This window comes from Thalia democratica, chromosome 2, assembly GCF_965202585.1.
Source record: "Thalia democratica chromosome 2, ktThaDemo2.hap1.1, whole genome shotgun sequence".
Lineage (NCBI taxonomy): Eukaryota > Metazoa > Chordata > Thaliacea > Salpida > Salpidae > Thalia > Thalia democratica.
In genome coordinates this window covers 71974350-72046438 of record NC_139166.1, presented here as the reverse complement: position 1 = coordinate 72046438, position 72089 = coordinate 71974350, and the positions used below count along the sequence as shown (strand labels likewise).

The window sequence follows — 72089 nt, the reverse complement described above, 5'->3', positions numbered from 1 at the left end:
ATACTTTTCATAATTAGTATTATAAATTTGTATAATTTTTCTCTTTCATATATAAGTTTATATAATTTTTTTTAAATTTAGGCAACTTATATTCAGCGGACCAGATACGGCAGAGTTTTGTACATAACAGACCGGAGTTATTCGAAATAGATTTTTACAGTACCTTAACTTTTGTAAAAGTAATAACTTCATATGTAAGCTATGTCAAAAATAGTTGAACTTTAGCTAATTTTACTATAATTAATCTGCATATTATATATGTGTGTTTATAGTTATTATTGTTTTTTATTGGTAATAAAGTATCTTAATTGTTTGTTTTTTCATAAATGAGTTTTTTTTTCATAAAGAATTTTTCAAACTTACAATGGCAATACTTACAAACTAACAATTAATAAAATGCACAACTGAAGGGTGTAACTACAAAATGCCAGATCAACCATGTGATGTAGTTTTCTGACATCTTGGTCTGCAAAAAAAAGGAACGTGAAAAGACTTACGGGTCATCAAATGCTGTTATAATGCCGAATGCAATTGGTTCGGCCAAGAGTTGACCGGGGTATCAGCCAAGGAAGATGGCTTGCCTTTATTCGCAGGTGGGAGGCATTAAAAACTGTGTCAAACATAAGCAGCAGAAATGCAAGCATACAACTTTTTCAATACGCGCATGACAAACTTGGCGATTTTATGTTAGCAAATGATCCTAGGCTAACTCGAAAGTCAGAAGAGTATGTGGGTAAACTGATGGAGTCCTTAATTATTTAGAGAGGAGAGACTGGTCAAGCGTGAAGGCTCTCGGTTTAAAAGTGTTAGTCGCATCAATTTGTACGTTGTTCTTGTTTTACGAACATCCGTGCACATTTTAGAAGTTTGTTGCAGTGTTAGTCGGTTTTTTAGAACGATGTTATAAGTATTATTTTAAGCTTTTGAGCCGTGATGTATAGATTTGTTGTTTTTACAAGGGTTTCATTTTAGCACTAAGTGTCACTTTTAAAATAGCCGTCACTTTTGCAGAGATGACAAATTAGCAGAATTTAAACTAGTAGACTAAATAAAACTATGTAATGACTAGTACATTAGAGAGATAGAGCTCGTATGAAAAAATGGAGTACCATAATTACTCATTTAACTTTGCATTTCTATTCATGTCATATTTTTTATGTTAAGTTTTTTCTTAGAACTAAGCACTGATTCGAAAATTAGTTTTTAAGAAGAATTTGTAAAGCAACATTTACTTGCATGATTCATTATTTTAAACTTCAAATATTCAGAGCCAGACAACAAAGACCATATACGGAAGTAAACTTTTTAATCACTAAATCATAACTTAATGAGCCAATCAGACCGAGGTGTGAAAATACTGATAAGGTTCCATAGAAACATAATAAAAATATAGACTTATGTTATCAGTTGTGTATTGTGTAGCTAAGAGAAAGATTTACTTAAATAGTTATTCTAAAACTTCATTAGATTGTATGTTATGAAATTTAAATATAAAGTCAATGTTTAAATTGTATGGTTAATTGATTTTAATATTTGAGTTGAAATTAAATGTTTAACAGTTTATTAGGTCTTTCATAGTTTGGTGCTCACTATAGTTTTTTATTAAAGCTATATTTAGTTATTATAAAGTTTTTAAAGTATATTTAAATATTTAACAGTTCTTTGACTTTATATAGTTTACTACACTAAAACTATATACAGTCAAAGGTTTTTTTTTATTAATTTAGATCATTTTCCAAGTGGTTTATAAAAATTCTAAAAGTAACTTATACTTTTTAAATAAAGATTTTGTAATAGTGTTTTGTGAAACTTTTTTTGTAATAGTTACATTGTTCAAACTGTCTTGTCTGATTTATATAAAGTAGTTTCAAATGCAATATAGTATTTACAAGACAGTAATTACATAAGGTAGAAATTAATCATGTTGAGTAGTACCAATAAATTAAGTGTACCAACATCCATATCTTATTAGCATCCTTTAATATTTCGAACAACTAATCCTTCAACAAACAGTTAAGTAGTAAAGATAGAGATAAATTTTGCTACTTACCCTTGGTAATGCTATTAGGCTATACACCATTCATGAAGATACTTAACTACAGAACATTTCTAACGACAATACAAATCACACAAGCAATAACAATACCCCATATGAAACTCAAAGCAATTATAGTCAATAGAAAAAAAATATTAAAAATTTTGGTTTAAAGCTTTAAATTAATATAAGAATTTAAGGGTAAATTTTAGTCAAATTAACATAGGGATACAATAATTAAGATACAATAGGGGCTAGTACAATTAACATACTTTTAAAAGTCACCTCATAAATAAAAATACCACACCCATAAAAGATTCAGAGCACAAAACTGAAAAAGAGCTACACAACTTGTTGTAAATAATGGAAATGCTGACAACAATAAAAAAAAAGTTCAGCATTTTGAGTTGGATATGATAAAGCAAGCCATAAAGTTACTATGCAGCAGAATTCTACAAAACATGTTAAAAAAACATATTATAATGATATAGAGTAGATTAAAATAAAAAACCCAGGTATGCATCAGGTATTTTAAACAATGTTAATTTCCATATACCCAGAGACTTTACAGAGGGTTTATGGTCAATAATAGAATTCTAGAAATTAAACCACCATAAAAATAGATGTAGATGATAACCCAAGAGACGAGAAAAGTTATTTTGAGTATATTTGTCGCAGTCTTGAAGTATTTGACAAGTAAGTTAAGTAACAGGTTCGTTTTTCAGTTTGGCCACATAGGGACATAAAAAATTGCTAAACATCAGTTAAGTATGCAAGCAGAGACTACCAAAGTCTAATAGGTTATCTTTCAAACAGAGATGGCCACCAAGGAAGAGTTTTTTGCGTATACCTAAACTCACTGATTTATAGAGCCAAAAGAAAAAAATTATAAAAAAAGAAGCCAAAATGAGAAATGGTGAGACCCTTATTTGCACGTACACCTTGCTCTTGACCATTTAAAGGGGAGAATAAAAGAAATCTTATTTTAGGTTTAAATAATTTTAAACACCGCTTCAGAAATATATGTCATGTATACGATCAGCTCATCAGAAATAAGCATATAAGTTAATATTGAAACTGTACATTTCTTACTTTAAATATTCGAAATAGATTTGAATAAAGGATAGTTTATTAAGACTTTTAGAGTTTATTGCTCACTGAAAGTTTCTATTTGAGTTATAGTTAATAGTTTCAAGTATGTTAAAATAAATTTAAATACTTGTCAGTTCTTTAATTAATTTATAGTTTTTTGCACTGAAACTTGGTTTATTAGTACTTTCGCAATTTTTCCAACAAATTTAAAAAAGTTTTCAAGTATGTTATGTTTTTGAAATAAATATTTTGTTATAGTAGCTTATGAAGACTAGAGCGTAGAAACAGAAGGCTTGTAATGTTGTGCCAAAGTTCTCGACAAATATTGACAATGGTTGACAGAGAAATCTACCCGGCTCACAAATGGGCAATGTACGCCACAAACATCCCCCTGTGAAGCTTGAGGAAAACTTTAACAGTGCCAACGCGAGATTGACAGAGATGATTGACGGTGAAACAAGTGAATTTTACCGAGTTGCGATGGGCGCATTCCTGCTCCTTCAGTCTCCATTAAAAATAAAGTGCTACTTGCCTTGCGTGTCTTAAAATATTTCAATGCGCAAGAGAAGCTTGCGGGTGCTCAAAAGTAGAAGGAAGGGTGCTCCAAATGAGCTGAAGGAATAATTGAACTGTAGCTCATTTTTATGTATATCAATGATTATATTTAAATATGTGTGTTTAGCTTGTTATATGATTTAGTTTAATATATAATAATGTAAGTTATATTACATGTTTAATTTAATGTGCCTTTAAGTTTAATATATCGAATCAAATTTTTCATTGTTAATAAAGCATTGAAACACAAGTAGTCTTCGTTAAAGAGAACGCTCTATCAAGATGAGCCAAAAGATAATTAAGTAAAAATTTAGCTTTATTGCTAATTAAAACACACAAAGTTTTGAGAATTAAACGATAATGAAAATAAACAATTGTACAAAATACAAAAAAAAAAAACTAACAAACTTGTAGTATAATACATTCTAACAAAACTTTCAACAACATTTAAACCTTATAAATGTTATTTTTTAGTTGTAATATAAAAAAGAGATCAAAACACGTTTTTTTTTTTGTTTAACTTTTATCTGAGTTCAATCGGATTTCAATTCTGAAAATTAAAATCGGATCCCAATTAGTAGATTCAGTTGGTATTTTTAAGAAGCTACAGATTTTGTTTTTAAATTAACTTTGATGAAATCGAACACTAACCTATAAGATATTTCACGAGTCCAGCCTTCAGGATAATCAATTCTGTTGAGAAGAGTTGGATTCTTCTTCCGGAGACGGTTCTAAAAGCATTTTAAAATAATAATTTAAAAGAGTGTTTTGTACAAAACTGCAAGTCACCTTAAGTTTGAACTTTATTTATATTGTTAGTCATTTAAGTCTAGTAGAGTATATATCTTCACTTTAAAATAAAAAGCAGTATCTAAAAACAAAATGTTTAAGAATCGTTAGTTTTTTTTATAAGTTAAAAATATAACAAATGTTCTTGTTTTGTAGTAACCCTGTTATCACAAAAAATTTATAAGTAAAATAGTTAGACGAAAATAAATAGTTAAAGTACATGGAAGAAATTTATGAAAATATTTCTAAAAAAATATTTAACAAAAAGTCACAGCAACTCGCGTATTATGTGATCAATTAACAAAAAGAGGAAACTTTTAATTAAAACTATAACATCATTGTATTTTAAGTTTGGGTTCACTGAAATTAAAACTATCAACAAAATCGGCGAAAGTCTGCAGAACAAGTCCGGACTTTCGTTTGCCGTGACACAAGCTCAAATTTAACAAAAGGGTTGATCATGCCAATTCGATCATCAGACCACAAGTTTCGGTAGACTGAGACCGGTTTCGTCCTTATTAGGACTCATCAGTCAGTCACAACCGAAAAACTTGTAGTCGTCAATCTACAAACGGTTTATCATGCTTTCGCATGAAGCAACCATTTGCTGGCAATGATTAGTGACGTCAGCATTGTCTTTGCCGTGCAACGTTTAAAACATTGTCCACTAGGCAAGACATCTGGTACGCTCGTTTGTTGATTGTACTAAAACGAGCGTACCAGATGTCTTGCCTAGTGGACAATGTTTTAAACGTTGCACGGCAAAGACAATGCTGACGTAACTAATCATTGCCAGCAAATGGTTGCTTCATGCGAAAGCATGATAAACCGTTTGTAGATTGACGACTACAAGTTTTTCGGTTGTGACTGACTGATGAGTCCTAATAAGGACGAAACCGGTCTCAGTCTACCGAAACTTGTGGTCTGATGATCGAATTGGCATGATCAACCCTTTTGAAATTAAAACTGAGACCAAACTTAAAAATTTCTCATTAAAAACGTTAATTTTAATTATTTGAACAATTTTTTTTACAGCTAAGGTGTAGGTTGATCAACTTGGTACGTACCGCAAACCGTTGCCCAACCAAACTTATAAATTTCATTAAGATATAATTTAGTTTATTTATTTTTTAGATTATCCACATATAAATAACGTCTAGAATTTAATTAGTTTATAAAATAGCTGTTTTTTTAAAGTAATGTTTGGTTTTACTTGCAGCTAGTCACTAGGAAGAAAGGCTAAGTAGCTTGTGTTATTAAACGCAGAACAGTCTTTTTTTTTAAATAGAAAATGTACAAGTGTTGCAATCTTTTATAACTAGTTCTTCGGCTTTTGCTGTTATATATACAAAAATAAAGAAAATTTATCCTTGATTTAGTAACTTATTTAACTAACAATATTTTGTATACTTTTTTTTTCGGTTTTAGTTGTATAATTAATTAAACAGATATATATTTAGTTATATTTAATTTTTTACCGTGTACTTTTTGCATAAAAATTTGAAAATATAACTGCAGTGCAGAAACTTGTGAAAAACTATTAAACTTGTAAATTATACATGTGAAAAAGGTTTTTTATTGTTTGTAAAGTTGAATTGTTTACCTGCCTGGGCTCCACTGCATTGTTTCGTACAGGCCTCTTTTTTGCACCCTTACGTCCCATACTGCCTCTAACAGTCTTCTTTCTTGTTCTAGCAGCCATGTTGATAACTTGAGATTTTATTACAGTCTACTGTTATTTAGTTAAAAAAATATTTATTCTTTTGAGACATTATTGTTCAAACATAGTTTCGATCTAAGACCTTGTCAGTAACTATATAATAAATATTGTTCAATTAGGATTCGTTGAAAAACTTATAGATTTGTAATAACAGTGTTGAATAGTATAACAGTAACCAGGGTTGCCACTCGGTTTTCCAAAATTTTTTCCAGGTTTTCCAAATTTCCTCCACGATTTTAAAAGTAGACATTTTTCGTCTATTATTAGTTTATAATTAAGTTTAAGGTAAGAAACTGTGTTAAATGGGAACGGGTCTAAATTGCACGATAGGACTAAACTACACGAGAATAAAATTATTTGCACGAAGACAATTTTTCACCAAGGGTCATTTTTGCATGAGAGCAAAAATATACAAAAAAAAAAACAGAAAAAAAAACTCAAAAAAAACTTAATAAATAAAAATAACTGACTGAGGGTAGGTATTAGAGGTAGAAGCGATAATAATAAAAAATAACTTATAAAAACTATTATAAAAAAAAACTACCGACCAAGAGTTAGGGGTATTAGTGAAAATGAAAATTAAGAAATTAAAAAACAAAATTAGACAGAAAAAAAAAATAAAATAAAAAAATAAAAAATACCGACTGATGGTAAAGGTTAGGGAAAATAGTAATAGAGAAAAAACTAAATTAAAAAAAAAATAACGAATACAGAACTAAATTAAAAAAATTAACCTTAGCAAAAATGTCTCCGTGCAAAACTGTCTGCTTGTGCAATAGTGTCTTTCTGCAAAAGTGACCCTTAGTGCAATTTTGTGCCCTCTTGAAAATTATTCTTTGTGCAAAAGTAGCTTTGTGCAATTTTGTGCACTCGTGCATTTTGTCTCCTCGTGCAATTTTATACGCTCGTGCAAACTAAATAGCTAAACGTGTTAAATAGTATAAAATTATTGAAAAGATACTGTTAAGCTACTTTAAATGTGTTTTTTAATAAATAACTTTTTGTGGTGACTGAAAATTTTATCTATATGATATATTTTTTGTGTCAGGACAAAATTTTACTACTTACGTGTTAAAATTGTTACAAGTTCCAGGTTTTTCTAAGTTTTTTTAATGATTTTTAATCAAAATTTTGAGTTTTTTTTTCAGTTTTTTTTTAATTTCTCTAGTTCCAGGTTATTTTTTGCCTAAATTGTCAAATTCCAGGTTTTTCCAGGTTTCCAGGTAAAGTGGCAACCCTGTGTAATGTTTTATACCACAACTAAAAAAGTTTCTATTCTTTTATGAAAACAGCTGGGTTCAAGTTTTGTTATATGATTGAATAAAAGCTAAAAAACCGATTAAGAAAGGTCAAATAAGTTTTACTACTGAAAAATTTTCAATTTTAAGAAAAATTACACTAAAACTAGCATAAGTCTTTAAAAAGAAGTAACATAGCATATATTTTCCTCCAAGCTGTTTAAAAGGTTTAAAAGTTAATCTAATTTCTTTTAAAGCAATTGATAGTTTTCACTCACGATGAAAAAGTTTAAACTTATTTAAATTTACAGGGTTTGTTAACTTATGTTTCAATTCATTTGAGATAAAGATTACTTAAAGACACTTTCAAAAGGATATGTAAAAACCATTTAAACTGTGTATGAGGGAGGGACCTTCTCTAGTCTTTTTAAAAAGGGGTATCAAAGATTATCTTACTATGTTAATAGATTTTTATAAAACATTTTGCAAAATGATCTATGTACAATGTGAAATATATTCCCACAAATAGATTAGTGAATTTTTTTAATTAAAATTATTTTGCAAGAATTAATTAATTTAAGATTGAAACAAAAACAGTTTAAAAGTTTAAAGTTTCACCTTAAATTTTCAAATAAATGTTAAAAAATCAAATGGGCTGATTTAAAGGCAACTTTAAGTTAGCTTAGTTTATAAATTTGTTGAAAAAATATATGAACTTAAAGCTTAAAAATATTTTTTAGCAGTTTTTTTAAAACATATAGTTGTTTAGGTATATGAGTAAATAGATTCTGCTTATGAATAGAATCAAAGGGGATAGCACAGCTTGATTTATTGTTGCCAAAACAAATTGTTAAATGATAGACTGATAAATATTTTTTTTTCCTGTACTTGAAATTACAAATAACTTTTTAATTATAATTATTTTAACTATTTGAATATTTTATTTATTAAGACAAAATATGTGCCCATAGAGTTAAAAATTGATAATATATAGAAATTAAAACTGTATAGTGGATTTACCATTGGAAAAAAAAACTACATGTGTGTATTATTAAATGAAAAACTAACAAACTACCTATCTAATTAACAACTAAAATTTTTTTCACTCTTACTAATGGAATCTAATCTTATAAATGTATAGCTATAATAAATGAAAACATATTTTTATAAAAAAGACAAAATAGTATTTTCAAATAATTTCATAGGATATTTAAATTGAAAACAAGCATCAGGGCCAAATTATAAATAATAATAAAACTCAAAAACATACATTTATATGGTCATTATACTTTTTTTTTATAAATAGTTTGGTTAAAAATAAAAACTACTTTAAATTATTTGATGCTTTAGTATTTATAGTTATTTGCTTTAACTAAAACAACAACTGCTTTAGTATTTAAAAACTTTTTTTATAGTGTAATTAATATCAAGTGAGGATTTTTATTAAAAGATGTATTTACTATTAATTTTTTAAAAGTTACAAACGTTGTACAGACAACTTTAAAACTTAAAAAACTTATCAAACAATGTGCATAATATAACTAATGAAAACACTACATATTTACCACAGTACATACAGTGTTTAGTTTGAATTTACATTAATTTTGCAGCAGAAGTTTTGTTCTGTCCAACTAAAGTGTTCTGAATACTGAGTAATGTTTGTTTAATCTCAAAACTCATCCTCAAGTAATTATTTTCTCATAAAAATACGGCAAATAAGATTTAAAGTATTGTCAGGTTAAAACACCTTGTTGTAACACAACAACTGTTTTTATTAATTTTTTGTTTTTGCGGTAAAACTTTAAGTTTTTGGTTTACTTATTTTCATTATGAAATAAAAACTTAGTTTGATATTTAAAGAATTCAACGATTCAAAGTTTATTTCAAAACCAAAGTTTCGCAGTGGTATTACTACCAGTGCTCTTTAGTCAAAATAGACTTGCAAAATTACTACATGTTTCTTTATATATAAAATTAGAAAATTAATTTGGCGTGTTAATTGTTTTTAAGTAAACTTAATATGTTTGCTTTAGATAATTTGGCATAAGTGAAGGAAGTTGTAGATTACTCTAAACAAAATTTCATGTTAAAAATTTACAAAAGTTACATCATTTTCATTTAAAATTTAATGTAAAAATAAGTATTAATAAAAGTAAGAATATTTTAGTTTCAGGTATTCTGAACATTTTTTTTGTTAAGAAAAATGTTAAAGTAGCTAAAGTTAAGACAATCATTATATACAAAAGTATAAATACATAGTTTATAAATTTGCTCAAAAAAATTAAAGCTCACACATAAAACTAAATGCATAAATTGTTTAAATTATTATTTTTTTTTAACTAGATATGCAAATTATATTTTTTAAGCTAGCTTGTTTTTATCATTAGATATCAAAGTACAAATTAAATGTATTAGTTTTTGCAATTTTTCGCCTGTTAAAGTAAAACATACTAATGTTTTAAACTAAAAATGTTTTTGAAGGAAAATAATTTTTAATGATATAAGTTTTAACAAAATTAAACATCAAAAATTCAAATAATTTTATAAATTTCGTAAAAAAAGACTTGAATTACAAAAATAAAAAAATTTACGAAAATCAATCAACCAAAAAATAATTTATTTGAGTGAGAGGTTTTAGCATAAAAGTTTAATTTTAAGTATACTTGCAGCAATCTAGTATTCGGTTTAATCTGAAATAATCAAGTATTGTCTTTTTTTGATCGATTGTTTTTTTGTAAACAGATAATGTCATCGTTTTAACTGTTTTTTTTGATAAAATTTACAAATTATTTTTAGCTAAAATACACTTACTTTAAGATTTGAATAATTTATTATAGCAAATATGTTCAAGTAACAAATAAAAATTTTTATTAGCAACATGTTTTAAATGTCATTGAAAATGTTTTAAAGTTTAAACGAGTATACAGTTTTAAAAGGTTCCTAAATTTCTAGGTACTATCTATAGCAGTGGTTGTCACAGTGTACACTGGTGCACACTAGTGTACATTAATTTTATATGATTACACAAAATTTTTTAACTAATCAGCTCATTAGACTACTTTTGCATTTTTCTCAAAGCTTTATACAAACATTTTTTTCCGAGTTAAGGAGTGTTATTAAGTTTAAAAGATGCGAAAGCTTTTAGGCATGGTCAATGGACTGATATGAAGACAGATCTGTGTTTTAAGCAACAATTATGAAGTGGAAAAACAAAAACTTAAAGGATATCTAAAATGTTAGTTAATATTCAAAATTGTTATTTTTTGATAGAAATAATAAAAGTTTAATGTTTTTAATTATCGTGTAATTTATGGCGGGAGTGCCCCGGGGTGTCGTGGACACATTAGTGGCCTTGCTTAATCGTGGGAATGTTTTCTATTTGGTAACTTTGGTACACTACGACTAGAAGGGGTTTTTTAGTTTGGGTTCATGTTAGGTAAAAATTAAACTAAAATTATTTTCTTTAATAAATTCAATAAACAAATACAAATCTACTAAGTTGATAAATTAGCCAATTATAAAAAAACAGTTAAATAAGTATCAGTCCTAACAAGATTTTATAAATTAGTAAATAAGTAAAATATAAAGACTTAACAATGTAAAAGTATAAGCCAATAATACATTTGTATAAATAGACAGTTAATAATGTTATTTTTTTGAACTGGTAGCAAACTTTTGAGTTGAATTTTAGCTGTTCAAATTAAAATATAGAATTTGTGTCTAAACAAGTAACAAATGCAAAATCAAATAAGCTGTAAGTGGACTGATACCAACACTCAAATATAAATAAAAGATTCGTGTCCAATATAGTAACATACACAAAATCAAAAAAGCTGTAAGTGAATTGATACCAACACTCAAATTCAAATATAGAATTTGTGTCCAAACAGGTAACAAATCCAAATATAAAACTGTGACCCAACAACACTAAAAGTGGATAGAAGGAAGTAATAAAAAGTGTGTGTTTTTCTTTTCCAATCCAGTTGTTATGAACAATTTTAAGTGACTTACCAATTAGCAATGTGGTGATTATGATTGGCTGCACAGCTTCACCCTGATGTTCATTACCCAACATCAGGTATGAATAATCAATTTATTACAAATGTAGTGTATTTACTAATTGTGAATGCAATTAGTTGAAAATGTATAATTTTAAAAGCTTTTAGTTCCTTGTAACATTTGGTTTGCCACCAACTCAGGATAACTCAGGACAGTTTGAATTTTTTGAAAACCCTAGAATGACTTAGGATAACACAAGCTAGTTTGAAACTAAAAAAATACTAAGATATGACTCATGCCAGCTTTGTTATTTTAGATAGCATTAAGTTTTCTGAATTTCAACCATTTGTAGATATTATCTAGAGTAGATTGTAAAGAGATATCTCACTCACTAATTATTTTTGTATCGTCTGCAAATAAACTTATATCATTTTTAATAACAATGTTTGAACTAATGTCATTAATGTAAATTAAAAAAATAAGAGGGGACCAATTACAGCACCTTGTGGTATTCCACTATATACAGATAAAGGATCTGACAGCATATCGTTAATGACCGCTCTTTGTGATCTCCTAATTAAAAACCTATTGAACCACTTCACTAAGGATTTGTGTAGTCCATACTGACTCAATACTTTTAACAATCGTTTGTGTGATACTGATTCAAAAGCTTTTTGGATACCAATGTAAACTACTTTGATATATTCGTTTTTGAGATAAGGAACTATCCATGAATGTATGCATGTTAATAGTTAGGGAAAAGACTAAAATGTTTATCAGGTAGTAAAATGTAGTTGAAAAGGTGATTTAAAATGTTTTGCAGATATAATATGTTCAAAAATTCGAGAGAACCCGCTTGTTAAAGATATTAGCCTATATTTAAACGCGTTGTGTTTGTTACCTTTCTTATGAACTGGAATGACAAAAGACATTTTCCATTGCTTTGGTACTTCAGCTAATTCTATAGAGAAGTTAAAAATCAATGAGAAGTTTATAAATGGAATTCATACTTAATAAAATAGGGCGGGATGTTTTCTGGGGTTCTAATGATTTTATCTTTTAGATGGTTGATTGAATTTTTAATGTCTTTATAAGTTATAAAATAGGTTTGAATTTATTACAATTTTTTTGAGCTGGTTTAAAACTTTCCTAGTTATTATCTTTTTTAAGTACTTTTCGAAAACCTTTGTTAAAAAGTGAGGCTATCAAAATCTGATTTTATTGTTTTATCTAAATTATTGTCATATAAAAGGGATATTACATTACTTAATTTAAGTTTAGACTTTACGTAACTATAAAACTTTTTTAAATTAGGGTTTTTGCAGAACTTTCCTTCATACTCAAGATTGTATAGTTTTACGGCTAACTGATATTCTTGATTCGGATGCTGTTTTTGTTGATCTTGCGGTGAAGTTCATTGTTTGTTATGGATGGCATAAAACATCTCAACTTTGTTGATGATGGCCGAAATAAACACTGGCTGAAACAAAAAAAAATGCATAATCTTTTTACACTTAGTTGCAAATGGTTATAAATAATTGTATGTAAAATTTGCACTAAACACTATTTTCAAGTTGAATGCAATTAATCAGTTTTATTATAACAAGAATAGCTTATAACTACTTATGATTTTTATGGTTGATAAAGTATACTTAGGTAATAATTTAGTAATAGTATAAACTGTTTTACTATAAAATAAGTATAAATTGTTTTATAAGTAATATTTTTGAATTTATCAAACGAGAGTATTTGTTTTTTCCTATCACAGTTTACTAGGTTGTACTTTAGTTTATATGAGTAATTAAAGACATTGTCATAATTTATAATTATGTTAAATACTAAAATCAATTTACTTTTTCACCAATTTTAGTTGATGACAATTAAAAATACTAAATGGTTGTTTAAAAAAAGGTTAAAAATTAAAGAGAAAAAAAATTTATTTACAGCTAATACAAAAAGATAAAAGTTTTGCTTTGAATAAACACAGAAGTTTTACATTTAACAGAACCACATATTTGTTTTAGATTTAGATTAGTTCTTATAATTCAAATGTTAGTTTTAAGTTTAAGTATAACTAAGTCTTATTTTGTGTTTCAAAGCTTATTAAATTATTTTTGCCTATTTTTGAATAATTCTTTTGTTTTTTATTTGACTTTTATTTGTTTCTGCTTATATTTGTCTTCAGTTTAATCTGATTTTAGCTATTTATTTGAATGATATACTGTATTAATTGGTCAGTCAAAAAAAATCAGTTTATTGACTGTTTTTTAACTATTAAAGCCTTACAGATCACAATAGATTTTTAGCAAACTATATTAAATAGCAACAAAGTAAAGAAATAAAGTTTATAAAGAGAAGTATACAAATTCGTACTTTCAGCTAAACATACAGTAGACATTAAATACAGCTCTTTTACAATTTATTATAATATTATTAAAGAAACAGATATATTATATAAGCTTAGGGTCAATTTTGAATTAATCAATAACGTAAACTTATTAAAATCAATAGTAGTTACGTTTCTTATACTATTGGTTATTGAACGAAAAAAAAACGCTCATAATGTTTTTTTTTTTAGGACCTGTTGCACGAAAAAACTATTAAAAACTTAAATCACACATAAAATTGATTAATCAGTTTTTAATTGGCATTTAAATGTTTCTTATTTGAACCAGACTTGATATTAAACAATTTAATAACCCTGAATTTAAACACCCGTCAGTAGGACTTAAAATTAGTTTAAATAAAAATTAGTAGGACTTAAACTGTAATGCCTGTAATTTTTCAATACTTTTCACGCTGCCTTTTATCTTATTTCTGCTCTGAAACTTTTCAAAAATAATGCAATGAATACAATTACAAAAGTAATTTACAAAAAGTCCAATTCACGTTACAAAACAAGAAAATAGCAACAACTTCACTGATTGATACATCAGCTAGCAATTTATCCTTAAAATCTTTACAACAAACGACAAAACTCAGCAAAACTAATATTTAATTATATTCTTTTAAAATAAACATTATTTTCAGTAAAATTGCTTTTTTTAAGATGAAGTGGTGTTTTACATTAATCACGTGATAATACATTTATGACATTTTTAGCTTGTTAATTTTTTAAAAGTAAGGTTGTCAGAACTTTAGACATAAAGAGCTCTAAATATTGAATAACATTTGTTTAAACTTTTAATTTCATGCTTGAATATATAAGAGGCATATTTCTAACAGAAAATGGGAAAATAAGCTTCAAAGTATTACTGCTTAAAACTCCTAAATCAATAATTTTTTATTCTCTTTTAGTTTGTGTTTGTAGCATTTTATGCCTTATTTTATTGGAAGTGTTGTAAGAGTAAGTATCAGGATATTAAAGAATGCTTTAGTTTTCTGGTTTCCCAGTAAGTAAAGTAGACGAAACTAGCTAGAATTAAAGTAATTATTTGAGTTTTTCTGTAATTTTCTTTTTGAACCCTAAGTTTAAAAAAAGTTTTAGTTGGTTTAACAGTTAGAATAGTATAAATATACAAAGAACAAACAAAGTAGTTTTATTCTACTTTTGGTAGTACTTTAATGATAGCTGTAACAAAGTTTTGAATAAAAAATACTTTAAGTTTATAATGAAATTTGGAACTAATGAGAACCAATTTTATAAAAAATTTTCTACTTATTTGCATATTTAGTTTTAAACAGAAAGTGGTACTATAAGTAAGTAAATGAAGATTATGAGCTATTTTGAACTACAACCACACTTTTACATTAAACAAGTATAATGCTTGTTATTAAAACTAAATTACAGAATAAAAAAAAGTGAAACAAACTTTAAGTTTGTAAATATATAGAAAATAAATTTGTGCTTAATTAAAGCATTTATCTGCATTAAAATGAAATAAATGTTTCAATTGTTTCCAATTATTTTAAAACTACAAATGTTGAAAAATCAGTAAACCAGAAAGCAAGTTGGTCCAAAGTAAGTTTACATTTAGAAGATTTAACTATATTAACTTATGCAGTTGATATGAAACTTAATACCTTTGATTGTTTATTGAACAACAACAAGAAGACGCTCAATATATTTGGTCCTAGGACCTGGTGAACGAAGAATCATGTTGTTATCGAGTCGCGTACCACGGATATCTTTTTACGTCTTATCCAGGACATTCTTCACTTAATAAAACATAAATAATTAAAATTTAAAAAGCAACTTAAGTATAAAAAATTTATTATTAAAAAAAAACATTTCCTATAAGTTAAGTGCATCAAAAACGCAACAAAAAATATTCGCTTTGAAATACCAGGATGCCAATAAAAAATATCTACGTTTAACTTGGGTTTTGCTAAAAACCAAGTTGTTATGACGTCACAGTATGACGCACAATATGACGTGAGAGCTACGTCATCACTGCTGCTTCTTTTCAACGATGACATGTTCCCTCTTTCCGATGCCGCTCTCCTTGATCGTCTCGTTGCAATCTCGTTGCGAAAGCTGCAAAAAATGAAAATAAACATTTTATGAATAAAGTATTGTAAATTAAAAGCGAAGTGTTTGTAGTGAATTGAAGTTTATCGATTCGTTTAAGTCTTGTTGCGAAAGTTAAAACAAAAAAAAATTGAGTATAAAATTTTACACAAAGTAAGGTAGTGTTTTATATATTAAAAGTTCATATTAGATTGAAGTCTGCTGTTTTTATTTTAAAGCTTTCATTTCTAATAGAATAAAATTAATTGAAAGGATTGTCCATTACAAATTTTAGTATTTGTAACTTTGGATTTCGGACTATAAATAAATAGAAGTTTTTTTATAAGTTATTTCGCTAACTTATAAACTTATGAAGAGTTAAAACATCCTAATTTTCAATAATAAAAATTTAGATAGGTGCCCAAAATTAAAACTGTATTCATTACAACTTAAAACTAAACTCACGTTTTCCTTGGGATGAGCTCTGAAAACGTCGTACTCCTGTTGAATGTATCCCTGAGATCCGACAAAATCGTAAACTGACTGCAGCGTGTCGGTTTCATGGAAGAACCTCCTGGTGAAGAAACCTCCCGACCCGGTTGGAAGCTTGAACCTTATCGTGCAAACCTGAAAACATGTTAGATGCTTGTAAAGTAGCTGATACCAACTAGTTGTTAGTTGTTTGAAATAAAAACAAAAATTTTGTAGTATTTTGTGTATTTGAAAAAAAAACAACTTTTTATACTACAAAGTAAAGTATTGGCCCCAAGGTTGAACATTTGTCAAAATATTTATTTTTACAATTCAACCTCAAAGGAGCAGCAATAGTGATGTGAATCTAACAAGAGTAATTGCAATTTAACAGCAATTACAAAATAACTATGCTACTTTATAATTATGTTAAATAAAATCTTACGACGCACGATAGAAGCACGCATTGACATTAATTCATATTCAAAATGAAACCAACGTTTTTGTTTTGAGGAGGTTCATCGGGTAGGGAGAACTTGAGTCTGGAAACTTCAGATTCTCTGAACTCTTCCGCTTCTTTCTCTTGTTGCTCCCTCAATTGTCTCTCCTTCTCCTCGGCTTCTTTTCTCTCTTTCTCCTCCTGCTTTTTCCTGGCCTGTGTTTCAGTAAAAAAGAATATTAAATTCTTCACAAAAAAAATTAGTATTTGAGAGCGTAACACATTTCAATAGTACTCAACTTTGACTAAAGATTACTTTATTCTTATTTGTTTCTTTTACTACAAAGCTAAAAGAAGTTTACAAATACTTCCAAATTATCTGTAGATTGTGTCCTTTTGGTTATTTGTTAATCACATAAGTTTAGTAAACTGTTTAACTTACGAAAAGTTACAGTAGCTGTTACTGCAATAAAGCAAAACATAGCTCTTATTTTTATCTAATCTAGTTAAACTGACCTTCGCTTGATCGATTGCCAGCGACTCGTTGTATTCTTTGTCTTGTTGGCGTCTCACCATTCTCGGCCCCTGCAAAAATTATTGATAGTTTGGTTGTTATATCTTATTAACTTTATTTATGAATTCGTTAAATTATTTTCAAAAGATTTTTAGTTTCAGCTGGTGTATGCTGTTCCTGATGTTTGACATCTCAAGTGTGAGCAGTCAATTTCTGAATGTTAAGTTTGAGAACATTTTGAGTAAAAATCAATTTTTCAGCACTATTGACCTTAAAGACAACAACGCATGGTTTTAAAAAAAATCAAACAGATAACTTTAAAAGTACAAGATTTTTTATTTCATTGGAAATAGCATGACTTAAATTTTTAAACAATCTAAGAGTGATACTATAATTGATAAACACATGTAAACGAAATTCTTTAAACAGTGCTCCACGTATAAGTTATTTATAACTAACCTCAAACTCTTTTTCTTGCTTGAGATCTTCCTCCAGAAACTGTTTTGTCATTGCAACAGTACTTTCAATTTCTTCAGTTTTATTGTCACCTGCACAATAAAATTAAAATGATTCGGACCAGAGTATTTTGTGCCAGATATTTTTGCTATGGTTTTTTAAAGTGGGCGACACCCCACCATTTATGGGCTATTCAGGCTACAGGGTAAGTAAATATTCAACTAGTGATCAAAGGTTTTTTTTTATTTTAGACGAGTTAGCGTTTATGAAAACGAGTTTGGGAAACCCTAGTTTACAATATTGCCTGAACCTTTATTTTAAGTCACATACTATAAATGGTTATTTAAGTTCAAACAAACAAGTTTAAAAAAGTTTTATCAAATTTGAAAATTTTACAGTCCGTTTCAATTATGAGACTTTATACTGAAAAACTAAAAGTCATTTTAAGGTTTCAATGTTGTAACAACCTAAAGATGGCGAAAACACTCTTTAGTCGTTTTAATGTTTAAGAGGTGTTGTTTTTAGTTAGTTATAACATGAATTAAAAACAAGATCTGTAAAATAATTACTTTTAATCTTTCCTATGGGATTCGTTGTTCCTGTTCCCCCGCTCATTAAAAGAAGCACAGGATATTCTTCTTTTTCTATGACTGCCAATACTGCCTTGTGAATTTGGTAATCTTTAGGTTTGCATATGGCCAGAAACCTGTTAATAAAGAAATCGAACTTTGATATTGAGAACTTGAGCGAGTATTCGGAAACTAAAATCTTGTTATTATTGACAAGCGCACGATTTACAACAAAACTGAAATAAAACAAACTGAAGGCCTATCTTAAAATTCATTAAACCGATAAGTAGCAATGATTATAATATAAATTAAAAGCAAACTTGTCTCTGTTGTGTGGGGTGGTCATGTCGAATGCTGTGCACACAAAATTTTCGTTGAGGTGACGGGTTAGGGCGGGGTGGCACAGCTTCTGCTCGCAAAATATATGAGATTCGATGTTGAGATCATCGTGCAGGTAGAGTGCTGTGTTAAAGAATGTAATAAGTAAGATTTATATATATAGTAAGTATTATCAGATTAATATAAGTACCAATGCATTGTAACTATAGGATATTCTGGTTTTTTATGGTATATTTTAGTTAAGATTAACTGAACACTCAAAAACTAAAAATTTATGTAAATTTTAATTAATTTCAACTCAGATTAGTAAATAAAAAATAAACTGAATTAGAATGTTTTTACTGAGATGATTCAAAGTTGAAACAAGAATTGAGTTAATATAGTTGTGATATACATATTGACATTAGTTTACCTAGTCCTTTCCTCCTTCCTGGTTCGAAAGGAGACCCTCCGAAAGCTGCTTCAATGGCGTCTGCGAAAGGTTTTGCGAGAAAGTTAGGACCAGGGTTGGTTTTGCAGTACCTTTCCGCGAACACTGTTGTGAACTGGACTGCAGCCGCACTTTCGTCCTCGACTTGTTCCGGCACTGTAGGATATAATGTTTTAAATATTGTTTCAATAATGTTTTTTTAAAGAATATACAAACAGTTATAAAATATTACCGACTGCATTCGGCACTTTGAAATGTGATTTTGTTTTAAACGCTACTAGCGCAACCAGACACAGAATTTGCGTATATAAGTAAAATACGTGCAGATGTATGGCGTACTTCTCTTAAATTTTTTACCTTCAGTATCTCGTATTTCATTATATTAATTGTCTTTAAAATAGGTTCCTTGTCTAATTCACACTTTTCGCATGCTGATCTGTAGTTGGGCTAGTTCCTTTTTGTAAGTAAGTCACTAATTTTTGCCTTCTATATATTTGTTGAAAGTTCCATAACTGGCGCTTTTTTCAAAAAAAACTACTGATAGCTGTACATCCAAATCATTTTTTCTTAATCTAAACAACTATTTTTCTAAAAGTTTTATTATGTTAAATTATTTTAAATTGCTTACTATAATCACAAGAGGTTTATCAGAAGATAAAGTTGAACTACCTAAGGTTAATTTGTAAGTTGCGGGACAATCTTTGAAACTATGTTTACAATTAATTAAAGCCAAAGAATGGTTTTCTCTAGTATATCTGCTATAGCAAGAGGGTTTGCAAACATTTTTAATTATAGTAAATGCTTTCTTAATATATTCTGTTAAGTTGTTATCAAAAATATTTTAAGAAAAAAAGTTCCAAACATGAAAACTACATTTCAGTTCTTTAGGTATATCTATGTTATGCCCGTTGAAGTTTTTGTGTGTAAACAACATTTTACTCTACTTATAACATTTTAAGTTTACTGAGTTGAACGTTTACCTTTAAATTATAATAATCAAAGGCACAAAATTATAGACACCCACATTTTATTTGTTTATTTATTATAAGGACTTGTTTTTATTTAAGCTAATGAATATGGAGGGGTTAAAAAGCCTGGAGTTAGAGAAAGAAACTTTAAATCTATTTGTTTGTTATCTTTTATAATTGTTATAAAATTTTTGTGATAAAGAAAAACATCGCTTTTTTTTGTGAAATGTATTTACATGCAAAATTATACCTTTACAAAATACATTTGTATCATCATCAAACATTTATACAGAATTATTTATTATTTTATTTCAAAAAATTTATATTGGGCTCACATCTTTGTGGATTGGTCACTGCTGGTACAAGTATTCAAACCCGGAAAACATCTCTAATAATAATTTTGTGAGCTTTTCTGGTCATTAGATTTTTTTATAACAGATATTTTGATTTTCAACTTCAAAACTATTGTTTTTAAACTGCTCATGATTTTGAGAGTCAACAAAAAACATTACAAATTTATTCTATATAAAAACAAAAATTTTCCACATTATAAACCAACATTCGGTATTTTAGATGTTTTTTATTAGATTTGATTATTATTAGTATTTAATAATAATTATTAATATATTTACGTGCAAAATATTATCTTTATGAAATATATTTCCATCATCAACAAACTTTTATTCAGAAATATTTTACTTAAATAAATTCTATTGGGCTGCAGGCCTCACACTGCTAATGCAAATATTCCAACCCGGAAAACAACTGTCAAACGAAAAATAACATTATGAACTTTTTTGGTCATCAGGTTTATTTATAACAGATAGTTTGGTTTTTAAGCTCGAAACTATTATTTTTTAAGTTCTCATGATTTTTAGAGTCAACAAAAAAACATTCAAAATTTATTTATTTAAAACAAAAAAAATTCACATCACAAACCAACACTCGGCATGTTGGATGATTTTTATTCCCTTTGATTATTATTAACAGCATTAATTTAACTTTTATTATCTTTTTATTTCTCTTTAAACTTGTGAGTTGATGGCTTGTACTAATGTTGCACTCTTTCTCAAGTACTACAAAGTGCAATTACAACTTAGTATGTATCTAGGTTACTCAATTTGTTACACGAACTCTTTAAAAACTACACAAAGTTTTGATAAAAACTCACCACCAACAAAGCATGTCTTTTTCAACTTTTCAGGTCGAAGCCTGCGGACTCTTTCATAAGAATTGCAAAATGAATACAATTTTCTTTCAGAGTAAAATAAAATAAGACACCTGCAGAAAATGATCATTGTGTGAACTAATGAATTTTTTATTGTGTTTAAGATCAAACTTTTAATGACTATGCTTTTTTTAGATAGTGAACTACAGTAAGTAAAATACCAACTAAAAATTCTAATGAAATAAATTTATAAAATTAAACTTTAAACATAAATTTTCTTTTGAAGAAATTGGGCATTGAATTTTTTTTACTGAATTCTTTATACTACTTACTGTAAATGAAAGGTTTTGTGAAACTGCTTAGCTGCATACCTTATCAAGAAATAATTTTTTGTTTCAATTTTTCTATGCAAAGAAGAATAAGCTTCTTTGTAGCTTAATGGCGTTGATATAAGTAAATGTTTTTTTTTTGATTACTTGCTTTAGTATATGTAAACAGTCGCTAAGGAATATATTGTAAGTGAAAGTCTAATGTAAGGCCTATCATAATTTTTTTTTTCTTAAAGTACTGTAAAATTTAATTTTGTTTTACGTCATACAAGTAAAAGATTAAAAATTAGCCGTAAGTAGCTTGAAATTTAACATATTAACTGACATATTCTATAGGTAGATTTTTTCTTTTTTTTACAACGTTCTTTTTCCAAGTTTTCAAATAGAAAATTTAGACAATAACATTGTGTTTTTTTATAATAATATATTTGTATTAAAAAAATTTTACTAACAAATGGTAATATAACTTTCTAAGTTTGTTCTCTATTGAAACTATTTAAAACATTTAGAATCTGGAATCGGTCGGATCTTAAATTAGAAAAAAGATCTGGAATTGACCGGATTTTAAGTAAGCAAAAAGATTTGGAACCGGCCAAGTCTTTAATTAGAAAAAGATCCGGAACCGACCGAATCTTAAATAAGAAAAAAGATCCAGAACCGGTAGAATTCTAAATCAGAAAAAAGATCCGGAACTGACTGAATCTTAGATTAGAAAAAAGATCCGGAACCGGCCGGATTTTAAGTTAGTAAAAAGATCCGAATCTTAAATATCAGATCCGATAGATCACTAATTAAAAGGATAACTGATCTTTTTGAGTAAAATCTGCGCTTATATTTAGAGTGCGAACTCATTCAAGCAAATCATGCTTCTAACTTTTAATGGCGTAACATTAAAAGAGCAGCTAGTTTTACAAACCCTCTATGATATATTATAAACCTCTTTTTATAGTTTGTAAATGAATCTTATTTTCATATTCTCCTTTACTTTAAATTTAAAAACTGTTTCTAAACAGTGTATTTTACTTTTGTTTTAATAACAAAACTAACCATATCTATAAAGTTGTAACAATATTTAAATAACTATATTTCAGTTTTGTTCAGAACATTAATATGTCAACATTTTTTACTCAATTGATTTTGTACAAAATTTAAAACAACTGTTTTTTGTATATACAATAAAGAATATATATATACTGTAAAATAAATGATTAAAAATTGATAATTAATAAAGTTTATTTCACGAAATAATTTTAATTTATTGTACTTATTTATTTTACTGTTTTAAAGGTCAACAATATTTCAGTTTTTACATAATAATTTTATTAAAAAATTAATATTGAACAAATATAAAAGAAGTATATTTGAAATATAGTCAGTTGAAAGAAAAGTAGAGTATTTAAGACTTTAATCTTTATTCAGTGTTAGGATAGGTGAAACAATAATAGTTAAAATTACTTCAGTAAAAAATTACTGACTAAAAATATAAAAATGAACTTAATATCTTAAACAGTAATTCTTTTTAAATACTATGATAATTGTTAGAGATTTAATAAAGTATTATATGAAAAGTTTAGTTGGGTGCAACGTTTTTAGGCTTAAACTGAGTTAGATAAAATATGCTTTTTATCGTAAGAAAGAAAAAACAAATAATTTTTTTTAAGACCTTTATATCTTACGAAGTGATGTTGTTAATCATTAAAATAGGTAACCTTGTTTTTTATACAAAAAAAATGTTTTGTTTAGCAACTCTTTTGTACAAAAACTTTATTAGCTTTGAAACCTACTTGTAACTTTTATTTTTAATTACTAGCGATTAGCAGTATTCTTTTAGTTTTTTCTTAGTTCTTTTTATAACTAAATAATTTTCAAATGTATTTTTTTTCTAATAAGTCAAGCTAAAAGTTTTATTTAGTAGCTTTATTTTCAGAATACACTTAATAAAACTAAATACAATAAGTCTAATTGTTAAAATTAAACTTTGTTGATATACAAAATTTTTGTTAGTTTGTTTAAAACGTTTTAAGGATATACATCACTTTTACAAGCTTTTTAGATTTCAAAGTTCGTTTCCATTTAAAGAGGAGTAAATATTATAGCTTTTATATCTTTAAAAAAAGTTAAAAAAAGCTATTCGATGTGTCGGAATTAAATTTTGATAATGTTTAGTATAATCTTTAGCTAAAAATATAGTTATACAAGGTTAGATAATGAGTTTATATTTTTTAAAGTATATATTATTCTTGTAACAGTTTTTTTATACGTAGGAGATATGCTAAATATTGTTATGCAGCTGTTGAACACTGGTAAAAACTTTTCTGAGAAGAAAATAGACATTTTAGTTTCATATTCATTGTTGCTTTATGTTTCAATGTTACTACATTTCAAGCTAGCAATGCAATATTGGAGTACTTCAAACTTCTTATATAATAATTTCACCACAATTTAAAAACTATGCATCATCTCATTGACAATATTAAATTCATGCTTGTTAGTTTTACAGACTGGTGTAATGATACTCTATTTGACATAGAATAAAAAGTGTAAAGGTCAAACTACTTAATCTCACTTAATAGTGACTAGACCTGATTTTTGTTTCTTTGTAGAAAATATCAAAACTCCTCTGCAACGATCATTTATGTGCAAGTTAGTTCTTTTTGATATTTTAAAAAATAATAAAAGAATCTGACCACTCTTTAGTAGTACTTAACTCCAATTTTCAAGCAGCTTAGTGGCATTCATTCTTTATTACTTTAATTGATAAAAGTATCCAAAACAAGTAAGTTTTCAGTACTTTATTGATTACATACTCAGTTTTATTTTCTAAATGTAAAAATAATTCCATGCACCAAACTGATTTGCTAAAAGCTTGTAAACAAAAGCTTGTAAGCTTGTAAACAAAGCCCCAAGAAAACGTTTATTGTTACAAGGGGTGGAGTTTGAGACTGATGTTTTTTTACCATAAAAATAAGTTGATCTTATCTTATAGAGTTTTATCTGAGCTATCAGACATTTTTAACTGCTTGAAAAAATTCAAAGTAATTTTTGAGATATAAGCAATCAAAGTCAGTGACCTCAATAAGTTCCTCATGGAAGGAGCAAATTAAAAACTAAAAAAAGACCATTTCACTAAAAATCTATCTTCTCCTTAATTTTTTAAGCAATCTTCTTCAAATTTTTACTGAAAGTCTATTATTAAACTTTAAAAACATTAAATGCAGGAATTTTTTAATTTTAGAAAATAAAACTTTTATTAAAAAAAAAACACCTATTTTTTTAATCTAAAGCTTTTTTTGAAATCTAACATTCAAGTCTTTTAAACTATAAAAGGAACGTTTCCCAAAAGTTTGAGGTCTCTAGCTCAAAAATGAAGGAGAAGATAGATTTTTAGTGATTTTTTAAATTTCTGAGAAAATTGTCCCCAAACAAATTGTGGTCCATACATTTGTATTGCAAAATTTTTACAAAAATTACAAAATTTCAAAAGTTAATTAAAAATTTTTAATTCTATAAAATCTGGCTTGTAGTTCTTACTTCAAGCTTTCATATAAGATCCCATGTTATTTTTAGTAAAAATTATGTTGAACCTCCCTATACCCTTAAAAAACATTATTTCTGTTTTCCTTTCAAAAAATGATCATGGTTGTAACTCAATTAGGCTTCTTAAGATGGCTAAGGCTAGTTTGATTTTTAATAAACTCAGTGTGAATTAGGTATGTTTGAATTCTTTTACAGGGTTGCCACTCGGTCAGGAAAAGTCAGAAAATCAGGAAAAGTCAGGAAAAATTTTTAAAAATAACAAAAGTCAGGAAAAGTCAGGAAAAAATGGGGCGTTTTGAAAAAAAGTCCAGAAAAGTCAGGAAATTTGATTAAAAAAAAAGTCAGATTTTGTCAGTTTAAATTTACAAAATTCCTTGTTTTGTAAAGCCTTCAAATGGTAAAAATTAAATAAAAGTCCTTTAAAGTCAGAAAAAAATTGCGAAGTTTTCCTAGAAATTTACAAAAATATTTAATTTTATTTCCAATGCCTTCACCTGGTATAAATTAGTAAAACATCCTTTATAAAACTGCAAAAATTTTCTATTAACATATTGAACAAGTACCCTACTTGAATAAGCAGATTTTGTAAGCTTTTTAGTATTGATGATCTGTAGCAAGGACACTTCCATAGTGAAACTGTGATATATACACAAATTTTATCTAGCATAATTTTAGAATCAAAGTGTTTTTGTTTAAATAATTGAATTCTTTATAATTAAGCAGTTAGTTTAGTATTTTATGTAACAAGTTAATGTTTATACTTTACCTCTTTATAACTTTTTCAAAGTTGTTTAAACTTATAAATTAAGTTATAAGAGAGGTATATGCCAAGATTAAGTTTGCTTATTGTTTGTATTTTTTGTAGAGTAACTTAAGTTTTTAAAGTAAATAAGAGTATATTTATTTGATACAAATTTTATACTAAATGATAAGATGAAATATTTTATACAACAGATATATAGTTTACTTTTTTATGTCTTTTTTTACAGTTACTTAAGTATATTCTTTTTTAATTGATTTTTAATTTAAGTATTTTATATTAAATAGTTTGGGTAGTATTTTATTAAACTCAGTGAACAATTTATATAAGTAAAACTGATATAGAAAAGTCAGGAAAATTTTGGTAAAAAGTCAGGAAATTTTTCTCAGCTTGATGAGTGGCAACCATGCTTTTACAAACTCAGTCTGACTCATGATTTTTATTTTCGAAAAACTAGCTAGTTTTGATATATTACTTAAGTTTTTGGCTATTTTTTGACTTAATTTTCCCTTTAAAATTGTGCTTTTATTGAGTATATTTGTTGTTATTTTGGTATTTTTAGGTATTTAAGATGATAAGTATTTATTTCCATTTTTATCTCAAATTATTCAGGGTTACCATATAAGTTATTGACCTGAAATGAAAAAATAAAGCAAAAAAAAACCTGTAATTTTGAATAGTTTTTACATGTTAAATATGAAGTTTTGAATTATATATGAAATAACTATTATAGTTTTCCCACTAAACTTGGAACTCTGGAAAAACCTGGAATATGAGAAATTTTGTAAAATCCTGAAATTGTGAACAAAATCACTAAAAATTCTGGAGTTTTAAGTAATTTTTACATGTTAAGTAGTAAAATTTTGATTTGACATGAAAAATAAATTGTATAGATAAAAGCTATCTGTCATCATCAAAAATTTTCTTTATTAAAGTACACATTAAAGTAGCTTTACAGTATCTTTTTAACATTGTTATACTATTTAACACAGTTTTTGACCTTTAAATTACCTTTAAACTAAAAATATACTCAAAAATGTGTACCATCACAAACCTGTAAATATTAGACCCTTAATTGTTTTTTACTAAAATGGAATTAAGAAAACTTGAAGTTTTAGAAGCTTGAAAGAAAATAATAAAACTGGAAGAAGTTTAAAAAAAAGGCCACCCTCAATGTTTTTTTTATATTCTAATGAACTCAGGATAGTTTGGTGTAACTCAAAGTTCCCATCTGCAGACAATTCTCACTTAATTTTTATTTAGTTTTTACTACCACTGTTACCCCTTACCCTTGGTGGGTAACTGTTCTCAGATTTGATCAAGTGGGAATAGTTTGTAGGTGGGAATTGGGAAGAGTTGGAACTGAGTGGTCCCCTTACTTGGGCTAATTTTTGTTCACTCAGTAATTTCTTGCAAAATGGAATGACTTTTAAACTTTATATTATCAATCAAAATTTTTTTATCAATTAAAAACTAAAGCAAGATAAATACTTTGCACATAAAATACTTAGTAAAATATAATTAATGTCAATGGGATGAATAAACAATATGATTCATTTTAATTTTTTGTATGAGAAAGCACAAGTAGTTTATACTAGTTTGCATTTCAAAGATACAAGTTTTTATTTTTACAATTAAAAGATAATATTGTTTGTGTTTGTAATAAAAATTTCTAACTATTTTTCAAAAAATATATTGTGAAAGTAAAAAAAATCATGAATTTGGTTATTACAAAATAGCAAAAGTTTATACTTTTTAACTTAAGGTTATTTAGAAATTAGTTTTTACAATAAATATTGAATTTTTAGATGGAAGCATCTTTTTGACTGTTGAGTAATATATTTAAACTATGACTATGGTAAAAGTCTATATGTATATATATACTTTTCAACTATATAACATAATAGTTCGAAAATATAATAAAGTCTTATAAACAATTTCCAGTTTAAGCAATTTTTTTATCTTAATTAAAATGGTTAAAGCAGATAAGATCAGGGCTTGCCTTCCCTTCCACCTTAAGGGCATGGTTGTCAAGGGTTTTGGTAGGGGAAGCAAGGATCTAGGAATCCCCACTGCAAACTTCCCCGAATCTGTTGTTGAGTCAATCCCCCAAGACATATCCACCGGGGTGTACTACGGGTGGGCCCAAGTTGACCAGGGACCGGTGCACAAAATGGTCATGTCAATTGGCTGGAACCCGTTCTACAACAACCAGAAGAAGTCGGCCGAGACCCACATATTGCACAAGTTTGACTCAGATTTCTACAACTCCACGCTGAGTGTTATCATTACTGGATACTGGAGGGAGGAAAAGAATTATGACTCGTTGGAGGCGCTGATAGATGACATTAACAATGACATCAAGGTGGCAAAGCAGATGCTGGACACTGAAGCACACTCTGTTTACAAGACTGATTCCTTTTTCACACCACCAAAGCTTTAAGTTTTTTAGAACATTTGATATTTTCTGTTCTTTTTGAGAGTTCTGTTACCACATTAACTTCATAAAAGTTTTTGAAAGTATGCTTAAAACCAAAAAGAACTTTTGTAAAGACTAATATTTTTGTCAAAAGTTTTAACTATCGAAAAATTAGTTAAATTAATTGAGAGTTTTACCATCTCACATTAATCTATTGATTTAAAAACACATGGTCTTAAAATGATTTTTTTAAAGACTTTTTAATCTTAAGTAGTTTTACAGCTTTAATGTTTTTCATTTCCCACATTAGCTTACTGATGATTCTTTATTAATGTCTTAGTGTAATTCTTGTAGTGAAATTGATTATTTATGTCTACCTATCTTAATTTAAATTATTCTTTATAGTATTTATTAATGAAACTATTTTTTGAAATAAATAATTATTTACTAATGATCTGGGGTGTGTGCAATTATAAATTAAAATATTTTCCTTATCAATAATTATCCAGTACAGATTGTTGTAAAATACTAATATATTTATGTGATTCACCTTAGTTCTTGTTTTTCATATGTACATGCAACTTTTGAGTTTAAAGAAAACTGTACAGTTTTGCACAAACACAAAAAATAATCTCCAGCCTATTTTTGTGCTTTCAAAATTAAAATTTTGAAATTACACTTTTTTTTTATGTGTTGATAAATTTAGCCTACGGTAGATTAAAATTTTTTGTACTTTTTCTCCTATAAAGCAAGTATCTTTTTAGCTTTATACATACAAATAAAAATGCAAAGAATTGGAGACATAGCCTCGATGGTGCAGGGGTTTGGAAAAGTGAGCAAGTCCATGGTACAGCTGGTTTGTGAAGATGCAAATTGCTTCCTTAAGTCATCCTCTGTTGCGTCATCAATTGTTAACAAATTTGAAACTGTGAGTTCTTTATATGCTTAGCAGTGAATATATACTTAGTTATGTTTGTCTTAAGGTTGATAATTTAAAAGAAATAGTAGTTTATACTAGTTATATATAGAGATAGTTATGTTATATTATTTTTTTTTGTTTTGAAATTAATGTTCTGTTAGTTCCAAATAAATTTCATATGCTTTTTTTTTTTTTTTTTGTAGAACAGTTTTGAGATAAGTAAACAGTGATAAGAGAAATAATTTATTGCTGTTATGCTTGGTAACTTAAATTCTTCTTAAGTTTTTTTAAATAGTTATGTTTATAATAACTTTATTTTTTTCTATTGAAAATTAAATTTAAATAACTTCAAGTAGAAATAAATTGGTTTTGTAGATCTTTATTTTTTTTTTGGCAGTATAAGAATACCAAAAGTCATTAGGTATCTTTTAATTTCAAGCATGTATGAACGGCTTTATTTTATTTAAAACTTGTTTTATAAAGAGTGTGTAAAAAATAAATTTTAAAATGTTTACACTTTTAATTTAACAAAAACGAAATAAAATAGATGTTATTTAGAACTAGTAAGTTTTAAATAAAGTAAAATTAAATTTTTACAAATTCAAATACAAACAGGCAACAGGACAAAAGTTAACCCCACAACGACCAGAGTTGCCATCAGCACCTGAAGAACTGCAAACTGAGCAAAGTGAGTCACCTAGTGTTGAATCTGCAGTGCCACCAAGCGTTGATTCCTCAGTGCCACCAAATGAACCTTTTGATCAGCCCAAGAGAGAATACTCTACAGTTGCCCACAACAGTTCATTGTTCAGCAGACACAGTTTTAATTACAGCAGGTATTTAAAACATGTTTTAGATTTTCATGTTACAGCAAGTATATAAAGTTTATATTAGTAATAGTATATGGACTGCATAAAATATAATATACTGCAGTGGCGTAGCGTGGTATTTTGTTCAGGGGGTGCGCAAATTCTTTTCTCAAAAAATCCCCTAAATTAGATCTTTTGTAATAAGCAATAAAAAGATCTATTTATAAGTAATATAATTGAAATAAATTCATTAAGTAAAATAAGTTCGAAGTAACTGTTTTAAAAAATACTTACATATAACAAAATTAAACAATTTAAAAAAAGTATAAATTTCATTAGAATTACTTATACTTGCACAAATGTAAACTTACTAAATAAAAATTGTTTTTACTACTTACAGTAAACTTTATATCTTTAAAAATAAATATATTCAATAAAACGAAAGTATCTGTTTTATTTACTAAAATAAATTCAATCTTTTTAATATACTATATAACAGTGATAACAACACCTCATTGCACATAATTTAAATCAAAGTTAGACAGAAGTTAAAATAGACCAACTTTATAACTGTTATTACAATTTATTACAACTTTGTAAAAAAGTTAAAAGTATACTTTTTGAATATAATTTATCTGATTGTATTTGTTTAGAATAAAAATCACAAACAAAGTTTATTTCTCATAGGTCGACACGCTTTTTGTTGTATGCTTACTAAAATAAAGATCAGAAAACTAGCAGTAGTCTTAACATTTATTGTAGCACAAAAAAAAGTTATAAAATTTGTTGAATTTTCCTTTAAGCGTTACGTATTTTTGTAAACTTTTTGTAGAAAATCTGTCATAAGGTTATACTACTGCGGTGCACTAATTAGTTGCGTTCTTTTTGAGTCTAAATTCTTATGAAGTTAATCAAGTTATAACATTTTTCCTTATGGAGTTGTTCATCAACATCGTTGCGCACTTTCGCTTGCGCACAGAATCAGTATATTGGGTAGTTTCCTTAATTTGTCACTAATTGGTATTCAAAATTTCGTTCAATTTTTCGAATACTAGATAAACACAGTTTAAAAAAAGCAAATTAAGCAGAAAAAATAAACAATAAAGGATAAAGATATTACATTCTTTTTTTTTACTTCTTTTCTTTTTTTTTAAGGTGGCACGCATGCGCCAGTGTCTCTCCCCACACTACGCCTCTGCTATACTGTAAATAGTTATAAAGAATAGTTTAAAACCTCGTTTTATCATAGTATTATTATAGCAAGCAAAAATAAAATGCAAGTACATCTTTGATGTGAGTTAAAAAACAAGTTGTTATTATAAATACTCCTAACTTCACCCATCCAAAAAGTATTGTTTAAATAACATAATTGAACTTATGTTACTTAGTATCAAAAAAGTCAAATTTTGAAACAGGAAACTACCACGAAGAAGCATCCACACATCAACTGCCATCCAAGCTCTTAACAATGAGCAACTTGCAAAACTGGCTCAACTGAAGAAAGTTAGAAAAACTAAACAAGCGCAGGTTGAAGAAGATTTGATGAAGAACGTTGATAAGATGCAGGAACAATTGACATCAAACGCGCAAGAAAGAAAAGTTCCATCAACCAGGGTGGAAAGATTGGCTTCTTTTGGAGGTAAGAAAAAATTTTCAGGGCTGCCAAAAAACTTGTAATTTGAGAAATTTTGAAAAAATTGAAGTTTTGACTAAAAATCAATATAAAACTTAGAATAAAAAAAATGTTTACATTTAAGATAATTATATTTTAGATTAGATATAAAAGATCTTTCATATAAGATATTTTTTGTTTAATTTATAATTATGTTTATTATAAAACTCATTTGAAATATCATTACAGTATCTTTTCAATATTTTTAAAGTATATAACACAGTTTTTTGAATTTAATTTTATACTGAAAATTTACAAAAAACCTTTGGCAACCCTGCTTTAGTATTTTCTTTTCGTGTTTTTTTTTTACTTTTCATGTTTCACCTGTTTAAGTGGCTCAGGTTTTGACGCCTGGGTCCGACGTTGCACGATAAACAACAATAGTAGAATAATAAAAAATTATAGTTTTTTTACAAATATGTTTTTTCCCATTAAAACAATTAAAATAATTTCAAACAGGGTTAGCGGCAGGTCTTGCATTTGGAGCTTTATCTGATGTCACAAAATCAACATTGGGACTTAAAGACAATAAAGGTTTTACAATAACTAATATAAAATATCTAGTATGTGTTAAAATTAAACTGACTATAAGTTACAAATCTTCCTTTGTATTAAAAATTATTTATATAAAATATCTAGTATGCGTGAGTTAATGTGTTAGTTGTTTATCTACTTTATAAAAGACATCAAATGTTCTAAGCTACTATTGATAGCATTTGTAAGTAAATTGATGTATTAGTCACTAATCTTTATTTAAATCCAACTCATAGTTTCTCAGGTAAAGTAGATCAATTTCCACTTAACTGTTGATAATAGTGTTCAGAGATTAACTTACAAATAATACAACATAAATTTAAACAAATTATTCAACAGATAAATCATCAATTGACATAAACCCACTGATGAACGAAGCTAACATGAACAGGATAGTCGGCACTCTGTGTAAAGTCAGGGGTGCTGCTCTTAAACTGGGGCAAATGCTCTCCATACAAGGTTTATTTCATCATATTGAATTTGCTTATATTAATAGTCCATGATAAGTATTTTTCTGTATATTTTTATTTAATGTTTCAATAAATTTTTGGAATTTACAGAAAGTTTAAAACAAAAAATAATTTTTCCAAGTTTTTTAGCTAAATTAAGTTTAATGAATATTTTTTCTTAAATGCAAAATTATCACACAATTCTATGTACAAATATTATTGAAAAAAATACTTGTTTGATATGTTAGTATCGGATAACAATGTAACTTGACAAATGCCTTGATAGACCATTTGTTGTAGTGTCTCTTATAAATTTTTGACAAAGTTCAACTTCAATGTACATTTTATATTCTGTACAGTTATTTAACTTATTTTGATCTCTTCAGACGATTCAGTAATTGACCCTCGCCTTTTAGAAATATTCGACAGAGTCCGACAGTCCGCCGATTTCATGCCTTTCTCACAGATTGAGGTAAGATAATAACTTTTAAATTTTTCATTAAAGTAACTGTATGAATAGACTTTACACAATAAATTTATCGCAAGCAAAGTTGTGAAAATTTAATATATAAAATAACCATTAAAAATGAAGTTTTATGAATTATAACTTCATTGTAACGTTTAATACGTTAAAATATTAATTTTGTTTGTTATGTTGTTATTCAAACTAATTTTAACGTTATGCAAGTATCGTTCTGCATATCTGACTTTTCTTTTGGTCACGGGAAAGTAAAAATCAAACAATTAACTTTTATCTCATAATTCAAGTAAACTTTTGCATGAAATAAGCTTAGTAAGAAACCTGTTTGTTTTTTAAAATGATTATTTTCTAGCTATTTGTTTTCTAAATGTGGTAAAAACTCATTTAAATATAATGTTTTTTTTGGACAGCCAAATGTTATTGAGAAGGTTAAATAAGAGTTTAATTTATTGCCATTTATGAAAAAACAATGAATAATACAGACGGTACTTGTTAAAGAATTTGGAGCAGATTGGAGGTCTAAACTAAAAGAATTTGATGAAAAACCATTTGCTGCCGCTTCTATTGGGCAGGTAATTAAATAATAATTTTAAATATAATTGTTTAAGAAGTATTATTTAAATTAAAATAAATTAATGAAAAATTTTTGCTGCCGCTTCTATTGGGCAGGTAATTGAAGTTAAATGTTAATTAAATATGTTCAATAAATATTATTTAAGTAAATAAAAATGATAAAAAATCCTTTGCTCTTGCATCTACTGGACAGGTAGTATCATTGTTTTAAAAGTAGTATTATTTTAAATTATATTTTATATAATTATATGCTGCTGCTTAAATAAGAAAAACAAAATAACATTTTGTACTGGTTTTAAGTATAAGTTGCATAAAAATTGTTTGAAGTGTATTGATAATAAATTTAATAAAATAAAGCTTGTGTGTAGAGTGTAAAATTGTATGAATCTTACGCCTACTGTAAAAGTTTTAAAAAAACACCTACTTTAGTTTGATTATCTGATTGAAAAAAATATTACAAAGTTTGCTCACATTAACAGCTGTAACAACAAGACAAGTGAATACATTTTAAAACTTGCTTATACAAACATTTGATAATTTGTTAAATGTGTATTGCAGTTACAGTTGATGTGTAAAAGTAGTTTAAAGAAATATAATTTATAGTTATATTGTGTTTTTTTTCTAAAGTAGTTTTTATTAAGGTGTGCAAAAATTATTTATAGCAAACGAACTAAGTCTAGTTATTAACTACATAAACAAAGCATTGTAAACTTTTAAATAAAATGTTCAAATAAGCATAAAATAAATAAATACTAGTGTGGACAGGATACTTGTTTTAATAAGTACAGGTATTCGATTTTTTGTAGCCATTTGTGCTTGGTAAAAACATAGTATTATATAATATTTTGATGTAGATATCAAGCTTTGTTATATCATCAGACGTTTTTTAACATTATATAAGCAAACATTTACTTTTGTAGTTTAAACAAAAATGTTGGTATATGATGTGGGTGTTTATTTTACGTGTGTTCTGTGTTAGATTTAAGAACTATACACTAAATTTGATTTATATGAAAAAAAAAATATTATATATTTTAATGTTAAATTTTTTTTTCAAGGTTTTTATTAATATTGCACCATTAATTGTATAAAGAGAAAAGTTTGATTGTGAAAAATTTATTCAATTAGGTGTATTAGGGTGTGTGGCAATATTTGTAAAAATGTTACAATTTGTTCTGAAAGTTATTTTGTTCAATTTAACTGTTGTTGCAAGTAACTGTTGTTTGATAGAAGTTTTTTTAGGTGTTCTAGTTTTTTAAGAAGTAAGTCATAATATTACTATTTCTTACTACAGTAATATTGTTTTTATATCATTGTCACACGAATGTGTTAATATATATATGTTTTATAATTTTAGTATATCAAACAAATATCAAAATGATTTGGTTAGAAACATAAGTTAAACAATATTATTAAAAACAATTAAAGATACGTTTTTAAGCTTAGGTAATTTTTTTTTCATGCAAGTAAGTTAATGTTTTTTTGAAGTTTGTTATACAATTTAAACAGGTTTTAAAGAGTACTAACAAATTTGTATTCTTTCTTAATTTTCTGCTAAGTCATTTCTGTTGTTTTTAACATGCACAACTGGTTAAAATTCAAAATATAACGTGTAGGCATAAGTATACATTTATTTCAAATAGAAGTAAAACTTTTATTGTACAAAAAAATATAATGTACTAATATATTTTTACTACATTTACAAAACAATTACATGCATATCAATATACTTGATATGGTTTTTAGAACCCATGACATTTTTATCTTACTATAATCAATCAAAATGTTAAGCTCTAATATACAACTTTTTAAAACTTATTTTTCACATATATCTGTAAAACACTACGTGAAATAGGATAAAGTTAAAATTTAAAGTCTTAAATTTTTTTTTCTCTTACTTTAAATGAATTATAAAAGTAAATACATAAAATTAGACAATTAGGTTTCAATAAGGTGAATAAAACAATAAAAATAATATGTATGATTTAAACTTGGTATAATTTAAAACCCATGACATTTATATCTCGCTATAATCAATCAAAATGTTAAGCTATTCTGTAAAACCTTTTATAGTTACTTTTTAAAACTATTTTCTTACATATAGTTATAAAGCATTATCTAAATCTAAAACAAAGTAATGTTAAAACTAAAGTCTTTAATTTTTTTTGTCATTCTCTAGATAAGTTATAAAATTAAAGATATAAAATTAGATAATTAGGTTTCGAGAGTTTAAAAAAAAAATATTATTTATAATGTAAAAAATCTAAAGGTAGTTGATAATATTTTTAGAAATATTATTTTTAGTTACACAAATTATTCAATTTAAAAAATTTAGCTTGTGTAAGGAGGGAACAACGTCTTGCCATAAATTATATCTTTAATTTAAATTTAACATATTGATTGAGAATGATTCAGATTCAATGTAACTTATTCACAATGTCATATAAAATAAGTGTTAATTGTGTTTTCAATTAAAATCAGACTAACTCAATTTGCTTTGTTACCAAAAATAATTAAGTTGATATATTTTTAAGTTTAATTTGTTCTGCTTTTTAAGGTTATCTATTGTTGTTAAAATAGTTTCAAATAAAAGTTTATTAAAACTTAAACAAAGTTTTAAAAAGTTGTACACTTGTTTATTGAGTAACTTTAATTTTAAGACTATCAACCAATCTTACAGAAATCAAGTCGTGTATACAAATATAAGTTTTTATAAATTATTATTAGTTATTACTTACAAACATGATTTAATTCAAGTTATTAGCACAAGTGTAACAAGCGCAACCATAAATATGGCAGCTCGAATTAATATTTTACAAGTATGAAGTTCATGTTTTGTATAGGAATACCAACACATTCACAGTTTACAACTATTTTACATGAATAAAAGCTTCAAACACACTATAAGAAATCCTGTTCGCAGTTTAAGTAAAAACAACAATTTCTTTATTGTTTTTGGAAATAAAACAAAACATAAATATATTATTCAAGGTTCATCAAGCAGTCTTGCACGACGGAACCAGAGTAGCCATGAAAATTCAGTACCCGGGTGTAGCCGAGTCCATTGACAGCGATATCGACAATCTGGTCGGAGTTTTGAAGTTCTGGAACTTCTTTCCCGAACGTATGTAACGTCATAATGATTTGTTAACACATATTTTTTTTTAAGTATTTGAATGCAAGATTAAACTGTCACAGCCACAAAACGAGTTTAAAATAGCTAATGTATGTCCTTAAAATTTATGAATTTAGTTTTAATGAAGTATTAGCATTTAGTACTTTGTATATAGTTGTGTAAAGAATGACTTAGTATTTTTGCATGAAACAAACAAAAATTTAACTTGCAGAATTTTTCGTGGATAAGTTCATAGAAGTTTCACGCAAAGAACTTAGATGGGAATGTGATTATGAAAGAGAGGCTAAATTCACTGAAGACTTCAGGTTTTATTTAGTTTTTATTTTATGTCAATACTTTTCTTTGAAAAAATAATAATTTTTTTTGCACTAAAAGTTTGGTTAATGGACTGTTTTAAACTTTATTGCTTAAGATTAATTACTTTATTTTTTAAAGAAATACATTTTTAAGCAAGAAATAAACACCAAACTAAGCATCTGTTGAAATATCTTTTCGATTCTTCATTTTTAATTTTAACATTATAACACATAGAAAAATATTAACTCACTAGCTTCTTTTCAATTACTTCAAATGTATATAAATTGAAATTTGTAAAACAGACATTTACGAAACTAACACTACATACAAGTGTTAAAAATAACCCCATTAAATAATTGCAATATTTCAACACATCAGTAAAGTTTCTATATAAAAACAAAACTCGTTAACTAAAAAAGTTTATATTATTTAAGCAGTCTGGTGCATTAAAACTATGGCAGGGTTGCTGAAAAACCTGATATCCTGAAAAAACCTGGAATTTTAACAAAATTTGTTTGTAAAGTAATGAAATTTTTATAAGATACGAAAAATCTACAACAAACAATATTTTTTTTGGTATCGTTAAAAAGTTTATTTATTATAAAACATTGTTAAAGTTGCATTACAGTGTTTTTTCAGTTATTTAATACTATTTTAGAAAGTATTTTACCTTAAATTTAAATTTGTACTATAAGTGGACCAAAAAAGTTTTATTATTGAAAACCTAGAAGAAATTCAGAAAACCTGGAAATGTTTTCAAAAAACCTTTAGCAACCCTGAAATGAGGCCAATGTATTCAAAAAAGTAAAAATTACCAAGAATGAAATTATAAGATATTTAGTCAGTTAAAAAGTACAATAAAGTGTAATGAAATATAAAACAGTATTTCTAAAACTAAGTTGAATTAAGCATAGTATAAAAAATCTTTCAGAATACAATGTACAAAGTGTGTTTAAAAAAATTAAAATTTCCCCAGAATGAAACTGAAGGACGAAGAGTACTTGGGAGTTCCCCGAATAGTCAGTGAACTTTCAGGTAAAAGGGTGATCACCTCGGAACTCATTACTGGTATGCCAATCAATAAGGTTGCAGAGTTGGACCAGGATGAGAGAAATTTTGTGGGTTTTTGTAATATTTATATATTTATTTTTATATTATTTTTTTTTGTTATTTTGATGCCAATAAAAAGTGGCAAAATTATATCAATATTAACGGTAAAAAATTAGTAAAAATTCATCCAGACCAGATAAAACTTGTCGATTTTCTTTGTGTAAGTATAAAGGTAATTATGGTCGTTTTTAAAATAACCGTGCATTGTTAGTTTGTTGTTTAGATTAACAAAAAATATGGACATTTATAGTTAGTATAGTAGAAGTATGTAATATACATTTTGGATTTATCAACATTTTTTAAATAAAATTATTTGGTAGTTTAATTTTGTTTTTATGCAACTAAATATTTGAAATATGTCATAACCAACCAGGCCAGCGCACTGACATTGAGATTTGAACTGCATGGAATATTTAGATTCATTATAATATTTGAATAATTATATATTCAACTAATTATTTCTATTTAACTTCAACAGGTAAGCGCAGCTATATTGAGATTAGTGTTGAGGGAACTTTTTGAATTCAGAACAATGCAGACTGATCCCAACTGGGCTAACTTCTTCTACAACGAAAAGCAAGGAAAAGTGAGAATTGTTTTGTAATATATATATATATATATATATATATATATTTATTTATTTATTTATTTATACTTGACGAATATTATAATGTATTAATATCAAAAACTCTATTAAACAACTTTATTAATGCAATTCAGATATTGCTACTATATTTAGGAGTTCATAACCAACAAAAAGATTTAGATTTAGCAAATCAGTTTACAGTAGTTTTTATCATCTTACTTCTTAATAACTTATTTAACAATATGTATTTCATTATTTATATTTATAATTTAAAAATTGGTATTAATATCAATAGCTAATAGCTTTGTTAATCTACTAAGGTATGACCACTATGTAAGTACAAACAGTTACGTTTGTCAATAAGTTTTTTAGCAATTATTTATCTACGATCTCTCAAGAATTGTTTTAAATTATGTATATTTGTATTTAAACAAATTAATTTATTATTCCAGTTATGGCTTCTTGATTTCGGAGCCACGCGAACCTACAGTGAAGAGTTTGTCGATTCGTACATTGAAGTCGTCAAGTCTGCCGCTGTCGGCGATAGAGAGAACATTGTGGAACTTTCCAAAACGCTGGGATTCCTTACCGGGTTCGAACCTAAGGTAAAACATTTTGTTTTAGATGTATTACTGTAAATCGAAAACTATTAAAAACCATTCAAATATTAGGGTTTTTTAAAAACTCTAGGGTTTCTTACCAGATTTGAACTTTAGATAACTTTATTTTGGCTATTATATAAATGGTTTTTAGTTTTCCTTTCTATGCTTTTTGTTTAATATTTAAGTTGTTATGTTGTATGTTAAAATGTTTTCATAAACATGATGGTTTCTCACTGGGTTTCAACCTAACTAAGGTACTTCTAAAGTAATATACAAAGTGTTTTATGTTTATTCAGATATTTCACTTTCTATATAGTTTTAATAGTTTTAAAATTGATTAAATAAAATTTATTACTAGTATTTTACTTAAGGTAAGTTTTTTTTGTTTTAGTATATTGTACTAAATATTAACTAGATAAAAAAATGTTGTTTTTTGTTTAGATTTATATTGTAAAATGTATTAAAAAACTAAAAAAAAAAAAAAAATAGTTAAGAAATAAAAATTTGTTTAAAAAAGTCTAAACAAATTCAAATAGTTTTCTTTAATTTAAAATGAACTTTTAAGTTATTACTTTATACCATCTTAAAACTTTAGCTAATGATTTTTTTCTAAAAAACGAAACATATTAGTTTATATTACTACATGAAAGTTATATACGAATAGGAGCTTATGAAAGAAGCTTATATAAGTCACTCACATATTTCATAACTGATTGTAAAACATATTACGCGACAGTCTAAAGAGAATTGTGTTACGATATACACGCGCAATATATAACCGATATTACTATCATATCATGGCTTTAGTTTTTCACTATAAAATAATTGTTATTTTAAATTATAAATCTTAAATTTTTATATACAGTTTTTAATTTATAAATCTTATTCTTTGTATTCATAAAAGTTTAGATATATTATTTAAGAAAAGATCTATAACAAAACTTGAATATTGCTAAAAGTTATATAAAATAGGCAATTGGTTATATTTTCTATTTTTATAATAGATTAATTTCTAGCGTTTGTAATTAGTTTTTCGAAAAGTAATAATATGTTACAAATAAATAAAAATAATAATAAAATTAATAAATTAGTTGAACGTAGTAAGAAAAGATAGTATTTTATTTGAATAATTTGTAATAAGATTAAATTTACTTATTTAATACGTATCATACAAATAAAATATAAAATTAAGTAATGCTTTGTTTAAGTTTTTTTAGTAATTACTTTTAGCATCTCAATTTAAAATTTTCATTTTTTCAAATAAAGTATTCTATATTAATTTTTTTAAAGTTTAGACAAAAAGATTTATAACTTGTAAAAAGACTAAAAACAGTTTGAAATATGTTTTAATATAGCATTAAGATGACAATTAAGAAATAAAATTTAAATTTAATCTGTACTACTGCTATTATGTTTCTTTTTTACTACTTTTGTTCTAGTTATCAGATTAACTGAAGGCTACCCAAGTATAACCATTCGTTTTACAGTGTTAGTTTTCTTAACTTCAAATTTGTTTTTTATTAATTTAGAAAAGTGTTTTAAATTAATTTTTGTATTTGTTGTTATTGCAGTTATCGAAACAATTTTTATGTTCAATCTCTTTTTGTTCCAAACATATACCATAAATCAAGTTTAATTTAAGTTGGAGAATGTTGTATATTTACTCTATGGTTATTGGCATGCACAATACTTAAAACACTGAGAGTAATGCAAACATAATATTTTTAACTGCTATTAGTTTAATCAATTGCATATTTTTAATTGCTTTCCCTTTTAGACTATACCAGGGTTGCCACTTTACCTGGAAACCTGCAAAAACCTGGATTTCGACAATTTAGGCATAAATAACCTTGAAAAACCTGCAATTTTTAATAATTTAAACATTTTCAGTAGTAAAATTTCGATTTGACACTAAAATCTATCCTATAAATAAGATTTTTTTGTCATCATCAAAAAATTTTTTTATTAAAAACACATTTTAAGTAACTTAACAGTATCTTTTTAGTTTTTAAATTATTTAACATAGTATTTTAATTAATACATAGTAAATATTTAACATTATACAGAAATTAACCTAAAACTTAAAATAGACTCAAAAATGTGTATTTTTAAAAACCTGGAAGATATTTGGAAAACCTGGAAAAATTTTTGGAAAAACGAGTGGCAACCCTGCTATACTTACTGATGTGAAGACAATGATCATTTGAGAATGTATTAATGACATAATAACACAATATTGCATGATGCACTAATGTAAAGTTCGCCTTCATTGTTAGGTGATAGATGCACTGTGAACCTTAAATATGACGTAAAACAGGTGATGATTGTTGCGCATGTTATGCGATAATGATCTTGGAAGAGACTTAGTAATATGTTATGATATAATTAAATATATTTAATTATATTATGACTAAACATATTTGTAAAAATACGTAACAATCAGGTTTGCCAAAAAACCAGGCCTTTGACAATTTATATTAAAAAACCTTATAATAAATTAATACACTAATGACGTCATAATACGTTTCAGGTGATGATAGACGCGCACGTCGACGCCATCATGATCTTGGGAGAGCCGTTCAGCACGGAGGGAACATTTGATTTTGAGCAACAGTCGACAAGTAGGAGGATCATGAAAATTGTTCCGACGTTCTTGGAGCACAGGCTGACACCCCCGCCGGAAGAAACGTACTCGCTCCATAGGAAGTTGTCAGGTATGGAGAAAGTTGTAATAATGAAAATATACAAATGAATAAAAATAATTACTGAATATTAAATATTGTTCGGTTTTTGTATGTAGCTGGTCTAATGATGGGTCAAACAGTTGCTCAGTAAATATTTCAAATAAAAACATGACTAAAATAAACCTTAGTTTACGAAGTTGTTATTACTTGTGATAATGTTTGTATTTAACTTGAGTTGTTTTGTTGAATGTTTTTTTATCACTATTACTAACTTCAGGCAAAGTGTGAGGCATGTTTTAAGGTTAGCAGTGTACAGAGTTTTGAATTGTCTAGCAAATCAACTGTGATGTAAATTACACTTGCCAGAGTTGCCACAAAACCTTGAGTCCTGGAATTTGACAATTTTTGCTTAAAACCTGGAATTTTAAACAATTTTTACATGTTAAGTTTTAAAAATTATTATTTGACACAAAAATTCTATCATATAGATAAAAAAATTGTCATCATTATAATTATATAAAACATACACATTTTAAGGAGCCATAGAGTATCTTTTTAATGTTTTTTTTTCGACTTAACACATTTTTAACCTTAAACTTAATTTTAAACTAAAAATAGACCCAAAAACGTGTAAATCACCTCTTGCAAATCTACACACTCGTTTAGTTACGCATTTAGAATTCTCAAAAAACCTACAAAAGTCACAAAAACCTCTCGTTTAGTTCCGCATTTTTTCTGTAGACACAATGTGCGAAGATTCGCGAGAGGTGACTGTACTTTTAAAAACCTGGATAAAATTTGCTGTAAACCAGTGGCAACCCTGACTTCCTTACAAACAAAAACTTTACAAATTGAAGCAACGTCATTGATCTGTTAAGATCCTTTGTAATTATTATGCGCATTATTATTAATAAGTACATAAGAGAGTTGCGTAAGTTGGATTTCAAACGCTAGAATTAACTTAAAAAACAGTTTACACACATCTTTTGCTGGGAATTGCTGTTTTAAGTTGTCCTTTTAAAAAATTTTAATAATTTTTGACAAACTTTTAATTAGTTTTAATTTTGAAAGAAGCAAAATGTTAACTTTTATTCAAAAAAAGGCAAAATGCACGAAGGTCTTTTGTGTCGCTCATGTTAGTTTAAAGCATGGCTTCCCAAACTTTTTTCAAATGGCCCTTTAAAGAAATTATAAAAGCTATGGCCCCCTTTTTCCAAGATTATTGAAAAACTACTATAAAAAACACCTAAGACCTTTTTTTGCTCTTCATCAACAACTCTAGAATATCTAGTGTAAGTTTTAATTTATGACTTCATGACCCCCCTGGTGGCTCCTATACTGTTCATTACCCCCCCCCCCCCCCTTTACTGCTCATGACCCCCTGAGCATCTGTCATGGCCCTCTTTGGGAAACCCCGGTTTAAAGAATTGCTTTTTTTATTGAACAAAAATTTCATTTTGAAACTTTTCTAACAGTTTCCACCGAAGTTTTAGTTGTAATAAGTAAAGTAAAACTACAAGCTCACCAGAATTTAATTTTATTTTACAGGAGCATTTCTGATAAGCACAAAACTGAAGGCAAACTACGCTTGCAAGGCCATGTTTGACGGTGTGTACGACAAGTACCATGAAGATAAACTGAACAAGCAAACTTCGTGAAGTAATATGACGTCATAATGTGATATGAGTTTGAATTTGAAGCATTTAAATGAATTTCTCTGGGCCGTCTGACGTGAAATTCCATTTATTGATGTTTTTATGATTAATTCTGTTTTGTTGTAAGAGTATTACTTATGAAGTATTACAAAGTATAAAAAGTATTTTTCTAGAACATTTAAAAAGTTTTTGAAAGTTTTGTTTGTGTTTTAAGCTTTTAAGAAAAGTACTACCTAATTGTTTAGTTGAATTATTTATGGTTTATATAACATGTTAAGTTGTATGAGTTTTAACATATTTAAAACTTAGTTTTTGTTTTGTAAAACTTTTAAACAGATGCTTTGTGTATAAAATTAATAGTAATTATAAACACAATACTTCAAACTAGGTTAATGTTTTTTTTATTTTATGTTAATTAGTTTATTTTTCTTATTCTGTTTTTTAATATTTAAGTGATAAAAATAGCACTTTTTATGTTTTAAACTTTGCTGGTGTGTAATGACATTTTTTATGCATTTCAAAACACATAATTTATGCAGAAGTTTTAGAGCATTTTATTAATTCGGATAGAAAATAGTTTGTTTCTCTTCTGTTTTTATATTAATTAATTTAATTCTTAATTTAATTTGATTAAATTCTTAATTAATAGTAAGTCAATTTTGTTCTAACTAGACTTGTACCTTTTTATCTGTTCTAATAAAAGTTTCAAGGAGAAGTAAGTTTGTGATTATGTATCAACATATATTGCACTATTTATTTCTTTAGTTGAACCACTTATACCTATTTGAAATACACATTTTTGTATTGGTTGTTTAAGAAGTTTTTATAATTAGTTAATAAAATTATTATAGATAAAAATATTAAATTTAAATAGTTTTAATTAGTGTAAAAGTTTATATATTTATTTTCCTAAAGCCTTTATTGTTTCTAAGTTTTATTTAAATTATATGTAATAACAGTTGCTTTCAGCTTTTAAAGAAGTTTTTTTTTCAAAATAGAGCTGCGAAATAACTTGAAATCCCAGAAAAATCTGGAATTTTCAAATTTAGGCACAAATACTAGGAATTTGAGAAATTTTGAATAAGGTAACCTTGAGTTTTGAACATATATCATTTGAACCTTGAATTTTAAGCAGTTTTTAAATATAAAATAATGAAATTAAGATAAGATACAAAAAATCTATCATATTGTAACAGAAAGTAGCATTGCAGTATTTTTTTAATATTTTTATAATATTTAACGCAGTTTCTTACCTTGAGTTTTATTTTGTTTTAAGAATGGACAAAATAACTTGTACTTTCAAAAACCTGGAAAAAATTCAGGAAACTTGGAAAAAATATCAAAAAAAATTTTTGGAAACCCTGAATAAAAAGCTACGTTTTAGATAAATTACAGCTTCTTTAAATTATATTTTACATAAATTTATAATACAGAGTGTTTTTTTAATTACTTGATATCAAAAATTAAACAGCTGGATATGACTTGATACTAAAATAACATATTAAGTTTTTTATCCATCCCTGTTTTGAGATAAAATAGAGAAAGTAAGCAAAATAAAATTTAATGCAAGTTTCACAGGGTCAACTCTTGACTTTTTGCTTATTTTTGTATTTTTTTTAGTATTAGAACAATTCAATAGAGTATCCTTATAAATTAATTTCAACATCGTGTACAGGATTTTATTACGAGTTTAAAATGACATTTAGTAAAATAAAAGTTAATTATTCTAAAAACAATTTTTCTGATAGATGAAAAAACCCTCTATTGTTTAATATTTCAATTAAACAATGTTTCGTGCATTTTCTCAAAATATTTAGTAGTTACTTAATCCATTTTACATAGCTATTAAGTAAAACGAACTAATTTTTGGTTACGGGATACAAACTTTTTAATAAAAGTATTCTTATAAAGCAGTCTGTCCTTTCCAATCAGACATAATTTTCTGTATTACCTAAATGAAAAACGAAAAATATATCCTTTTAAGCTTTATAGTTAAAAAAAACGAACTTTTTAATTAATTTTCTAAAGTTATTCAAAAGTATTATAACTTCCAAAATTAAATGTAAATTTTTTTTTCAAAAAGCTAAAACCTTTTTTACTAGTTCTAAATAATTTTTTTCCTAAATCTACAAACTAATTACTCATAAAGTGAAGTGTAGGAAGGTTTGTTAATATGAGTGTAGTGAATATTACTTCTATTTTCATTGCTAAAATTGATAAAAATGTTTGGTATAACAAAGTTGAATTATCTTTTAAACAAATCTTAAAAAAGCTTTGTAACAGAATTTCAATTTGCATTTGATAAGTATTTTAATTGATATTTTTGAGTTAAAGTTCTTGTTCATCCAAGCGTTTAAGAGAAAGCTCGATTTTACTGATGCAATTTTGCATAACATATATAAATACTCATCATTTGGAGAGGAGATCATTCTATTCACAGCCTTCTACTGCTAACATGGTTCATGGAGACATTTGTGTTTTATTGTTATATATTTTTTTAAATAAGTAGTTTTATTTTTTGATTATAAGTAGTTAAATGTAGTACTATTTATGAATTTCTTAAAGTATATTCTCTTATATTAAATTTTGTTTAGAGGTTTTAACTCCATTTATTGAAAATATCTTATAATAAAGTTTTAATATTATTATTGTTGTTTTAGTTAAGTTTTGGAGTAAAACATATTTTTTAGTTCCATTATAACAAATTTTGGGAATTGTGATGTGGTTCTTCTTCTGAATAAGTAATTAGAAACAGAAATTACACACGGTCAGGATATTTTTGTAAATTTAAGAACTAATTAAAATCCTAAAATTTTAAAAAATTTTCAAGTTTAAAATAATGAGATCAGATACAAAAAATCTATTATATTGTAATAGAATATCAATTTGCATTTGATAAATGTTTAAATTTAATAGAAAGTTTTGAGTTATAGTTCTTGTTCATCCAAGCGTTTAAGAGAAAGCTCGCAACTCATGTGTTTACTGATGCATACTACAGCCATATATAAATAATCATCATTTGGAGAGGAGGTCATTCTATTCACAACCTGCTACTGCAAACATGTAGTTCATATAGACATTTGTGTTTTATTGATAATTATTTTTTTAAATAATGTTTTTTCTTATATGCAGTTTTTGGATTTATACTCTAAGTAATTAAATGTAATAGTGTTTATTCATTCTCAAAATATATCCCTGTTAGATTTTATTCTTGCGTAAAAGTTTTGACCACATTCAAATTATTTTCTTTTAAAGTATGATGTTCTTTATTTTTTTGTGTTTGGTATATACTTTAAAATAAAATATAACCATCAAAGTTCATGCCTAGTTTGTATAAGTAGTATAGAACAGATTTAAGTACTATATAGTACAAGTTAGGTCTAAAATATAATTACAGTTTTAATTTACAATTTGGTTGTACACTACTTTATAACCATACAAATTTGATATTTAAGAAATCTAAATCTACGAGTTAAATTTTTTTTTCATTACTACAACTAAAATCATTAGTTTAATTTAAACTAAGCTGCATATAATTTAAAGTCTTTTTTGTTTTAATTTTCTTTTTTTTTTTCAATATGCATAATGCAGTTTGTTTTGGGTTTATAATAACTATTTTTTGCATTTTAATTGTTAAGATTTACGTTCAACATATTTTTATGAGACTTCTCAATTGGCTTTTAGAATTAAAAGCAGTTTATTAAAAATATTTTCGTTGCAAACTAATGTTTTTAATTTGTTGTATTTGAAGAAAATTAGTTTTAAATTAGATGTGTTAGAAGCTTAATAAACAATACTTTTTATTTATTGTGTAAAAAATAATAAAATAAAGTTATAACTAACGTTAAGTTCATACACCTTTAAACTTTTACATATACTAAAAATGCACATTTTAAAAAACGAAAGAAATATTTTGTCAAAAGAATAATTTTAAACAATGTCTATAACATAATATTTTATTCTTAAATTGTATACAAACTTTTTAGCTTATACTGAAAGTATATATTTAACGTGAACAAATAGATTTAATGTTCTAGAAATTCTCAGAAAACTAAATAGCTTAACAAGTTGTTGTTTATTATCATTGAACAAAATTTAGAAGTAATAGTATAAACTTAAAAATGGTTGACCGTCGTGATAGAACAAGTGCTCACCCTTACAACCTGAGAACAAGCATCAGAAATACAAGAAGTGCCAAAAAAAAATCAGAAGATCAAAGTAGACGCCGACAAAGTGTTCAGAAAAATCCGAACTCAACGCGTCGACGATACGATTTGAGAGATAGGGTTGTCACAGGAGTGACGAGTTACGATTACTTCATGTCGGCAATCAACGAAATCGAGTACCACTTTCAAATCAACCACCAGTTAAGACGGTCAGTCATGCGTGGCGAACCAGGGTGTAAAGTTGATAAGCGGGAGTGGAAAGATGGAGCTATTGATAAATTGATTAAAAGTTTCGAAAGCTTTGTGTTGAAAGAAGCAAGCGAGGAAGATCGTTGCAGTATTTGCATGGATGACGAAGCGAATGACGTCACAATGGTTCAGTTGACTTGCAGCCACGTCATTTGCAAAAAATGTCTTAAAAGTTGGTTCCTGAATAAGCTCGACTGTCCGATTTGTAGGCAAAAATACAGCTTGTAAAAAGATTAGAAACACTAACAGACTATTTTTAAGTAACTAAACAAAACTATTTAATTTTAGACTTGCAACATTTTATTTGTTTTAATAAAGTTAAAAATAAAAGTAAAGTTTTAATTGTACAACAACATATATTGTATTATTTATTTTTTAGTAGAATTATTTATACCTATTTAAAATACAAATTTTTGTATTAGTTGTTTAAGAAGTACTTATTATTAGTTAAGAAAACTGTTCATTAGTGTAAATATTAAATTGCAATAGTATTAATTACTGTAAATGTTAATTAATTTATTTTTATAAAAAAAATTATTATTTCTAAGTTTTAGTTATCACATATATAAAAATAATTGCTTTTAGCTCTAAAAAAATTTTTTTTTAATAAACAAGGTTACGAAAAAACCTGAAACACTAGAAAAACATAGAATTTAAAATTTAGGCACAAAATTCAGGAATTTGAGACATTTCGAAAAAGAAAATCTGTAGTTTTGAACAAAAATAACTATAAAGCTGAAATTTTTAAGTATATTTAAAAGTAAAATAATGAAATTGAGATTAGATACTAAAAATCTATCATATTATGTGTTTTTATTTAATTATTATAAAACACTTTTTTATAGTAGCATTGCAGTATCTTTTTAATATTTTTTTATGCTATTTAAAACAGTTTATTACCTTGAATTTAATTTTGTTCTAAATATAGTCAAAATCATTTGTACTTTAAAAACCTGGAATAAATTCAGGAAACTTGGAAAAAAATTGAAAACACTTTTGGAAACTCTAAATAAAAAACTACGTTCAGATAAATTACAGCTCCTTTTTAATTATAACACACACAAATTTTTATAAGTTTAAGTAATAATATATTTTTTTAACTACTTGATATCAAAAAGTAAACAAATGTATATGACTGTATACCAGAAACGTATACTTATGTGCGAAAAAACTTGCCTTTATTTCATTTGAAAAGACTCTGCTTTCTTAGCTTTTAGTATTCTTATATACTTAGTTATGCACTCCTGAGAAATAATTTTTACATATATATACTCTTTAGCATTTTTAGTGTCGTAAAAGTTTAACGATTTAAATATATCCAAATTGTATCATTTAGCGCGTTAAAACTTTAATTTGTCAAAAAGCTGCATTGCAAAATTGATTCTAATGGAAGCTGTAGCTTCAAAAATCAAATTCATACAATTTTATGTTACAAGAATTTGCATAACTTGTTGTTACTATTGATTACGTTAAATGTTTAAGTTTTTGAACAGTTTAATATTTTTGAGTTAAATTGTGATTTTCTTACACTTATTTTTAATGAATGTTTTCAGGGTTTACAAAAGTGGCATGACATAAAGAGTCATATGGGCTGTGGAGCAAAATTAATTGCCTTGTACACAGTTATCACTCGTACTTCAACATTCCATTTTGATGTAATCACATAACTGCATATTTTCAGATTAAATTCAATAACATAGAATAAGAGGTAGTTTAAATTGTTGTGTTCCCGCTAGGACGTTATCACACGTTATTTCAATTATTTTATTTTTTGCAGATTCGTAACTTTTTTGAGCTAGCTACGTCCCTGCTGTATAGTAAAAAAAAATAAAAAAATTTTTTTTTTGTTACTTTTCCCGTTTTTTTTTGTTGCACTAAATTTTATTTTAATGTTCCATATCCATACCTATCCTTGTTTTAAGATAAAATAAACAGAAAAATTAAAAAGAAAAAAAAAATCAAAGCAAGTTTAACAGAGGTGCCTTTTGGTTTAAAATTTAGTTTTTTGTTAACTTTTTTTAGTTTTAGTTATGATTCATAAAAATTTCCTTAGAAATTAATTTTAACATCATGTACAGGATTTGTTTTGAGTTTAAAATGACCTTTCATCAAAAAATAAAATCAAAAACTTTATAATTCTAAAAATTACTTTAGTTCCTAGATGACAAAAAACCTTCCATTATTTATTATTTAAATCAAACTTAATTTAATAAGCAAGGTTTTGTGCAATTTCTTAGAACATTTAGTAGTTACTAAAACCAATAGCTATTAGACATAATGAACTAATTTTTATACGGAATACTAATTTTTTAATAAAATATTTTTATCAAGCAATTTGTCCATTCCAATTTGCAATAATTTTCTGTATTACCTCAATGAAAAACCAAAAACATAGCTTTTTTAAGCTACATAGTTATTAAAATTAAGCACTAGTTTTGAAGTTTATTTTTAAAAGTTACTTTAAAACATTTTTAAATCCAAAATTAAATGCAAAACGTCGAAACAAATTTTTTAAAACAGCTAAAGCCTTTTCTACTAGTTTTAAATAAGTTTTTGTACTAAATTTTGAAATCAATGCTAAGAAAGTGACATGTATGGAGGTATGTCAACATGAGTTTAGCGAGCATTATTACTATTTTTATATGTAAATTTTATTAAAATAATTAGTATAACAAATTTGAATTTTTTTTTAAAGTTCTATGTCCTTTATCTTGTTACATAGACAAACAAACTAAGTTTGGCTATTTTGATGTTTTTTCATAATTTATAATATTCTCATTCTATTTGTTGTTATGTTTTACTGATAAGCAGATTACCAACTAAACTAGAAAATCTTAGATAAATTTCTCTTACCAAAAACTAAGTAATAACTCATTATATTTTGTTAATGAAACTTTTTTGTTTTAAAAAAAAAATTGTAAACTTAAACTTATTTCCTTTTGCATCATTCAGGATAAGCTCGGTACTTCTAAACATTTTAGAAGTTTTTTTTATAGTTTATACAAATCTCTCCATATTAAGTTCTATTATCATCTTTTTTAAATACTTATATATTTTTTTTGCACTTACTAAACAAATAAATCTCAGACTGTTTCAGGCCAACTCTTTTGCATTAGATCAGTGGTTCCCAACCTTTTTGATACCCCGCACCCCTAAAGTCTCTTAATTTGATCTCGCACCCTTAACACTATATGCTATAATTATTGAGCACCCCTGGTTGGGAACCCCTGCTTTAGATTGTTTTAACTATGCTTATAGAAAAAAAAAGTTATATAAATAATTGTTAAGAGTAAATTACTAAATGCTAGGAGTGTTTCAAATTCTTCAATAACTAGAACTTATTAGGAAATTTAATCAGAAATATTCTAAAATTGGTTTGTTATTTATTATAAATCCTTCAAAGTAATCAATTGTAACTAAGAGGGCTATGAGAAACAGCTAAAAGTGTAAAACTATTTTATCACAACAGTTGTTTATATAAGTCAAGTACATTTTTAGTTGTAAGTATTTTTGTAACAAGTTTAAATATTTATGTTAAGCAGTTAGTTATATCAAGATGAGTTTAGTAAAATATTACTAAAATTTTAATTGTTTTTTTCATTTAATAACTCAGTTTTACATTATTTATTCTCTATTTTCCTAGACATGACATTAAAAAGTATCCGTGGTGTGCGACTCAATAATTGAAAGGTTATTCGTGCACCAGGTCCTAGAGCCAATATTTTGAGCACTTTTTTTTGTCGTTCAATGAACAATAAATATATTGTTTTCGTAGTATACATATTTCATTGTTTTTAAGAACTAGATCAGAGATATTAGTAGTTAGTAGAAGTGTTTTAATATTAGATAATACTTATTAAAAAAATTTAATTTGAATAACATGCTTTATAACAGGATATCAAATTGCACTTGACAACTGTTTAAATTCAATGGAAAGTTTTGAGTTAAAATCCATGTGCATCCAAGCGTTTAATAGAAAGCTCGCAAGATCAAGTGTTATATTGATGCAAGTTAACATAAAGAGATTGTTGTAATATTGAATAAAGTTTATGACATTGATATATAAACTAGCCACAGACAGTTGTGGGGCATTTCTAGCCTCAGCCTGCTGCAGTAAACATGTTATTCATGTTGAATAGACATTTATATTGTTTTCTTGTGTTATTTAAACTATTTTTTTAACAATGTTACTTTTTATATTAATTTCTATCTAAATCTTGAACAGCTGAACCTAATTTTGTTTTATACATTCGTAAAGTATGCTGCTGTTAGATTGATTCTTGTGTAAAGTTTTGACAAGATTTAAAGTACTTTTTAAAGTAAGATGTTCTTTGTGTATTTTTTAGTGTTTGCAGTTGTTCATTAATACAATTTGTTCATTCATTGTCATGCCTAGTTTTATATAAGGTAGTTTATATAGAGTAGCCCTAATTGTTTTTGAGTTTTTACTCATAACAAGAAAAAATAGGGGGTTAGGAAAGCTAATGGGCAATAGGGGTCATTTTTAACAAAATATCGTAGAAGGGTTAAGTGATAAGTAAGAAAGATATTGACAAATCTTAAGTCAAAATAAGCCACAAAAAGTGTTGGCTTAATTTAAGTTTTTAAGTCATAATATAAGTGACATAAGATAAGTGATAATATTTTAGTCAAAGTAAACCAAAATGGTACAAACTTAATAAAAGTCCTTAAGTCATAGAAAGTAGGTGACAAAGTTTGATCAAATAATTTACTAAGGTTACTATTCCAATTTTAGTCCCAAAAGTCAAATTAGAAGTGACAAAATTAAGTCCACTTGTCAAAACAAAACTGACAACTTTTAAGTCCGCATAGTCAAGTTAGAACTGACAAAATTTTAGTCAACTAATCAGAATAAAATTGACAAATTTTAAGTCCACAAGTCAAAATTGAAATGACAAGTTTTATGCCCATAAGTCAAAACAGAATTGAAAAATTTTAAGTCCACAAGTCAAAATTGAACTGACAAATTTTAAGTATTTTAAGTCCACAAAAAAGTATTGGCAAACTATAAATCCAAGTCAAAAATTATTGGCAAACAATAAGCTTAAATCAGTTTTGGCTAACCAAAAGCTCAATCCAAAAGTATTGGCAAACTACAAGCCATATTCACAAATTATTGGCAAACTATAAGCCCATATAAGTAACAAATTTTTGGCAAATATAACTCCAAATAAGTAAAAAAGGATTGTTAACCAAGTTGAGTTACAGTGAGTATTGTTAAATTCTATGTAAAAATCTTAAATCTAAATGACATATAAAAGTAAGACAGCAAAGACTAACTAAAGGTGGTGAAAAACTTTAAGAATTTGTATCATAGGCATGACATCTGAGTGATTTTTTGTGTTTTTGTTATTTACCTGGTTTTCAAATGCTGCAATCTCTATAGTACAATGTGACACATGTTTAATATTGTTATAGAAGTTAAAGTAAATTGTTAAAGCTAGGAAAACACATTAACTTATTTTTAGTGTTTAAAAATAGAAAATGTTTAGAACTAAATGACCGTTTGTTAAAAGTTGTTTAGCTATTTTATTTTTTAGCTTGCCATATATCTTTGTATGAAAAACATGAGTAGTTTTAAGACCAATTTAAATTTTAATATGTGTAACTTTATTCTTATTTATAAAGTAAGGGTATTGTTTATTTTCCAACAAAATAGCAGAGGAGAAGTAGAGTGACGATTATCTTTCAACAGTGGAAGAAAAGGAAGTTTAACAGGATATCAAATTACACTTGATAACAGTTTAAATTTAGTGGAAACTTTTGAGCTAAAACCCATGTGCATCCAAGCGTTTAATAGAAAGCTCGCAAGATCAAGTGTTATACTGATGCAAGTTAACATAAAGAGAACGATATAATGTTGAATAAAGTTTATGACATTAATATATAAACCAGCAACAGAAAATAATGGGGGGGGGCATTATCACATAAGCTTTTGGTTTTTTATTTATGAGCTAAAATAGTTTATTTAGCGTTTGTGTAATTTATATAAACTTTGTTAGTTGCTGTGAAAGTACTTAGCAGGCAACTAAAATAACATTTATTTAGTAAAATATAGTACAAAAATAAAAGCTAGTTTAGTTTTTAGTAAACATTTAAATGAAGAAAATTTACAGAACTAATTTGTTTTAATTACGCATGGATAACAGCGGTGAAACTAATTTGTCAAAAGAATTATCAGAAAGTTTAGATGGTTTAAGTCTTAAACATTCGAAAGACAAAGAAACTGCTGAGTTAGAGGTAAAAGAAATGCGAAAACAATGCTATGAAACAACAGTACTGAGCTCTGAGAAAGAAGGTACTTCATATGAAAAAGAAATCTTTGTCGGTATGTGTAACTAAACAGAATACAAATTTTTATATAAAAATGTTTAAAGAAATATATCTTATTGGATTTTACTACGCTATAAACTTCTTTTGGTTTTGATTAACTTAATTTATTTTAATTATGTTTTTTGTAAACTATTTAACAAAAAAATCAAAGTTTCATACATCAGAAATATATGTAAAAAACGAGTGAACGACGAATAAATAAAATAACTAAAAGTGACAATTAAACTACATTATGCAATTCTTATCTAAGTATAATATTAAATGTACAAACAATATATTTTCTGACAGCAATATTGACAAGTAATTTAACAGTAATTTGACAGTAATTTGAATACAAATTAATTTAATAAAATTCTTCAAAACAACATTTAATTGTATAAGTTAGATCATTTAAACTTTTTTCCACCGAACTTAAATGTTTATGAAGTAAATTTACCTTATTAATCTTTAAGTTTAATGCTTAAAATGCATAATCACTTCATATTTTATTATTTAATCTATAGTTAAATGCTTGTGAACTATCAGACAGCAATGACCAAAAGTCAAGGCCAACTTCAAATAAAACTCCCGTGAAAATACAAAGAAAATCAACGGAATACTATTATCGACATTTCGACAAAGGTAACTGCTGTTTTATTTCTCAACATTATTAAATTTTTAATTGTTTATCATATAAATTTTACAATTTTACATTTCTAAAGAACATTTTAAAACGTTTAATCTTAAGATTTTCTTTTTCAATTTTTTTATCAAATATAAAACAAACTTTATTAATTCAAGTTCCACAAGAAGATGCTGCCACAGAAAGGTGCAAAGTTTCACGTGAAGAGTTGGAAATAGAAAAGCGTGACAGTTTTGAACGTCATGACAAACCGTTGCCATGGAGTTTCGCGATAAAATGCTTTTTTGTTGGAGAAATGTTTGTATATAGAAGGAAACAAATTGCGCGCGAGTATTCTTTTGTCAGAGGCGAAAGCAAAAAAATTTGGAAAGACATTGAGTCTCAAATAAAAAAAGATGTTTTTGAAATGCAGCCTGAAAAGCATGCCTATTCTGGATTGTTACAAGTTTTAGAACCTATTGAAGGTATAGTTGCAATTTAAACGATGACTTAAAATAGTATATATTTTTTTTAATCAAAAGGTTTTTTGTTTTAAAGTACAAATGTAGTTTGTTTCACAAAATTAGCTTATCAGCAGAGTTGCCATTTAGAGTGCATATAAAAATCAAAAATAATCGAGAATGTTAATTTAAGTTTTAAAAATGCAAGCTCTAAGTATTTAATGTTAAGATTTGTTCATTACTGACAAATAATTTAAGCGGAACTACAAGCTAAAGTGAACATTTTAAAACATTTACTAAAAGAAAGAAAAATTAACACACATATTTTTTATTAGCAGTTTTAAATAAATATCTTATAATTGGTTACGTTTTATATACGTAATTTTTTTTTCTTTTAACCTGTATTTACACATTGTATTTACTTATAACTGTTGATGTTAGATAATACGTAAAAACATTATTTTAACAGAAAATAAGCGGGTTCTCATAAAAAACAAGTATCCATACCATTACGAAAACGATGTTACCAATTGGGTTTTGTGGCTTGGAAATAAGAACGCGAGAGATAAAGAAATTAAAGTTTGGATAGAAGGATATGAAGAGTTGAGTGAATGCGAATTAATTGTTTATGAAAACCCACAAAGTCAGAAATCGGTGGAAGGCATTCGACATCTGCAAATATTAGCGAGAGAAACTGAAGGTGAAGAAAGAAAAGTTTACTTTCACACTAACAATCAAGATCAGCAAGCTAAAACTTAACTGTTCCAATCAAAAGATTTTTTCGTGCACCAGGTTTTAGGACAAAATATTTGAGCGCATTATTCTTGTCGTTCAATAAACAATCTATATCTGTGTATAGTTTTTTTTTTCTTTGTCAAAAACTTAAATTAAACAAAAAAGTCTGCAATTATTTTAAGTATTTTTTGTATTTTGATAAATTTAAACTAGGACTGGGCACCGAAATTATTTTAAACATTTGTCTTTTGATTAAAAAAATGTTTATTTACTTTCTTTTAGACATTACATAATAATTTTATTAGTATTCTGCCAAACTAAAATTTACGGTTTTTCTATTAAAACGTGACACTGTTCATAAAGGGTTAAAACTATTTTTACAAGTTGCATATTTATACACTACTTTTAAGTGTTTACTTGCTAGAACATACTTATAGGGTTGAACGAATTTTATATAATTATTTTTAGCTAAGAAAGCAAAGAGTATCATCTCAAAGTCTGAAAAGTGTTTAGATAAAAAAAAGTTTTGTACAAATCAAATATTGTTGTTACAGGTTGTTAGGCCTGTTTATATTTTTCCATGCCATTTTAAAAAATTTGGTTTTTCATAGTAAAATTATATTCACAAAGCTAATAAAAGCTATGGCCCCCTCCAACAATGTTTATCAAAAAGCTACCACTAAAAACGCCTAAAACCTTTTTTTTGCTCTTCGACATCAACTGCAGGCTATCTGGTGTACGTTTCAATTTATGACCTTATGGCCCTTTAAATTTCTGTTATGTCCCGCAAAGGGGCCACTTAGCCCAATTTGGGAAACCTTGGTTTAAATAAACTTTATACAGGTCCACATGTCAAAAGTGGGAACGGTTCAAAATAGCACGAAGACAATTTTGCACAAAGGGTCGTTTTTGCACGAGAGAAAAAAAAAATCAATATATGTGTATATTTATTTAAAAAAAAGCTACTAATCGAGGGTAAGGGTTAGGGGTAACATTCATATTAAAATTAAAGAAGATAAAAAAGTTCTAGCCGTGCAAAAATACCCTCGTAATTGCTCGTGCAAAAGTGTCTTCGTGCAATTTTATCTTCGTCCAATTTTATCCTCTCGTGCAAAAGTATCTTCGTGCAATTTTTCCCCTCTTGCAATTTTGTACACTCCTGGAAATTATGTTACATCTACTCGTCAAGAATAGTTCTAGTTTTTATTTTCTTAGCGATAAAGATGAAAAAAAAAATTATCATTTAGATTTTTAGAGTGTGTTGTGTCGTAGTACATCAACTAAACAATTTTTGAAAATATAAAGATAATTGAAGTTGATTTTAAAAGTTTTAGTAATTAATATAACGTGTTTTTTATTTTAAATGTTTAACCTCTCAAAGTAAAATTTAATAGTATCATTTGACAGGTAAAAAAACATATAAAAGGTTCTGTTCAACTTATACATCTTAATTGAAAGTTTTCTAAGATCGTTGTTGCTAAAAGTTATTTTTTTAATCTACAACGAACTTGTCAGGCAAGTTGATAACAAAAACGTAAATAATGATATGCAGAAAAAAATATGTAGAAGCTTATACTAATTAGTTTATTGAACGGCAAAAAGCGCTAAGAATAATTGGACCTAATGTACAAAGAAACCTTTTGTTATTGATTAATACTTTACTTGGATACAGCTTAACGTCTTGTCCGGGTGAGGAAAAAACGTACAAAATATTAAAAATTTGCAGAAAATCACAAAGGTAATTAGAAGGCACTAGGATACAGTTGTCCTGCAGACAGGGAGGGGAGAGATTTAAAAGGTCGCTAATTTCTTTATAGTTTTTTAATATGTCATTAATACGTTACTCAACATAGCAAAGTTGTCATCAAGAGAAAATAGTTTTCAAAAACTATAATAAAATAAATTTCTCTAAAAATTATTTAAGTACGTGATTTACAACTAAACCCAAAACTTAATTATTTTTATAAAACGCTAAATGATAAGTTTTCTACAAGTGTGCGCAACTATTCAATTTTTTAAGAACTACTGCTCTGAACTTTCAAAGTCAATTAGTAAAGCTTTTTCAGTAAAGCTGAAATAACTATTTCAAATTAAGAAGAAACATTAGTTGTGGTCTTTAAAGTAAATACAAAACATACTGTTTTTTGATGCAGCGCAACGTAAACTTTAGTTAAAATATTCAACCAATATCTTAAAACACGTACTAATTATGGTTTATAAATTTTCTAGAGATCGGAACTACAGCGCTTAGAAAAATCAATGAAGTAAATGTAAAAAAATAATTGTTAAAGAATACAATAATACAACAAAATCTTACTCAAAAAAACTTTAAGTACTATTTGATTAATATATTGATAATTGACATTTAGAGCATTTTTCTTTTTTAAGTTGCACTTTAAATATGCTGAAAATATGGTCATAATTTTATATTTAAGATATAAACTAGTTAAATGTAATATAAATAGAACTTTGTTTTTTTAGACTACAATAGTAGAGAATAAATTTTCACTTACTTTTTAAAAATATAATGTTGTAATCTAAAAACAACACTAGATAAGTGTAATTAAGTAAAAAAAATAAGTTATTGCATTTTATCAGCTACAAAACATAAATGATCATAATGTTAGAAATTAATTAAAACATATGGATATTTTAAAACAGAACTAAAACACACAGGTATTTTTTATTTGCAAAAATTTCGATAATAAACTGGATAAATAAAAACAAAGTTCAAATAATATTAATAAAACACTGTTTTCAAAAAACACATATAATTATCAAAGTGTTAAAATAAGCGTATCGTATGGAATTTCAACTAAAATTTAATTTAAAAAAATTGAAATGGAGAATTTTTTGAGGGTATTTTTATTTAAAGTCTTCTTAACATTTGAAAATGATTGAACAGAAATTTAAGAGAGATATGGCTATGTGTTTTACTAATAAGAATATAATTTAAATTTAAACCAACTTATAAGTGTACTTTTTTCCAAAAATAAATGTAAGTCGTACAAACAAAACTGTTCAAAACTATCAACACCAATAACTAAATTATACATTAAATAATCTGCTAGTAGAATGTAAAAATAGAGCTTTAATTTCATACATAAATTGAGGAATTCTTTACAAAAAAGAAAGAAAGCAACTTAAAGTACAATTAATAATTTAATTAAAGGCACTAGATTTCAAAATAATTATATCGAGGATTCCATGGATTTTTTAGTTTGAGTATTAGAGAGAAAATAAACCAACATCTACCAAGAGGTTAGGATTAAGGATTTACAACTATAAATTTTAAGGATTTGAAAGTAATTAAGTTCTAAAGAGTATTTAGCGAGCTAGCTTTGGCATGGATTTACAATGAAAAAAAAAGTTAACATATTTTAAAGGAAATTTTAGAATGTGGCAGTAATAATTTCCAAACTAAGTCGAAATTTATAATTTTATGCTTTTCTTTTATCTTTTGGATTGAAGACAATTTTAATTATCCCTTACTAATTTCAGCTAAAAATAAAATTTAAAGACTTTTTTAAGAAATAATAGCAAAAATATTGAATTTTGCATCTAATATCTAGATTAATTATACTTTTTAAACTGACAAACACCCAACAAATGTATTCATAAACTTATAATGTATTTTTAATTATAATTGGTTTTCTGTTTAATTTAAAGAAAAATATGTTTTTTCTGAGAAAAATAAATTCTTATTTAATAGTAATAAAATATTTAAATAATCTTGCATTATTTTATTAAAAAAACCTATACATCCCTAAACAAACAAAACACTGCGAGATTTAAACAAAAGAACCTAGTTTTCCGTAAATCGACTTTTTAAAATTAATTATAAAATTATTTTCAACGTCTATCACAACAACCTAAAACTAGCAAAACATTTCAAAAAAAAAAAATTATGCCATCAGGTTACTTTAAGCTTCCAAAAAAATCACTTCATCCAAAGTTCCATCAACGTATAACTTCCATCATTAAAATTATGTTTTTTATGACGTCATACTACGTTTCTCCCAACCCCAGTCCCCCTTTCCTCTTCCTCCTCCCCTTGGGTTGCACGGGTTCGACGATCCCGTCAGTTTGTAGTGCGCTACCTGGTGACCAACCCATGGAAGCGAGCATTTTGAACCCGATGTTGGTGGGAGGGATCGGCTTGTTGTTGTTGGGAAGCACCACGTCTGAAAGATGTAAAGAGTTGTAAACCTATTTAATCGCTGTAGATCAGGGATCAGTTTAAAAAAAAAGTTTAAGTTGTTGTAAATTTAAAGATTGTCAGGTAAATAACCTAACCCAAAACTCTATGCAACAATTCAGAAAGTTATGAAATCAACAACTTACCTTATTGTTGTGTATCATGTCTTCATTTTTGAAACAAAAAGTTAGTACTATGAAATTTATCTAAACTTTTTAGAAATAGAGTCTGAAAGTTTAAAGTTGTAAATTGATTTAATTTTTTTTTATCAGGGATTAGTTTTTGAAAAAATATTAGTATTAGTTGTTTTTAATCAACTAACTACTATGAGATATAAATTGAACCTAAACTCATTGTACTATAAAAATATAACTTATTTTCAGTCTCATTAAAGTCTGAGAACATTGCTTTTAGACTGACTTAAAAATTTTCAATAAGGTTTAATACCACATCTCTTTTTTTTACATGTAACATTATTTACTGACATGATACTACTAATTTTACTATTGTCAGGTCGTTCAAACTGTACTAAGTTCTATTTTTATAAAGATTTCAGTTATACTTTTTTATGGATCAAATTTTAATGATGTTATTTTACCAAAATATTAACATGTATATCTATATATTTATTCACAGAGTATCAATTATAAAACAAGTATGCCTTTCAACTAAAATCATAAAATTGTTTTAATTCATATTAAATTGACCTTATTGAATAATTTGCATGTAATTGGCATCAGTTTAAATTTAAAATAAAGTTTAAGTTTATTACGCAAAAATTATACTTATCAAGTTAAAATATCAAGTTATAAATTCAGCCTAGTTATTGTTTTTAATGTTAAAATGTCTTATTCTAGTAAACACCTAAGTCTAAAAATAAATCTTATAAAAACAAACCTGTGTCGTCAAAAATAATATGACTTCTTTTCTGATCTTTGGCGCATTTTCTTCGTTTGTTTCTCGGTCTGAAAATATTAATTTAGATATTAAATATGTTTTTAGATGGAGTTACCTTTTTTTGGAACCAGCTTTATAGTCAAAAATATAACAAGTACAAAATTAGATATTTTAACGATTTTTAACTAAAAACTTCTAGTGAAACACAGGTGCTGGTTTTTTAATTGAATATATAAAAAATAATAAAAATTATATATCTTAGCTTATTGCTTAATTACCATGTAGATACATTCTTATTTCTGTTTAAAAAATAGCAATATTACAAACATAAATTGAAAACTAAACACTTTAAAAATACTATTTAGACATAAACAAAACACAAAATATACTGGAGAGAATTGTTTATAAGCTCATGTAAATAAATTTCATGCTTATTTTAGTTTTACCGTAATAAAATTGCTTATTGAAACTCAGTTTGACCATGAGTTCATAATATTGTGTAAGTACTAAAACAACTAAATAATCATTTAGTATTTTTTCAGTTAAAATAATTATTAATTTATGATATCAATAAGTATTAATTATGAGTATTACTAAATAATTATATTCAATAAGTAAAAAAGTGTTTTTTTAAGAACCATGGCCTAAAATTTGAGCGTAGTTGAAATAACACAAGTGTTTAAAGTTTTGGTAATAAAACCAATACAAAATTTAAATGAAAATAATAATACTAATTTGTAATTAGCTAAATCGATTTTAGGTGCTTTAACATTTTATCAATTACATATCTGTTTATGCTCAAAAATATTTGACTGATGATATCTTTGTTTAATTAATTTACTTTTAATATAAAAATTATTAAAAAAATTAATTGGATTAAGAGGTATTAACTTGTCATACTAAAAGCCATTAAAGTAAAGTTTAATTATTAAAAATAGAGCGAAAAATCATTTATTATGCCCTTAAATATGAAAACTACATTTTAAGTGTTAAGAATTATCTTTTTCATTTAAAATATAAAATATATTTATCGACTTTTCAACTAGTAAAAAACTTTAATTACAATAATACTAAACACAATTTTTTCTTCCTTTGAGGGAAACATGCAATTTAGTTTAACCGTCAAATTTTAAAAAGATTTCACAACATTTATACCATATAAACTTATGTATAACTTTATTTTGATATAATATATACCTGTAAACAAATACAACTACTAGTCTCAATCTGTTACACTTTACTCTAATATTAGATTATTTAGAAATGTTGTTTTCAACTGTACAAGTGTACGAAAACATGTTTACAACAATATCAGTATTTATAAATAAATTATGCACTCAAGTATAGCTATTTATATATGTTAAGTTAGTAGAAAACAACAATAATTTTTTACGAGCTTAAACCACAATTTAGGTAATGTTTAGCATGAAATTTTAGGATGTTATCGTAAAACGTAAAAGTAATGATTTAAATATCTGTGTTACACAACTTCGTTGTTTCTACAAAAAAAAGTTAATTTTTAACTTATGTTAAAATTAAACTAAATTTATAACTTTTTATTTTGAGGGTTATTTGAAGACAAAGTAATAGAAAACACGCTAATCTTTTTAATGCTATGTTAATCACATTAATCAAAAACAAAATTTAACACTATTCCGAAAATAAAGAGATTAATTTTTACTCGCTAAGGGATACTACTACTTAGACTTAAGAGGTTTGAGGTTTTCTCAGTGGTTTTATACAACAATTTTTTTTAGTTTTTTATCAGTCAGATTAAACACAAATCAGCTTCAGTAAAATATTTATTTACTCATTTTTATTTAATTAGCTCTATAGAGCTCTAGTATAATTTTTAAAATTAAAATTCACTAATATGTTTTAACTTTACTTAAATAATCTTTTTTAAACTGCACAACACTAAAAGTTGTAAAAGATGACAGTAGTAAATATTTTTATATAAATAATGCATGGGAGAATACGCATTGAAATTTAATTAAGTTTGAAAACACCGAACCTAATTGTTGAAAGCAAACAAATATTTGTTTGTTGTAAAAACTTAACAACGTAATAAAATTACATCAATATATTTTTAAAAGCTACTTAAAATACTTTTTTAATAAATTAGATTAGAATAAGATGATTTATTTAACCAGTAGAAAGTAATAAAATATCTAAGTATCAATAAAAAAGTTTTGAAATATGCGTTTGTTTAATTTACATATAACATTTAAATTCATTACAGCTTTTTTTACTTTGAGAATTAAAATAAAATTAAATCAAATTATTTGCAGATTGTGATCCAAACTAGGTTTTTAAAATATTTCAATAAACATTTTAGTTAAAAAACTGTTTAAATATTGTTTTAATTTTAATTATAAAATAAAACTAAGTAAAAGATATTGAAACTACTTACCTAACAAACATTTGATTACAAACCCTAAGTGGTAAATTTCAAACTAACAAAATATCAAGTTTTTTAAAGTGAAACAAAAAAAGGTTTTAAGTTTTTAAAGTAAAAAATAAACTTATAATTAGTGATGTACCGGACTCACTGTCCGGGTCCGGGTCCGGCCGGATATTGCCAGTTTTGTCTGATATCCGGATCCGGCCGGATTCTAATTTGAAAAAAAAGTCCGGATCCGGTTCCGGCCGGATTCTAATTTGAAAAAAAAGTCCGGATCCGGTTCCGGCCGGATTCTAATTTGAAAAAAAAGTCCGGGTCCGGTTCCGGCCGGATTCTAATTTGAAAAAAAAGTCTGGATCCGGGTCCGGCCGGATCCTAACAGAGATCCGGCCGGACCCGGATCTAGTTAGTAAAAAAGAGCATACTGAAAAGTATTTTTTCAAAAACAAACCCTGTGTAAATTAATAAGAGTCATTTTCGTCTGTTAAAATTAAACACCTACCGTGATTCGCTCATTTTGTACACCTGACTAATTTACATTTGTTTACATTTAAACTATGAAATAAACATTTCATGAAATGCAACTCTTTATTTATGTTGTAAAATTGAAAACTTTGGAAGGAATACTTGCATTATTTATTGTTTAAAGTTGAGCTGAGAGAATATTAAGAGTTAATACGGTTGAATGTACGAGCCAATGAGAGTCATATGACGAAATGTTTCAAACTAAATACTGATGCAACAAAACATCAGAACATGACAGGCAGTTTATATATAAGCAGTTAGTTAGTTTGGTGTGTAGCTTGAAGCAACAAAATATCTTGAACGTTTTTGTGAATGCTTATTGTAAGTAGTGTTTTGTTTTAAAAGTGAATATTTCAACAGGTGTTTAATTGTTTAAATATTTAAGCCAGGTTTATAGTTTAAAAGTTTATTAAAAATCTTACTGTTTCTTGTTTACTAAAAGTTTTATTTAATTTTTAGTTTTTTTTTAAGTCTTTTGATATAGATTTAAATAACTTCCAGTTTTTAAAGTGTTACCAAAGTGATTAATAATTTTGTATATGCTAGTATTTCTTGTTGTGCTTTATATAAAATATTCATCACTCAAAACTGTCGTGTCTGATTATAAAAAGTAGTCTCAGTCAGAATTTATTATTTGTTAGATATTAATTAAATAAGGTAGGATTTAATTATGATGGGTAGTACTAACAAGTTAAGTGTACCACAATCAGTCCACAAATTTACTAACAAATTGTCAACCTTTGCTAGCTGTTCTACTGATTATTAGATTAAAGCAATTTTTTTCAGTTTTTAAAAACTTATTCTGAGTCAGGCTTGTTGATACTCACTCTAGCTAGATTTATTGACTCAAACAGTGGCAACCCTGCTAGTTTGAAAATTTTTGGGAATTTTAGAAAATCTTGGACTGCCTCAGGCTAGTTTAGTTTTTTATAAAAACTCAGGCTAGTTTTCTTTTAGATTTTAAATGAGTTTGAGCTGATCCAGTTTTCAATATTTTGTAATTTTCTAGTGTATTTTGTCAAGAACTTGATTTCAGGTTTTTAATTGTAAATAACACCTAAATTTGTAAACCTTGTGGCTAGCTGTTCTACTTATTATTAGATTAAAGTTCTTTTTTTTTTCAGTTTTTAAAAAACTCGTTCTGACTCAGGCTAGTTTATTCTAGTGATGTACGGGACTCACTATCCGGGTCCGGGTCCGGCCGGATATTGCCATTTTTGTCTGATATCCGGATCCGGCCGGATTCTAATTTGAAAAAAAAGTCCGGATCCGGTTCCGGCCGGACTCTAATTTGAAAAAAAAAGTCCGGATCCGGTTCCGGCCGGATTCTAATTTGAAAAAAAAGTCCGGATCCGGTTCCGGCCGGATTCTAATTTGAAAAAAAGTCCGGATCCGGGTCCGGCCGGACCCGAAATTGTGGGTCCGGTACATCACTACTTATAATCAAAACGATTAAAACTCAATTGTCAATAATTATTTAAAAGATTGTTTTTTTAATTTATAAGTCGTTATCTCTTTACTTAATTAAATATTGTTTAAATATTGAAAATAAACATTGTACTAATATACATAATAAACAAAAATATAATGAAATTCTAAATATTTTTAATTAAACTAGTTTTGTTATATCTATAAATCTTAAATATACCATAATTAAATCTATTATTAATTAAATTTTAAAACATGTAAAAGAAAAAAAAATTTACGTGCAGGTCCTTAGATCTTTATCAACAACTGACCTAACAGTTGTTGTAGTAATAAAACGTTAACTATTTTGTAACTTGGTTTACTTCACTTTACTTTCTTTTACCATCAAAAACATTTTTTTTTTTTGAAATTTCCAATATTTCTATTAACAACAGATTTACTTTCACTAAACAATAAACAGTTATTATTTTTATATAACATTTAATAATGAAACTAACTCGAAATTTCCTATTTCTATATGAACAATAAGTTTACATCCACTAAACAATAAACAGTTAGTATTTATATATTATATTCAAACTAACTCGAAATATCCAACTTCAGTATTAACAACCGATTTGCTCTCACTGCTGCTTGAAACTTCTTCCTTTGGTTTGTATTGCGGCTGCAAAAATTATTTTATAATAATTAGTAAGAAATATTATATAATATTTAGTAAAAAATTTTTAACAAAGGTCATTGGGTTTGTACTACAGCTTTGTAATATTGTATTATTTTAAACAAAAAAGTTAAAAACATTCCAAAAAGCAAGTTTTTAAACAGAAATCTAAAAAACTTTAATTTAATAAATTACCAAATAAGTATCGCAAATAAAAGTTCCAGTGTAATTGTTATTTCAAGTTTCAAATAAAATTTCAAATTTTAAATAAAAATATTGTCATGCAATTTCTATCATTGCTGTTTCCGGCTGTAAAAGTATAAACTACATAGTTTGATATTAATTACAAATTAATTGACATGAAAAACTAATTTGTAGCTAAAAAAGTCAGCTTCAATTAAGAGTAGCAATTCTGTGGAAAAAACACTGTAAAGTCGTAAAATGATAATGTAGTTCCTATCAAAACTTGAAAATTTCAATATTTATCTAAACAGACGTTGATTGAAAACTAGTTGAACATACTTTTTTAACATAAATTTTAAAACTTTAAGGTGTCAACTACACTTAAAATCAGCAAGGCAAAAAAAAAAGATCAAACCTTGAAAATATTAATCGCTGCAAAAGTTAAAAGTCAATGGTTCCTACTATGTTTAAAACCACAGTTGTTCAATAAAAAACTATTATACTTTAATTTTCTATGAAAATATCGCTACTTTGAAATATAATACAAGTATTGTAGCAATATTCTTTGTATTATATTGCTTATTTATATAAAGGTTTCTACCAAAAAAAAAACCTTATTACACAAAAGCTTTTATGTTCTAGTTTTTGCAGCATATGTTGTTTTGGCCGACCGCTAAATTCTTATTCAAAAATAAAGGTATTATAATGTGTATTAACCCTAATACACGTCTTGTTAATCCCATTAACATTTTTGTGGCACTAGTTTTATACTTCGATTTTAACATCTTGAAAATATCTTGAAAAGATATGTCTAACATCTTGAAAAGGTCATTTGTTATTTTCAGAATAAATACTTTTTTGTAAAGCATACTTAAATCATATTTCTTATACAAATTGAAATTTAGACAGTGTTAGAATAAAACAGTGTTTTTAATTTTTATAACTAAAAATTAAGTTTCAAATGACCCTGTTTAAATTTTAAAATTTATTACAATATTTTTCATTTATTATATACTATGATTATATATACTATGATTGAATAATCTTGAAAAGTAAAAAAAAAACACTACATAAGATTACCAAATAAGAACATGTGTGTATATAAACTTAATATACAGACAGACAAGTTAAGAAAAAAAAAACAAAAACTTAACACTAAAAACTATTACAAAATTCCAACTATTGATTATTTTTTTGATTGGAAAATTTCCAATCAAAACTTTCCAAAAAGTAAAGCAAACACAGTTGATAGTTTTTATTGGATTTTTGTTTTTTAATTTATTATATTGATTGCTAACTAAACTCACGCTTTAAAAGTCAAGTTATTGATTAGCCTCACTTAATAATGTTATGTTTTGTTTTAATTAGTCATGAGTTTTAGTTTGTTTATTCATAAATTACTTGTATGATAAAAAACTAAATAAACTTAAAATATTTTTATCTAAATTAGCATGTGCGTTTTACTCAAACTTATAAATTTTATGCCTTTAAGAATAATAAAACAATTGTTTTTTTGGAAGTATAAATAAATAATTATCTTATTCATAAAATTCCTATCTAACACAAAATTGAATATAACCAAAAACATTTTATTTTACTTTTAACCAACTACTGAAAATACTAGAATAGTTACCCATTTTATGATATTAATAATATTAATTTAATTCAATAAAAAACTCAACTTAAAATCAGAGAGATTTATATTCAAACATAACAAACTTCATAATCATATATATATATATATATATATATATATATATATACACATATGCTTTAAACTCTTATTAAGCAATACTAAATTAACTATTTTTAGTTTTATGTTTTATATAACAGTTCAAATAAAAAACTTAGTATATTTTAGTATTATTTTAATTAGTTTTTAATTACATAATCTTGTTTTTTAATTCAAAAATAATAAAGACTTGAAACAACAATAAAAACTAATTTCTTTATTATACATTGATATACTTAAAACATTTTTAGAGCTCTGTTTATTTTGGTGTTCATAGTTTAAAAATAATATTAATATCAAGTACTACATCCTAAAACAATTAAAATCCAAAATGCAGTTTATCAAATTTGATAATAAAACAATTTTTAATCAAATAAACTAGTCATAAAATTACTGATATGATTACTATACACAAACATTATTTTAATTATAAAAGTTTTTACTTAAATAGTACTAATACTGTAAAAACTTAATTTTATAAACTTTACTGTATAACTTTAAATATAAATTTCAAAAAAATATATTTAAATAACTTTATTAAGTTTTCTGTTTTGTGTTGGATATAATACAAAAACAAAATAATTAAATTAAGTTTGTCAAAAAATAAGTTGTCATATAACAAAAGAAAAAAATTTACAATGTTAGCTAAACATGTTATCACTCAGCTGAAAACGATTAAATTTGCAAAAAAACTGTTACATTATGACATCACAATGGCACATCATATGCAAGTTTAATTTAACTTACCTCTTTACTTTTGTTACTTACCTCAAACATAAGTATTTAAACTTCACCAATAAATAAAATTGAAAAATATCAATTAATAACTTTTTACCGTCTACCGCTTTGCTATTTTATACTAAATTAATATAGAAAATAATCACACACAAGCTACTAATTAAAAACAAAACTTTTGTGTTAATCCGTAAACTAAAAAAGTTACAATTCAGCGGTTAATTTTGCAACTATACAAGTTCAAAAGTGTTTACAACAACTATCAAACTAAAGAAATATTTTAAAACTAAAATGCATATTTTATACTTAAGAATTATATTATATATTACTAAAATACATTACAAAACTACAATGTTTTTAGTTATATAGACTTATTTTTAAAACAATAAAGTAACAAATAATAATTAAGTATTTAAATTTCGTTTAATTTTTATTAGAAAACATTGAATTTCAAGAGAAACTATTTTTTATTTTTAAAACTACCATAATGTACAGCTATCAAAAACAGTTTTATAAAATTGGAAAATTTCCAATCAAAACTTTCCAATAAGTCAGTCAAGCTCACTTAATATACTTTTTATTTTAGTTTATTGATTGCCATTAAAATCTGCTCATTAAAAGTTAAGCTATCGATTAAAACAATAAACTTCATTAAATAAAGTCATGTTTCATTGTAACTTGTCATTAAGCATTTAGTTAGTCATTAAATTCCTGTTTGACACAAGCTTAAATAAAATCAATAAATTTATTGTCAACATGATTAATTACTGAAAAATATTAAGCTAATTTTTAACTTATTTTATGATATTTTATTGATAATTATCTAACAAATTACAAATATTTTTTATATAGATTATCAAATTTTTTAACTAACGGATTTATTTTCAAACATAAACAACTTTGCAAGCTTAGTTTTATATTTGTATTTGACACTTTTTGAAAAATTACTTGTCTATGTTTTCAGTTTGGTGAGGTCTATTCGTGGTAAAAAAACATCCAAACCCATTTATAATTAGTTTTAAATTTTGTAACGATCGTTTTGTTTTGAGAACTTTTTTAAAAGAAAAAATTAATTACGCTTAAAAACAACAATAAAATTCAACTTTTTCTATTTCACTGGCATACCTTTGAAAATTTTGTAAAAAGTTTTGTGTTTCATAGTTTTTAAAACTCATCTTTAAATTAACTTTAAAATATTTTTTACAATTTCAAAAGTCCCTTAATTATCTAATTGAAATTTGACTTATATTACATGTTTAATAGAACTTTGAAAACATTTATTATAATTTTGGTTTTTATTCACTTTAATATAATGTTTTCATACAAACTAATAAGTAAATTTAAATCTATTTATAACAGTTTGAATTTTTTTCATGAAAAATACAAGATATATATAATATATAACATCATCAAATTGTTAAAACTAGCACAATGTTATTTAAAAAGTATTGTTTTATATCAAACGGTGTAAATTATTTATATTGAAACAAAATAAAATAATGTATTTTCTAGCAAAATTTAAAGTCTTATCGATTTGATGGTAATGTTTGTAGATTGTTATTATTTTAATCTCAAAATAAACAATACTAAAGCTGTCAACTCTAATTTAATTAATATTTTTCTATACAGCTTGCCCAAAATGTTTATATAAATAGTTTATAATTCTATGTTACAGATAAAATGATTATATAAATGTATACATATGTCAGTTTCATTATTTTGCTGATTTTTTTTTGGTAACGTAACAATCTCTGTAGTTTTCTTGCTTAACTTAATGTGCATCTAAGCTTATTTTTTAACACCTTACTGTAATAAACTGACTGAAAAGCTGTTCTGTCGAACAGAACTAAGTAAAATTTAGTGTTTAATCAACATATATACTTATTTATTTTAACATACAGTTTTTAAGCAATTAGCTTTTTTTGTTGCATGGTAGCAAAAATTTAAGTTAAATATTTTTCAACAAAGTTTTAACTTTATACTTTTCTTAGTTAATTTTAGGTTAATAAGTCACGATTTGACTTGACACTAATTAATTTACAGTTTTATACTTTATGACAACACACATATGTGTTGTACATAAATCATTGTTTAACAAAAAACATGCATGTTTAATGTAACTTTGCTCGATATTTTTAAAACCACATGTTTTTAAGTTAAAAATAAAATTTTAAAAGCAATAAACATATTTAATTGCGTTATTTGTGCTTTTTATTACTTTCTTATGCTAAAACTAAGATATTTCTAAATTATGTAGTTTAAATTAACCCAAAATACTAATCACACAATTTTGCACTAACTAAACTGTTCTTTATTTTACTCTGTTTGATTTAAAAAGTTTCACAAGAGTAGAGAATTTTGCAACATTTTAAAACTAAAAAAAAGCAAACTAAAATTTTTCGACGTGTTTCAGTTATAATCAGTCTAAGTAAAACAAATGCTAAAAAGTTTCAGTAAAATTTTAGAAAGTATCAAACTAACCATGTTTTTATTGTTTCTTCGTTTAGCCCTTTTGTAGGCTCTTGAGGACAATCCGTTGTTAAACTTCATGTATCTTCTGTTGAAACCTTCACTTCTTCTACCTAATAAATAAATCTATTTTGTTTTATTCTTAATTTTAAAAGCAGCCTTTAACTTAAACAAAACTTTTTACTTAACTTATCTTAACTTGTTTAATTTAACTTCGCTTACTTAACTTGATAAACAAATATCTTTTATTGGTTACATATAAAGTATTAAATCATAATATTTTATTTTATTTTGAACCTAGTTTAAAGTATTTTATAAAAGTTATGTAGTTTTACACATGATTAATTAAATTAATCGAAAAAATTTTTTACAGACATCATTTATATATTTAAAAATGTAAAATTAGTAAAGACAATTGTTTAACTTTTAGTTAGTACATTGTTATTTAATATTTAACAAAAAACGTTTAAATGAGTTCATGACAAATTTAAACAAACATTTTGTTTATTT

At 26.0% G+C, this 72089-nt stretch overlaps 4 protein-coding genes across 4 annotated transcripts in view; 2 read left to right on the top strand and 2 right to left on the bottom strand.

Moving 5' to 3' along the window:
* Positions 1-15818: 15818 nt before the first annotated feature.
* On the bottom strand, positions 15819-21016 carry LOC145828916 (FAS-associated factor 1-like). The gene is made up of 9 exons (XM_082936662.1): positions 21004-21016; positions 19079-19252; positions 18648-18789; positions 18328-18464; positions 17762-17850; positions 17305-17373; positions 16849-17004; positions 16344-16505; positions 15819-15905 (listed from the first exon to the last, which is right to left on the bottom strand). The coding sequence occupies exons 1-9, from the start codon at positions 21014-21016 to the stop codon at positions 15819-15821; spliced, it is 1029 nt and encodes a 342-aa protein (XP_082792788.1).
* A 6791-nt stretch (positions 21017-27807) lies between these two features.
* Positions 27808-28910, top strand: LOC145829235 (riboflavin kinase-like). Its single transcript, XM_082936976.1, has one exon. The coding sequence runs from the start codon at positions 27831-27833 to the stop codon at positions 28299-28301; it is 471 nt and encodes a 156-aa protein (XP_082793102.1). The 5' UTR covers positions 27808-27830; the 3' UTR covers positions 28302-28910.
* A 136-nt stretch (positions 28911-29046) lies between these two features.
* On the top strand, positions 29047-44118 carry LOC145830220 (atypical kinase COQ8B, mitochondrial-like). Its single transcript, XM_082938152.1, has 14 exons — positions 29047-29205; positions 29812-30032; positions 31421-31644; positions 32137-32211; positions 32551-32670; positions 33047-33132; positions 33624-33713; positions 36706-36838; positions 37062-37155; positions 38124-38265; positions 38736-38843; positions 39296-39448; positions 41976-42159; positions 43678-44118. Exons 1-14 carry the CDS (start codon positions 29062-29064, stop codon positions 43785-43787), a joined length of 1884 nt encoding a protein of 627 aa, XP_082794278.1. The 5' UTR covers positions 29047-29061; the 3' UTR covers positions 43788-44118.
* A 15970-nt stretch (positions 44119-60088) lies between these two features.
* Positions 60089-72089, bottom strand: part of LOC145829905 (uncharacterized) — a 14457-nt gene continuing 2456 nt past the window's right edge. Inside the window, exons 4-7 of the mRNA XM_082937777.1 lie at positions 71592-71692; positions 66387-66466; positions 61446-61513; positions 60089-60534 (exon numbers count right to left, since the gene is read on the bottom strand). Coding sequence (XP_082793903.1) covers positions 60359-60534; positions 61446-61513; positions 66387-66466; positions 71592-71692 — 425 coding nt within the window. The 3' untranslated portion in view covers positions 60089-60358. The remainder of the gene's footprint in view (positions 60535-61445; positions 61514-66386; positions 66467-71591; positions 71693-72089) is intronic.

What these genes read in the sequence shown, in the direction of transcription:
- LOC145828916 (XM_082936662.1), bottom strand. An exon ending in ACCCCACACAACAGAGACAA is followed by an intron (nt 18,465 to 18,647) that starts GTTTGCTTTTAA and finishes CTTTATTAACAG; the next exon opens with GTTTCTGGCCATATGCAAAC. An exon ending in GAGCTCATCCCAAGGAAAAC is followed by an intron (nt 15,906 to 16,343) that starts GTGAGTTTAGTT and finishes CATTTTTTGCAG; the next exon opens with CTTTCGCAACGAGATTGCAA.
- LOC145829235 (XM_082936976.1), top strand. Translation starts at nt 27,831, where the DNA reads ATGGTTAAAGCAGATAAGATCAGGGCTTGCCTTCCCTTCCACCTTAAG.
- LOC145830220 (XM_082938152.1), top strand. Translation starts at nt 29,062, where the DNA reads ATGCAAAGAATTGGAGACATAGCCTCGATGGTGCAGGGGTTTGGAAAA. An exon ending in TTGTTAACAAATTTGAAACT is followed by an intron (nt 29,206 to 29,811) that starts GTGAGTTCTTTA and finishes AAATACAAACAG; the next exon opens with GCAACAGGACAAAAGTTAAC. An exon ending in GCAAATGCTCTCCATACAAG is followed by an intron (nt 32,671 to 33,046) that starts GTTTATTTCATC and finishes TGATCTCTTCAG; the next exon opens with ACGATTCAGTAATTGACCCT.